General features: G+C 44.7%; 3 protein-coding genes across 3 annotated transcripts in view; 1 reads left to right on the top strand and 2 right to left on the bottom strand.

Annotated features, from left to right (window-relative positions):
* Positions 1–7522, top strand: part of LOC143289826 (L-proline trans-4-hydroxylase-like) — a 15541-nt gene extending 8019 nt beyond the window's left edge. The window contains exons 5-9 of the mRNA XM_076599002.1: positions 928–1019; positions 3299–3389; positions 4691–4820; positions 6523–6674; positions 6839–7522. Of these exons, the coding sequence (XP_076455117.1) occupies positions 928–1019; positions 3299–3389; positions 4691–4820; positions 6523–6674; positions 6839–6970 (597 nt within the window). The 3' untranslated portion in view covers positions 6971–7522. The remainder of the gene's footprint in view (positions 1–927; positions 1020–3298; positions 3390–4690; positions 4821–6522; positions 6675–6838) is intronic.
* Positions 7523–18485: 10963 nt separating this feature from the next.
* LOC143289825 (26S proteasome non-ATPase regulatory subunit 5-like) lies at positions 18486–30114 on the bottom strand. The gene is made up of 8 exons (XM_076599001.1): positions 29927–30114; positions 26957–27101; positions 26613–26745; positions 25727–25830; positions 23166–23418; positions 22199–22390; positions 21292–21401; positions 18486–20218 (listed from the first exon to the last, which is right to left on the bottom strand). The coding sequence occupies exons 1-8, from the start codon at positions 30100–30102 to the stop codon at positions 19823–19825; spliced, it is 1509 nt and encodes a 502-aa protein (XP_076455116.1). The 5' UTR covers positions 30103–30114; the 3' UTR covers positions 18486–19822.
* Positions 30115–42090: 11976 nt separating this feature from the next.
* Positions 42091–70262, bottom strand: LOC143289824 (arrestin domain-containing protein 4-like). Its single transcript, XM_076599000.1, has 4 exons — positions 69798–70262; positions 51949–52875; positions 50490–50945; positions 42091–46662 (listed from the first exon to the last, which is right to left on the bottom strand). Exons 2-4 carry the CDS (start codon positions 52174–52176, stop codon positions 46159–46161), a joined length of 1188 nt encoding a protein of 395 aa, XP_076455115.1. The 5' UTR covers positions 52177–52875; positions 69798–70262; the 3' UTR covers positions 42091–46158.
* Between the last annotated feature and the right edge of the window lie 1827 nt (positions 70263–72089).

Genomic DNA, 72089 nt, shown 5'->3' with positions numbered 1-72089 from the left:
TACAAAAAGACAAAAGCACGGTGGTCGAGCCTTTTCGTCATCTGCTGTTCAAATATGGAACTCTTCGCCTCACCACGTCCGACACACCCCCTTACTGCCTTCCTTTAGATCTAACCTCAAGACTTTCCTCTTCCAGCAGCATTTCCTCAAGACTCTTTCTCATATATGAATGTAGTTTGTTGATTGTGTAGGTATATTTGTAACGCTGTATTGTGTGTGCGTCGAATGGATGGATGGATTTATTGTACCTACTACGAGTTTGTATGTGCATATAGGTATATATGTTTCTTGTGCATGATTGTGAGTTGAGGACTGACTGTGTTTCGTATGCGTGTGTGTGTGGATTGTAAATCGCTTTGTGCAATAAGGAAAGCGGTGATTAATGTCCAGTTATTATCATTATTATTGTCATTATTATTATTATCATTATTTACACATTTATCTATTAATCTATCGATCACCCAGGTGACACATGGGGAAGATGGGAGAAGAGTGCAGTGATCGGTGTGTACAGTGTGGGTGGAGGGAGGGAGAGGGGGACTTCTGTTTCATTATTTTATTTTTCATTGTCAATCATTTACCAGTTTTGAATATGGAGCTTATCACCACTTCAATGTTTAATTTCTTGGAAATATACTACAACCTGAATTTTGTGATCTGTTTGTGTGAGAGTCTGGCACGTTCCCTGAATGTGTGTGTGTGTGTGTGTGTGCGTGCGTACGGGTGTGCGTGTGTGTGTGTGTGTGTGTGTACAGACAATACAAAAAGCATCTTATTCAAATTAATGTGTCATGCAGAAGAACTGATAACATTCAAAGTTATTTTTCACGAATTTGATATCCCCAGTAAAGATCAAAATCTTGCACCAGTTGTAGAAGCATTAACTGTGATAGGGGTGGTCAATATGGTGTTCCCATTGTCCCCAAGTTGCTGGGAGGAGAGGTGTACCACTACCACACCAAGCTGATGATGAAGGAGCCGTTCACAGGAGGCCGTTTTGTCTGGCATCAGGACTACGGGTCAGTTGGTCAACGTTTTTTGTTGCTGTTGTTTATTTATCTACATGTATCCATAATGAGAGAGAGAGAGCGCGCACACACACACACACACACACACACACACACACACACACACACACACACACACCACACACACAGAGTCACCTGACAACACGTTTTGTCAGAGTGGGTGATGCTATCTCCCCAAGACTTGGGTCTGTGTGGGCGACAAGGCAGCACGCAGTATTGACTCCACCACAGAGTGAAGGTGTGGGTTGACAGGTATTGGTATGGTAACACATGGAATAAAGGTGTGTGTTGACAGGTATTGGTATGGTAACACATGGGATAAAGGTGTGTGTTGACAGGTACTGGTATGGCAACACATGGGATAAAGGTGTGTGTTGACAGGTATTGGTATGGTAACACATGGAATAAAGGTGTGTGTTGACAGGCATTGGTATGGCAACACATGGGATAAAGGTGTGTGTTGACAGGTACTGGTATGGCAACACATGGAATAAAGGTGTGGGTTGACAGGTATTGGTATGGCAACACATGGGATAAAGGTGTGGGTTGACAGGTACTGGTATGGCAACACATGGGATAAAGGTGTGTGTTGACAGGTACTGGTATGGCAACACATGGGATAAAGGTGTGTGTTGACAGGTACTGGTATGGCAACACATGGGATAAAGGTGTGTGTTGACAGGTACTGGTATGGCAACACATGGGATAAAGGTGTGTGTTGACAGGTACTGGTATGGCAACACATGGGATAAAGGTGTGGGTTGACAGGTATTGGTATGGCAACACATGGGATAAAGGTGTGGGTTGACAGGTACTGGTATGGCAACACATGGGATAAAGGTGTGTGTTGACAGGTACTGGTATGGCAACACATGGGATAAAGGTGTGTGTTGACAGGTACTGGTATGGCAACACATGGGATAAAGGTGTGTGTTGACAGGTACTGGTATGGCAACACATGGGATAAAGGTGTGTGTTGACAGGTACTGGTATGGTAACACATGGGATAAAGGTGTGTGTTGACAGGTACTGGTATGGCAACACATGGGATAAAGGTGTGTGTTGACAGGTACTGGTATGGCAACACATGGGATAAAGGTGTGTGTTGACAGGTACTGGTATGGCAGCACATGGGATAAAGGTGTGTGTTGACAGGTACTGGTATGGCAACACATGGGATAAAGGTGTGTGTTGACAGGTACTGGTATGGCAACACATGGGATAAAGGTGTGGGTTGACAGGTATTGGTATGGCAACACATGGGATAAAGGTGTGGGTTGACAGGTACTGGTATGGCAACACATGGGATAAAGGTGTGTGTTGACAGGTACTGGTATGGCAACACATGGGATAAAGGTGTGTGTTGACAGGTACTGGTATGGCAACACATGGGATAAAGGTGTGTGTTGACAGGTACTGGTATGGCAACACATGGGATAAAGGTGTGTGTTGACAGGTACTGGTATGGCAACACATGGGATAAAGGTGTGTGTTGACAGGTACTGGTATGGCAACACATGGGATAAAGGTGTGTGTTGACAGGTACTGGTATGGCAACACATGGGATAAAGGTGTGGGTTGACAGGTACTGGTATGGCAACACATGGGATAAAGGTGTGTGTTGACAGGTACTGGTATGGCAACACATGGGATAAAGGTGTGGGTTGACAGGTATTGGTATGGCAACACATGGGATAAAGGTGTGGGTTGACAGGTACTGGTATGGCAACACATGGGATAAAGGTGTGGGTTGACAGGTACTGGTATGGCAACACATGGATAAAGGTGTGGGTTGACAGGTACTGGTATGGCAACACATGGGATAAAGGTGTGGGTTGACAGGTACTGGTATGGCAACACATGGATAAAGGTGTGGGTTGACAGGTACTGGTATGGCAACACATGGGATAAAGGTGTGGGTTGACAGGTACTGGTATGGCAACACATGGGATAAAGGTGTGGGTTGACAGGTACTGGTATGGCAACACATGGGATAAAGGTGTGGGTTGACAGGTACTGGTATGGCAACACATGGGATAAAGGTGTGGGTTGACAGGTACTGGTATGGCAACACATGGATAAAGGTGTGGGTTGACAGGTACTGGTATGGCAACACATGGGATAAAGGTGTGGGTTGACAGGTACTGGTATGGCAACACATGGGATAAAGGTGTGGGTTGACAGGTACTGGTATGGCAACACATGGGATAAAGGTGTGGGTTGACAGGTATTGGTATGGCAACACATGGGATAAAGGTGTGGGTTGACAGGTACTGGTATGGCAACACATGCCTGTTCCCAGACATGATGACGGTGTTCATCGCCATGGACCCCTGTCGCCAGGACAACGGATGTCTGAAGGTCTGTTTAGCCACCTGTTGTTCTGATCCCCCCCCTCTTTCTCTCTCTCCTCTCTCTCTGTCCGAGGCGCCGTGAAATAATCGGTTAGTCATTGGAATTATGATCCATAGTTCACCAGTAAACGGTTCGACGCCCCATTTCCATGATTTCGGCATGGTGTTGTGTCCATGGAAAAGGCTCTTTACTCCTCAGTTTAACCGGGTGTGAATAGCCACCTCACCGGTTGGGATAGGTTAAAACGACGAAAGGGGAGCACTGGGGCCCGCCTTTACATGCCGAGCCCTGAACACAGTTGATACATACTTCACTGCCCCGATGGCCGTGATAGGCTACAGGACAGTTAACCTCAAACATGATATAGTGGTGTGGAAAAACACATATATGGCCGTGGAGTGATGGCCTGGAGGTAATGCTATTGCATAGGAAGCGAGCGCTGAGCGCGCTGGTTCGAATCACGGCTCAGCCACCGATGTTTTGATTAATTTTAAATTAAAAAAAAACTGCAAGCAGGAAAGAATACAAAAAAAAAAAAAAAAAAAATGGGTGGCGCCCTCCCTGGGGAGGGCAGCCCGAATTTCATACAGAGAAATCTGTTGTCATATATATATATATATATATATATATATGTGTGTGTGTGTGTGTGTGTGTGTGTGTGTGTGTGTGTGCTATGGCGATACATGGACACAAATGGGACACGGACATTTTCTTTCCTGAATGACCTGACTCAACTTGTCTTTCTTTTTTTCTGCAAATTTGTCATGGAGTCAGTGATGTGGATGACTTGAGGTAGACAAGTGCACGGCCGCAAATCAGACTGGCTGAGAGGTTTTATCGTCACAGTTAACCCACAAAACATGCCCACATTTGTCGGTGGCAAAACACCAGCAGTCCTGTGCCCAATGCTCAGCCTATATCACAGACTGACGTAGCTTACAGTCTGGCCAACAGCAAAGTGAGAGCTGTATGATCAGTGGTTTCTGACTTGCAATGGGAAGTCATTAACAGCCTCAGCCTTTTGTGAAGGACCATGACTCTCAAACTAGGAGGCAAGATTGCACTGGCTCTTTGTGCTGCAGCCTTGGGGGGGCTAGTTGGCCTTTTGCAACCATCCCCAACGCCGACTGTCCTGAAACCTTCTTGGTCGAGAGAGTGGCAGCCCAGATAATTGAGACAGCAGTTGTCCCATCCGCGGTTCTGAAGGTCATAGTCCACATGACTGACCGTCATACCAGCAATCCTGCAGACACCCCGTATTTTCAGTGGACTCTTTGTGATCCTGTGAACGCACGTGTCACTGACAGATCCTTCAGGGATCCAACCGGTGTGGACGGATTGAACACAAGAAAATCGCCAATCAGATGGGGGCAGATCTGGAGAGAGTGGACATGCTGAAGGCTGTCTGCCCTGTGGTCAGTGTGGAGATGGACCCTGGTCAGTGCTCTCTGTCTGTCAGTCTGTCTGTCTCTTTCTCTCTCTCTCTGCGTCCACCTATCTGATTGAGATGTGTGTGTGTGTGTTTGTGTGTGTGTGTGTACATGCGTGCGTGTGCGCACACATACATAAAATACATATGCACGTGCTTGTGCGTGTGTGTGTGTGTGTGTGTGTTTGATATTTCGATCAGGAGATCCCAAAAACATTACGGTGAATTCTGCAGTACAGTCAGTACTGAGCCAGCATCACGACTGGTCAGGACATGAAGACCGACTCAAAAGACGCGAAGACCGACTCAAAGATGATGAAGACAAGCTCAAAAGACGCCCAGAACACGGCGACTGAGTACGGGAGAGAAAGTGGCGGCGATTCAGGATGCGCTGTGTCCCCAGTAGTTCTCTAGTCACAGCTCGTGCTGCTCAACACCAACGCGTTTGAGAAGCCATCCTGCTCCAGACAGTCCAGTTCTGACCACCCATTGCAATCACCCAACAGGGCGCAGCAGATACGAAGAAAAATACCACGAAGAAAATGACAGATACACTGACTCTCAGACAAAATGACAATGATGGCGATGTCTGTCTGCCTACAGACACCGTCAGTTTACTGACCTCTTCCAACTGACCTCCATCCCCCGCCCCTTCCCCATGACCCCCATCCCCCCCCCTTCCCCATGACTCCCACCCCCCGCCCCTTCCCCATGACCCCCATCCCCCGCCCCTTCCCCATGACTCCCATCCCCCCGCCCCTTCCCCATGACCCCCATCCCCCCGCCCCTTCCCCATGACCCCCATCCCCGCCCCTTCCCCAGGACCCCCATCCCCTTCCCCAGGACCCCCATCCCCTTCCCCAGGACCCCCATCCCCCGCCCCTTCCCCATGACTCCCACCCCCCGCCGCTTCCCCATGACCCCCATCCCCTTCCCCATGACCCCCATCCCCTTCCCCATGACCCCCATCCCCCGCCCCTTCCCCATGACTCCCACCCCCCGCCCCTTCCCCATGACTCCCACCCCCCGCCCCTTCCCCATGACCCCCTCCGCACACAGAGACCGCCCCTGTCCTCCCCCCCCACCCCCCCCACACACACACTCTGTCCTCACCTCACTCCGTGGCATCCAGCACCACACGTCAGTACCGGTCGCCATGAGGCCATTCTAAGAGGCGATGCACTGGAGCTGAGCTGCATCGACAGTTGTTCAGTGTTACCCATTAGTATTGTGCTGAATATCCTCACATCATCTTTTTTCTTCTTCTTCTTCTGCAACTCCCACTTTCACTCTTATGCATATGTGGGCGTTTACGAGTACGTCCATTTTGTATCCCCGCCATTTAGGAAGCCATACTCCGTTTTCAGGGGCGGGGGTATGCCGGATACGTTCTTGTTTACATAACCCACCAAACGTTGGCTTGGATTACGAGATCTTTAACGTGCGTATTTGATCTTGTGCATGTGTATTCCGACGAATGGGGTTCCAGCACTAGCAGATGCACATCTGTTGACCTGGCAGATCAGAAAGATAGTCATCCGTTTCCCATCAGGACCCGCAACCGGAATTCGAACCCAGGACCCTCAGACTGAAAGTTCAGCACTTTAACCACTCGGCTGTTGCGCCCGTCATATCCATGTTATGAATGAGTTTTCATTGTGTAGGGCCTGCTACATCTCCATTCATTTCAACACCTACGTGTCCCAACAGGTGACGCGCTGTTTTTCCACTGCAACCTGCTGCACACCAGCAGTCAGAACGACGGCCCCAACAGACGCTGGGCCTTTCTCTGTGCCTACAACAGAGCGGACAACAACCCCGTTAGGGAGCACGTCCATCCTCTCTACACCAAACTGAACAAGGTATTAACCCGCGCGGGCGCGCGCGTGCATGCGTGTGTGTGTGTGTGTGTGTGTGTGTGTAAGCGATTGATTGCCTCTGTGTGTGTGAGTGTGTGTGTGTAGAAGCGATCCATTGCCTACCTAAAGTTAATACCCACCCACCCACCCTGCCCTGTGTGACCCAGGTCCCAGACTCCGCCATAGTGGACTGCACTGTGGACTGGGACGTGGAGGCCAAGGACTTCTTCACTCAGGAAAAGAGGGACGCTTACTGGGTCCTTCAGTCTGATGCTGAAGCTGACAGCTCTCAGAAGTGAAGTCTGTTCCTGTCAAGTGCAGGTAGTCTTCTATTTCAGGCCTTCTGGAGCATGTCCGAATTTTTCTACTTCTTCTGCGGGTCGACGGGACAGTATTGTGCCAGGATTGCTTGATTTTGTTCAGTATTACTTATTACTTACTGCTGTTCCTCGTGTTCATTCTTATTCCTAAGGGGCGAAATGAATGAACAATGAGGCTGGGGGAGTATATGATCAACAGATACTAAAGAATGCTAACTCTCTTCATACACAAGGTACACCACTTCAAGTCAATGCTGCTTAAGCTACCAATTCAGCTTGCACACAGGTAAAAAAAAAGTACAATGGAACAAACCCAGACAGTTCCTCAAGACAGGAACCTCTGGCCTTGATACCAATCATTTGACATATGCACACAGCAGCGATGACAAAAGAAATGTGCAAACACGAGTTAGCTTTTATTCAAGACTAAAATGAATGAGCATCATCCTTCATTGTGTATGGCTGTGTTTCTGTCCAGTAATGGCATCAACGAATTTTTAAAAATCAGAAATAAATGTTTGTATTACCTCATCAGCATTTTTATCCTTGTTTTTCAAATCAACGTATCTTTTTCTTGTTAATTTAATGCACGTTAATTACTCACCCATAGTTTCATAAATAAGCGTTTCACCCTCTTCTCTCCAGTTCATTTTTTGTGACTGTATTTTCATTAGAACTGAAATGTATTGCTGGAATCATGTGCTTCATCTGTATGAAAATTAATTCTTTGCTGCCGTTTTCTATTTGAATTCAATCTGTGTATTTCTTTAAGATATCCAAACTGCATATGTTGTATGAAGATAGGAAAATAAATTTAAAGTTTGTTATTTTTCTCCATCGAACCCAACATGACCTGTGCCTCAGAAAGTTTCTGATGAAACAAGAAGACAATCACTGACCGGCTAACTTAGTGTTCTCATGGTCAGTTATTCCAAGATTACGAATAACAGGTTATGGAAATCGAAATGAAAGTAGTTCTTTATTTATGTTTTTATTTGAGTCCTTCACGTTAATGAACGAATCTGTTTGAAACTTATTTTTCGTTGGCTTCGTCCCTCAGCTATAACCATTTTGCAACGTGTGATATCAGTTCATGCAAATAAAATCCCGCTGTCTGTTCATTTTGATGAACTGATGCACATGACACTGACGGCTCGCACTGCTGCCCTTCATTTCCAGGTACGGTTTCTTTCCGTCCTCTCACGTTAGAGTCAAGAAGGATTGTCTGGTGATCCCAAGACAGACTGTCAGAAATCTGATGGAACTGATTCTCTGGCATTGAAAACTGCACAGCTTTCTTGTGCCTCATGTCGATCGACGTCCGTGGCGGTCAGCCCAAGACATTTCTCAATCCAGAGAGATCAGTTTATGTAAACCGTTTTGGGAATCGCAAACAGTCCTTCTTGTCCAAACGACAATATTGAACGGACTGTATGTACACCTCATCAAGCGCGCTCGCACTCGCGTGCTTACTCTCACAAACACATACATTTATGTGTATATATATTTCTAATTTGCACACACACGCGCGCGTGCGTACATAAGCAAATACACACACATATATATATATACACACACAAACACATACATACCCATAAATACAAACACACAAGAATAAAGAATGAAGAAAATTTAATCTTCAGACATTTGTTGGGTCATGAGGATAGACATCTGCAACACATTTATTGCTGTGCTTGTGGAAAATAAAAGGAATGTAATTTCTCTTCGTGAGATATTGAGATCATTCTCATCTTATCTTACCCGTAAGTATTCTTTTTTTTTCTTTTTCTTCTCCCTTGAAGACAGTGGGGTGTCGCACAGAAGAACTGTTCACCAGATTCCTACAGGACTGTCGGTTTGACTGTCCAAGCTGCAGTGTGTTCAGTCCATTGGTTTGGGTCTCCGGCACCGTTTCCCAGTGCCAACAGTTTATTGGAGGACTGTTTTAGCAAAGCCATTGGATGTCTTCACGTGGCCACACCATCGCAGCTTTCTTTTCCTGCCTGATAGTGTCAGCACATCTTCATGAGGTTCAGTGCACTGCTTGATGGTCTGACGCTCTTGTTTACTGGCGATGTGATCAGTGTATCACATGTTTAGTGACTTGCGGCAGCACCTCATCATTTTCATGGCTTTAATTCTGTCCATGTCCCCCATAAGGATCCATGTCTCGCATGTACACAGGAAGATGAAAATAAAAGTTGATATAGCAGTGCAGGCAGGGGTCTGATGTGTTTTATAGAGACACTGGTGTCCTTCCATGTAGGTTTCAGTCTGGTCAGTGCTGATTCGGTCTTTGCTCCCCTCAAGCGGATTTCTGGCTTGGTCATTTAACAAGCAATAAAGAAAATCATGAAAGTCATTCTAACACATGAAATTGGCGATACAATAATCTTTATAGGAACATGTCACATATAGTTTTTCCTTGTATGAAATTTTCCCAGCTTTAAACACCCCTCCCTCCTTTGAATAAATAACAAAAATCAAATACATTTTTGTTTCGTGTACATTTTGGGAATGAACTGATTTCTAAGATCATCAAACTCAGGACATTCTATTACGTAATGAATTTCATATCAAACCACACACTCGCGCGCATGCAGACACAGAGAGGGGAGAGTGTAAAAGACTGGCACACATGAAGTAAGGCACACAGCCAGGTTAACGAAAGAGGATCAATGAAGAAAGAGTGATACTGAGGAACAGAAAGAGGATCAATGAAGAAAGAGTGATACTGAGGAACAGAAAGGATCAATGAAGAAAGAGTGATACTGAGGAACAGAAAGAGGATCAATGAAGAAAGAGTGATACTGAGGAACAGAAAGAGGAGTCAGGGAAAAGAGAGAGAGAGAGGGAGAGAGTTGCTGTTAATAATGATGATAATAACGTACAGGGCGCTTTAAATGAAAGAAAAAATTACAAATTACATAAATCATTCATTACCACTTTCTCACGTTCACCATAAGTTCCTGTATTGAGGAAATTTCAGTAGTAACAGAGGAAGTTTCAGAAGGTAACAGAGGAAGTTTCAGGTAACAGAGGAAGTTTCAGAAGGTAACAGAGGAAGAGCGAAGATTTCTTGAGGGTGAGGAGACAGGATAAGTAAGGGGAAGAAATAGCGAGTCTCTCACTCCATCAGCAAACAACAAAACAGACGCAAGGAATTTCCCCAGAGCCTACTGTGATCATGAAGATGAAAAATGTTTTCACTCACGCACACTCACTCTCGCCTAGAACAATAGTTATTTCAAGTAGTTGTTTGTTGTTGGTGTGTTTTTTTCCTAAAGCCGGGGACAAACTTCTAGTGTCACAATTCAACAGGGTTCGCCGTGCACAGCAGTTCTGTTGACGCCATCCAGCACACAGGCTGGCCAGCGACACAGTCTACCCACAGTAAACAACGTCCACACACACAACTCGGGTGGGACACTCGGGCACCTCCTCCATCGCCCAACAAACACCAGTTCCAACAGGGGGTCTGTAAGCCCACGATTTCTCGTAATCCCACTATTTCTCTCAAACTGAGAGGAATCTCGGGATTGGGAGAAATTGTGGTTGCTCCCCTCCAACGTTTTCTCATAGTGTACGAGAAATCATGGGAAGTCCCCTTTATTTAAAAACAAAAAATATATATATAAATTTCCTTTGTGTCTTTTCCCATTGCAAATCTAAGAGAAAAACGAGAGAGAAAAAGAAACGAGAAATGTGGGGGTGGAGGGCGACGACAACGACGATCATGATAATGACAGTGGTGTTTGTAAAGACATCAGGAATAGACGATGAAGGTGATCACACACACACACACACACACAGAGAGAGAGAGAGAGAAGGAGAGAGAGAACTGAACACCAGGTTATTTCATAGACTCACATTGTTTACTGTCAAATGCATATGTTTAGATATTAAAATTTGTACGTCACTGGTAGGTGCTGTAAGTAAGTCTGTTTATTATCGAACACCTTTTCACTTCTTTTTTTTTTTAACTGGATAAAGTGTTCATCACAAGTGAGTCTTGACGGCCTTCACTCTCTTGTTGTTGTTTTTATTGATAGGTTAAACGCTGCCTTTCAAAATATCTTTCACTTATTTGCACCCAACATGTCTGTGTGTCATTATCAGAGCTGCAAATCCACATTTCTCAACCAGTCAAGCTTACATTTGGCACAGAGACCGGTTCCAGTTGACGCTCAGCAAATCGAGACATCTGGATCTGTCGATACATAAAGAAGAGATGAATACAATTCCAGAGCTGTGACCTCTTCAGTGATCTAGGAGTGAGACACACAAGATGGCAAACATGCCAGCCAAGGACAGAAACTGAGTTCTGAGCGGGCAAGAAAAAACATCGCTTTGAGGGGTAACTATAGAGAGAGTGTGCGCATACCGGCAGGTCTTATGTAAGTTTGTGAGCACGCACAACAGCTTTGCATGTAGGAAAGAACTGTGAAGTACATGAAGTACACCTTCTCACAGCCACAGTTCATGCAACGACCCCAGCATCAGTGAGGAAGCCCTGCCAGAGGTGCCTGTCAAGTGTTACAGGCAGACAGGGCTGCTCCATCACCATCTGATGACGGCCAGGGCTCTGCCCGACGTGGTGCCCAGCAAGCTAGCCCTCACTGGTCATCACACCCACAGCACAGCCCTCACTGGTCATCACACCCACAGCACAGCCCTCACCGGTCATCGCACCCACAGCACGGCCCTCACTGGTCATCACACCCACAGCACAGCCCTCACTGGTCATCACACCCACAGCACAGCTCTCACTGGTCATCACACCCACAGCACAGCCCTCACTGGTCATCACACCCACAGCACAGCCCTCACACCCACAGCACAGCCCTCACTGGTCATCACACCCACAGCACAGCCCTCACACCCACAGCACAGCCCTCACTGGTCATCACACCCACAGCACAGCCCTCACTGGTCATCACACTCACAGCACAGCCCTCACTGGTCATCACACCCACAGCACAGCCCTCACACCCACAGCACAGCCCTCACTGGTCATCACACCCACAGCACAGCCCTCACTGGTCATCACACCCACAGCACAGCCCTCACACCCACAGCACGGCCCTCACTGGTCATCACACTCACAGCACAGCCCTCACTGGTCATCACACCCACAGCACAGCCCTCACTGGTCATCACACCCACAGCACAGCCCTCACTGGTCATCACACCCACAGCACAGCCCTCACTGGTCATCACACTCACAGCACAGCCCTCACTGGTCATCACACTCACAGCACAGCCCTCACTGGTCATCACACCCACAGCACAGCCCTCACTGGTCATCACACTCACAGCACAGCCCTCACTGGTCATCACACCCACAGCACAGCCCTCACTGGTCATCACACCCACAGCACAGCCCTCACTAGTCATCACACCCACAGCACAGCCCTCACTGGTCATCACACCCACAGCACAGCCCTCACTGGTTATCACACCCACAGCATGGCCACTACTGGTCATCACACTCACAGCACAGCCCTCACTGGTCATCACACCCACAGCATGGCCACTACTGGTCATCACACCCACAGCACAGACCTCATTGGTCCAGATACTCACAGCACAGCCCTCACTGGTCATCACACCCACAGCATGGCCACTACTGGTCATCACACTCACAGCACAGCCCTCACTGGTCATTACACCCACAGGATGGCCACTACTGGTCATCACACCCACAGCACAGACCTCATTGGTCCAGACACTCACAGCACAGCCCTCACTGGTCATCACACCCACAGCATGGCCATCATTGGTCATCACACCCACAGCATGGCCACTACTGGTCATCACACTCACAGCACAGACCTCATTGGTCCAGATACTCACAACACAGCCCTCACTGGTCATCACACCCACAGCACAGCCCTCACTGGTCATCACACCCACAGCATGGCCACTACTGGTCATCACACCCACAGCACAGACCTCATTGGTCCAGATACTCACAACACAGCCCTCACTGGTCATCACACCCACAGCACAGCCCTCACTGGTCATCACACCCACAGCATGGCCACTACTGGTCATCACACTCACAGCACAGCCCTCACTGGTCATTACACCCACAGGATGGCCACTACTGGTCATCACACCCACAGCACAGACCTCATTGGTCCAGACACTCACAGCACAGCCCTCACTGGTCATCACACCCACAGCATGGCCATCATTGGTCATCACACCCACAGCACAGATCTCATTGGTCATCACACCCACAGCATGGCCCTCATTGGTCATCACACCCACAGCACAGATCTCACTGGTCATCACACCCACAGCATGGCCATCATTGGTCATCACACCCACAGCACAGCCCTCATTGGTCATCACACCCACAGCATGGCCCTCATTGGTCATCACACCCACAGCACACCCCTCATTGGTCATCACACCCACAGCACAGCCCTCATTGGTCCAGACACTCACAGCACAGCCCTCATTGGTCATCACACCCACAGCATGGCCGTCATTGGTCATCACACCCACAGCACAGCCCTCATTGGTCATCACACCCACAGCACAGCCCTCATTGGTCCAGACACTCACAGCATGGCCCTCATTGCTCATCACACCCACAGCACAGCCCTCATTGGTCCAGACACTCACAGCACAGCCCTCATTGGTCATCACACCCACAGCATGGCCGTCATTGGTCATCACACCCACAGCACAGCCCTCATTGGTCATCACACCCACAGCACAGCCCTCATTGGTCCAGACACTCACAGCATGGCCCTCATTGCTCATCACACCCACAGCACAGCCCTCATTGGTCCAGACACTCACAGCATGGCCGTCATTGGTCATCACACTCACAGCACAACCCTCACTGGTCATCACACCCACAGCACAGCCCTCATTGGTCCAGACACTGTTGTCCAACAGGTGTATGGTGATCACAACCTTCTCTCTGAAGGCAGTATGTCAACAACTTGCACAACGTACTTTGGTATTCATGGCCTGACCAGCACAGTGGGTTTATGCTTAGGTCTGACACCTGCTGAAGTTTTCTCTAAAGCAGAAGTGGTGCAGAGCATATGGATCAGTTTGCACGCTTTGACTCCTTGAAACTGAAACTGAAGTGGTGTCATGGTTGCCGAGTTGATGATGTAGGAGTCTGGGAGTGTGTGTGTGCTTAATGTGTGTGTATCGAAAGAATGTGGGTATATAATTGTGTTAAAATCATGTAGTTCTAATTCATCAATTTTCAAATCATGTATAATCAGTGCTTGCAAATGTGTGTTAAGTGGTGTGTGTGTGTGTGCTACCATAGTTTATTATTATTGTACCCTTATTTTACCAAACTTGATGCAAGCGTTGTGATAATCCTTGTGTTCTTCATTATCTTAAATATTGAAATATTTTGTGTGTGTGTGTGTGTGTGAGCACGCGCGTGCACACACACACTACCAAAGCACTCATTTGAAGTTTAATTGATGACACCAACACACAAGGTTTCTTATATGACTCATAGATGGGCTGCTCATGGTGAGGATGGAAAGAATGTTGTTATTCAAATATAAATTCTTCTCATTTCCTTATGATTTAAACTTGAATACTTCATGTGTGTGTTTTCTTGAAACTTATAAACCTACTTCAATCAGTACAAGTGACAGCTAGCAGCAAAGACTGAGTACAAGTGACAGCTAGCAGCAAAGAGTACAAGTGACAGCTAGCAGCAAAGAGTACAAGTGACAGCTAGCAGCAAAGAGTACAAGTGACAGCTAGCAGCAAAGAGTACAAGTGACAGCTAGCAGCAAAGAGTACAAGTGACAGCTAGCAGCAAAGAGTACAAGTGACAGCTAGCAGCAAAGACTGAGTACAAGTGACAGCTAGCAGCAAAGAGTACAAGTGACAGCTAGCAGCAAAGAGTACAAGTGACAACTGGCAGCAAAGAGTACAAGTGACAGCTAGCAGCAAAGAGTACAAGTGACAACTGGCAGCAAAGAGTACAAGTGACAGCTAGCAGCAAAGAGTACAAGTGACAACTGGCAGCAAAGAGTACAAGTGACAGCTAGCAGCAAAGAGTACAAGTGACAACTAGCAGCAAAGAGTACAAGTGACAGCTAGCAGCAAAGAGTACAAGTGACAGCTAGCAGCAAAGAGTACAAGTGACAGCTAGCAGCAAAGAGTACAAGTGACAGCTAGCAGCAAAGCTGCAGTGCACCAAGAGCCAAAAGTGAAAACAAATATGTGAAATGTTGTGTACACACACACACACTCTAATAATAATGATAATACTGTGAGAGCAGCTTCTTCCCCTCTCATTGTAAAATGAACTTTCTCTCTCTCTCCTTCTCTCTCTCTGTCTCTACTTTATATATGCATATATATGCTCACTGGCTAATGATTATGGAGGAACATGGTCACAATGAAACATCACATTGACACAGATGTGCCTGGAATGAGAATCGACTCAATGTGTGTGTGAGGATATTTCCTGATGCTTTCAGCATCAGTCACCAGCCACAATGTGCTGAAATCTGTCGATGCACTGCAATAATGAGCCAACAAATTCAGCCACAGAATAAAATGGAAACAGTTCCATGCATCAGCAGCCATGAAATTGTGTAACTGATGAGAATCACTGGAACAGACTCTGCAGAGATTAGTGAATTATCTTATGCATACAGGTACTGGTAAAGTCACATGTGCTTCAAGTATTTTAATGCACAAAGAAAGATGCTGAAACCTCTGCCAACCCCCCCACAGGCATATTGAAAAGAAGCGTAAATTGTCACAGTAACAGAAGGAAGAATGACTTCGTTCAGTGCCCTTCCTTGAGACCCATGGTGTCCACCAACAAATAACAGCAGCAGGTTTCCTGGCTCTGCCAAACACTGTTTCAGTCTTTTCTCACTGTGACTATCCATTCATTTTCACTCCTTGGCTTGAGCTGACAAGGAAGGGTATGATTTTCTACAGGGGGTCATTGTCAGGGTTGTCATGTCCAGGTGTGTTGGCACTGTTTCTCAGAAGGCAGTATCGGTTCAGTCTCAGAAATTGGTTCACCAACAAATCTGTGGCTAAGCTTTTAGCAAACATCTTTTGTTTTTCAACTTCACTATATTCCTCTTTCACCATCTTCTTCATCTCTTTCAATATCACATTATCAGTGTTCTTTTTAAACTCCTCCACTTGAAGCACAACTACTTCAATTTCATCTTCTGAGTAATCCTCCCAGATTTCATTAATGGCCACCATTTTAAGCTGTAAGAAACTGTGTGAATGAAATGGCCAAATGCTGATCTACTTTTTGTGAATGGGCAGCTGTGTAGTGCCAAAGTAGCACCATTCTTTCATTGGTTTATTATACTGACTTTTAACAGGAACCTTCATTCATGGTGTGCGTGTACAAGCCAGAGCTTTGTGTGTGGTGGAAATTTCCCACCAAGCCCAACTCACAGGCAGCACTTTTAGATGAATGGCAGGAATTTCCAGCTGGCAGGATGGGGCGGGATAAAATGCAAGAGGATTAAACCATTATTGAGGTGCCACACTATCAGTTCAAAGCACTTTTGAATCTTTGATTCCTGATTCACCATGTTTGAGTGAAACAGTATTATCTGGCACTTGCAACAAGGAATGTTTGGGTGGAGATTCCAAGTCAAGCTGTTTTTTCAAGGAGCCCATAATTTGGTTCTGTGTCATTCAATCAGGCTGCAGTCAAGAGCACACACACATACACACACACTATGTATGTTAGAGAGGATTTTGTTATGAAATTTTGTATGGGACAAATACCTTGTTGCTGTGGGTTCTTTTATTGCACTGAGTACATGCTGCACACAGGACATCAACTGACTGGTTCATCTGAGTCACCAGACAAAGAGAGCAGGAAATAAGTGTATTCACAGCAATGTACAGAAAACAACAACAAAAATACCCTACCCACAAGAAAAGAAAACAAAAAATACCTTACCCAAGCAAATAAAACCTGTGATGCATGTCTCTAAAAAAAAAAAAACGAAAAAAAACACACACACACAGAGAAAGAACAGTTTGGGATCACAAAGGTGACTTTACTGAAGCAACCATTATCTTGCAAAGTTTACAGCTTTTTACACAAACATTGTAGAATGTTAAGCAACAACCTGTATTATCTTCCACACAACAATACACTCAGAGCCTTCTTTATCAACATGAGAGTGCATGTGATTGTACATGTCTGAAATAAGACAACAGTGCACAAAGAAGGCAGAACTCTGCAAATGAAAACATTTTTCTTGAAGACATACAAAAACTGGCTTTAACACAACAATACTGAATAATTTTTTTTGCACTGCTATATGGACAATGAGCCTCTGATATACTAAACAAAGAATTGGGGAGGGGGGATGTCAAGCAGCAAACCTATAATGTGACTGTCAATGGACATCAAATGAAAAAAGAAGAAGAAACAAAAAACCCAACAAACAACAAAGTCCATGCATTCAAAACATTTTCAAGTTATAGCATAAGTTTCCACAACCTACAGATAATCAAACTTAGAAAAAATTACCAAGCATTTAAGTTGCTGCCATTTGTTGTTGTTTTTTGCGGATTTTTTGGTTGATCAGGGATGTTTTTTCATGTTGTACTGGTATTTACAGATAATCATACAATGAAAGCTTAAAACATACGATGAAAATCCATCAGTTAACAGATATATTTTATTTGCTTGAGAAACTCCTGTGTGAATATATGAAGGTAAGAAGGACTTATTCAAAACTGTCAAAACTGTGTAAGAGATGTGACAGTTTCTGCTATCAAAAGAATTTCTTTCAAAAAAAAGACACGTCCTCATCTCAGACTACAATAATTTCCCAGGTAGTACTATATCAAAACGAATTGTTTTCAGTTTGACAATTTCATGTACCACCTGCACAGTTATCAATTAATTGTTTTTGCAGTATTTATTCAAACTCACGAAGTACTTTCAGTTCACTGAAAAGTTTGAAACAATCTGAAATCAGAATGTTATACAGCCCCGACAGGGCTCCTTTGTCTGAAACATTTGTCTGCCTTGTGACTGGGAAGAAACTGGGTCAGATGCCAATGTTGACATGCACTGTTCATGTGAACCAGTCACCTTGAAAAGTACTGCCCTGCTTGTAAGCACAGCAACACACCCTGCATTTATTAGTAGCAGTGGAGACTGAAAGGTCAGTTAAGATGAGATTCTTAGCTTAAAATCTCATTAATCAAATTAGGTGCCACTCCAAACATTCCAAACTTTATAAAGCCCCCATCTGGTTTTGTGACTTCTTTGTCATCCGAAACAGTTGTCAATAGTAGGGCCTCGATCAGAGTCCATCGTCCAGTAAGTGTTTAAACTTTCTCAGTTTAACATGCTACATACTGATGATCAAATTTCAACTGATTCTGCCTGGTCAACACCTGACTGTCTTTATGATCAACTTTAACTTTTGTACACATTATTGTATAATTTGTACAACTTCTTTCCATAGTATTGTCTTGGGTCTTTTGTTTATATGTCGTTTTTGGGTGGTTTTGTTTTGTTTTGTTTTGTTTTGTCTTGTCTTTTTTTCACATGCCCTAATTCAGTAAATGAAAATCTGTATGCTTTTTTCTAATATGGGTGATTTACTCCATAATTGCTATTGATTACAATGACATAGTTATGGAATGCCGGGTATTGGTCTTGATTATTGTCTCGTTTTGAGTTGATTGTGTAATGGACTATAATGACTTGCATCTGTTATGGCTAATGTTCACTGTATTCAGATTTTTTTTAATTTAATTTTTTCCCCCATCTATTTTGAATTGACATAATGAATTTATATACAAAATAAAATGGCGGTTGACCCAAGAAAGTCTGGAAAAAAAAATTTCAACTGATGATTTCACATCAGAACTTCATCATGTTTCTTTTCATCCCCCCACCCCCAAATAAAAGACATAAATCAGGCTTGTAACCCAGGGCTCCACAAGACAGGATGATCTTGGGGCCTGAGGGGGCAGCCCACAGCACTGGCACAGTCACTGGTGGGTCAATGGACAACATCCCTGTTACTCAGTGGACGCTTCATTTGCCAAACCTCTGCACATCACCACCCACATGACCTGACAGACGAATCAAATGACTGTTGGCAAGAAATCACAACTTAGCTCTGAAGTCACACAGATGAGGGCACTGCATACATAAGTAGAAGGGGGCTAATAATGCAAGGTTACTTTCATCCATTCTCAAAGGACTAGCATTTTGCACAGGAATCAGACCCCTGCCAGAGTATGCACCAGAGGGTCAAAGTACTGTTTGTGTAATTAAAACCTGATTTTAGCATACAAGTGGTAGAAATCTGCTCAGCAGACGAGCTGAAACCCCAAAATCCATACAACTGCTTATTTTATTCATAAGGCTGAAGGCTTGATAAAAGATGTTATTTCTGATTCTTGGCTAATTCCTTTTTTTTCAAACGGGTGTATACCCAAATAAACAACACAGTTTCAATGCAACACTCCTGTTACCCAAATAAACAACACAGTTTCAATGCAACACTCCTGTTACCCAAATAAACAACACAGTTTCAATGCAACACTCCTGTCACCAAAATAAACAACACAGTTTCAATGCAACACTCCTGTTAGAATATTCACACTCAGATGATCTGATTTGTATCAATTTTGCAGTGATATTATACAACAGAACATATTTCTTTTCAATGGCAAAGTTTTGAAACACTGACAACAAAATAATCTGAGAACAATGTCATCACACATATCAAGCTCTGAAATTTACAGTTGAACAGTTGCTCTCTCTCTCGCACATTCTCACACAGGCACACACTATCGAGAGCCTTATGCTTCCTCCATTGCCACTTCAGCCTGTGCTCGCACAAAGAAGGGTCCCTGGCAGAAGAACTCCATCAGCTGAACGTAATAGGGCTCACCAAAGATGTCCCTCATGGTGGGGGACTCTGTCAGCACATGCACAACCTGGAACTTGGCCTCCTTGCTCTCCTTGGTGGTCTCGATGGCTCGGTCCAGGAGGTACTCCTTGAAGCCAGCAGTGCTGTTCATCAGGTGCTGACCCCAGGGCAGGAAGGCCAAGCTCTCCAGAACCTTCAGGGCCGACAATCTCAGGTCTGCGAACGGCTGCTTGGCAATGCTCCACATCATGTCGAAGGGGTTAGGGCAAAGGCTGTTGAACCAGCCCTCTGTGATTTGGAGCAGTTCTTGGGTTTGGTCTGATACCTGAGAAACAAGTCATGGTAAAAAGACAATGAAATGAATGCTGAAATATATACACTATAAAGTAGTGAAGGTTAAAAAATTACATATTTAACTCCAGATCTTCAGTAAACTTCAGTCTAAACTTGCACTGGATTATTATTGTAGTTCTGCACATGAATATGTGTTCATTCCCCAATCTTTTCATTTTGTTTGTTTGTTTGCTTACATCTAGCTGAAAGCCTTCATTATGTCTATCTTTTCTCTGAGTATCAGAAAGGGTTTAAAGTGATTCTTTCAGTCTATGTTATAAGTGCTAAATCAGCACTGTCTGCCACCTCCATCTCAGTCTTTCCAGAAAGCTCCAAGCTCAGAATGAAATGAAAGTGAAAAGAAATCACACAGTCTGGAAGAAAACTAAAATCTAGAAAGATAGAGGGAAAATGAGAGAGAGAGGGCAACACAGAGGTAACACCACAGCATGCTCAGCTTCTGTCTGGTCATCCACAATGGAGAATAATGTTTTGAACCAAAGCAAGCGGCAGCTTCATCCTGGGGGTTGGGATGGGGGTAATCATCAATTCCTGGCTTTGTAACAGTAATTTATATGACATTTTTTCTTCAACAAGTTCATTTTCCTCTCCATCCAATGGTGCTCCTGTAGAACATTGTAAGGAAGTTTTCCCACTATGTGAGAGGCTTCCTGATGCTTGCTTCTTGAAGGGTGGAGTCTCTCTGCAGCTGGCTGGCAGGGACCACAGCCCTCAAGGGTTCCCCCAGGAAGAAATGGACATGGCCTGTTTTGGTCAGTCACACTCATGGGCTTATTTACGACGGCACATCTCTTCTGCTGTTCTTGCAGTGTAAAGATGGTGAAGAAAAAGTATATAATCCACTGCCTATTGTCAACCATTTCAGCACTTGACAATGTCATCCAATCTCCACCACCCCTGCATTCTGACTCACTTATGTAAACAATGTGAGTCTACGTAATAACCCAGTGTTCAGATGCCTGTGTGTGTGTGTGTGTGTGTGTGTGTGCATGTATGTGTGTGTGTGTGTCCTTGGTGAACAGTCAGACAGACATGAAATCAAACCTGTAGTCTAAGAAGACTGGCCACAGTCTCTATGGCCTTTATCCTGATGTCACTGGGAGCATTCCTGATCACACTGCCCAATCCACTCACACATTCTGTCATGGCTGTGCCTGCAAAACACCTCACACCTTCACTATACTGGCATCACATTCACCAATGTGTGTGTGTGTGTGTGTGTAACAGCTGGCCTAAATACAACAGTCCTCATTAAAATCTGTGTACCTACTTCTTTCTTTAAAAAAGTAATTTTTAACAAAAAGATGACTACGAGTTTCATTTATATAACTTACGTGGCAGCTCACGTCACCAAATGTTGTATGAAATAGTTTCTTCTGAATTGCCAGAGGATACATTAAATATTGATTAACCGGCTGTATGTGTTATGATGCTACCCTTGCTTTTATTGAACTGGTAATTTGTGGAGGATCGACATGTGATTGAAGTTTGTCACAGCTGACAAAGAAACAAAGAAATGGGCAGTGACTTCATCCAAAACCCTTTCACTTCTGCAAGGATTACAGCTTAGCAATTTTCCTTGCATAGATCTTTCATATACTATCTCATCTACCAAAGTTACCTAATGTGTCAAGTTCTAAATATTGTCATGATCAACAGTGCAGCATTCATTTAAGAACATTTTTTTGAATACTAGAAGTTAACCATGACTTTCTAGCTATAATGCACCCAAACATCCTAAGTTGCCTGAAAGTTTCTCTAGAGTTGTGTCCCTTCCCAAACTGTCCACACACACTCAATTTTTCTATTTATATTTCAGTGCAGTCACCCAGCTATCAAAGCCCCTCCCACCCACATTCCCCCTTCACACACACACATTTTCTCCAGTGCAGGCATTAACGCAGTATGTCGTTCAGTGCTGGCCAGCCCCCAGTAAGTACTGAGCTCTCACCCTGTTTGTCCAGTGCCCTCTTCCCCTCGGGGGTGCTGCCAATGAAGCCCACAGTTTCCATGGCCAGACCTCTCACGCTTGGCTCTCCATGGCCACACACCGAGGCAAACACAAGACCCACAAACGTCTGGAAGTGACCCAGGACCTCTTTTGGGTGGAATCGGGCAAGGCCTCCAAAAAACTTCATCAGACCTGTGTGATCAGTGAGGAAAAGGTGATGTCAAACAAGCACTGGAAACATGGGGAGTGAAAAGTCACTCAGGGAGGCTTGTTTGTGCCAACCTGATCAACTTCATTGTCTGCTTCATCCACACACATGAGGAAATCAATGAAAGTTTTGCATAACCATCCACATAACACCACCACCCAAACACACACACACTGACAAAAAACAAAAACAAAAATGCAAAAGCCTTAGTGCACTGTAATCAAAATATTTTTCCCTTCTGTTAATACTTTGACAGACAACTTCAGGTGTTCATCTTTACAATCAAAAGTTACATAGATGACGATGGACAACCACAAATCTATTTTTAAAAAAAACAAAACAAAAAAAACATACTGAATACAGACAGAAAATATGCAGGCTCAAAAATAGAAACAGCAACACAAATATGTTTTAATTTTCTCTCTTTCTTTTGCATGACATAATACACTGAGGCAAAGTATGCAGCATGCACTCAGCACAAGTGAAAGTAGCCATGGCACTAAGAGAGTTGTCTCTGGTAAAATTGTACAGGACAAAAACTCTTTCACAGGGAAACAGAAATACATGCAGACAAGGAACAGAAAAAATTTTCTCTGCATTGTGGTGATACGCTCTCGCCAGAAAGAGCAACTCAAATCTCACAGAGAAAAGTACGATTACTAACATAAATCAATATGCACAATAATGACTACTTTTCAAACAGTCCCCTTTTGAACCCCTCCCCTCTCCCTCAGGTGACCCAGCAGACTGTCCACTGACCAGGCAGAAGGAAGGCTCCGACAGAAGAAGACTGAGCCGTGCTCATCATCTCTTCCAGTTTCTTCACCACACCCTGTGTGTCCAGGAAGGTCAGGCCATGATTGGACCGGGCCAGATCCGACAGAAGCTCCAGGCAGTTGAGCTGCAACAGGATGTCGTCCTTGTGCATCTCGTTGACCAGCTTCTGCAGCAGTCCTGAACGCTGCGACATCTCCAGAGCTTCTGGGGAGATGGTGCTCAGCTCTACCACCAGCTGATGACAATGCACACACAGTGAAGGGGGGAGGGTAACAGCAATGATATCAATGCATCACTATAAACAATCCTCCAACAGCTGTTATGGCCTGCAACTATACACATGCAAGTGCCTATGCCTGGCAGTTACAGACTTTCCCAACATTCCAAAAGAAAGAATGCGAGCATAGATTGACGGCAGCCTTCCATCCTCCTCACACATGTCAGAGTACTAAGCCTGTTCTTAAAATTAATTGTAGACTCAGTAGAATATAGTACCTTGTAAACTAATTCTACATGAGCTGAGTGTATGTCAGTTTGAATATGAACATAAAAACATGACAGTGCACACACAGTGAAGGTGGGTTAACATCAATGATATCAATGGATCACTATAAACAATACACCACCACCTGATCACAGTGCACACACAGTGAAGGTGGGATAACATCAATGATATCAATGGATCACTATAAACAATCCTCCACCACCTGATCACAGTGCACACACTGTGAAGGGGGGCGGGGAGGGGGGGGTTAACATCAATGACATCAATGGATCACTATAAACAATACACCACCACCTGATCACAGTGCACACACTGTGAAGGGGGGCGGGGAGGGGGGGGTTAACATCAATGACATCAATGGATCACTATAAACAATCCTCCACCACCTGATCACAGTGCACACACAGTGAAGGTGGGATAACATCAATGATATCAATGGATCACTATAAACAATCCTCCACCACCTGATCACAGTGCACACACTGTGAAGGGGGGCGGGGAGTGGGGGGGAGGGGGGGTTAACATCAATGATATCAATGGATCACTATAAACAATCCTCCACCACCTGATCACAGTGCACACACTGTGAAGGGGGGCGGGGAGGGGGGGTTAACATCAATGATATCAATGGATCACTATAAACAATCCTCCACCACCTGATCACAGTGCACACACTGTGAAGGGGGGCAGGGAGGGGGGGGTTAACATCAGTGATATCAATGGATCACTATAAACAATCCTCTACCAACTGATCACACATTGGACTAAGACCAAAATAGCAAAGTGGTTACAGCGTTGGACTTTCAATCTGAGGGTACCCGGTTCAGATCTTGGTAACAGCGCCTGATGGGTAAAGGGTGGAGATTTTTCCAATCTCCAAGGTCAACCTATGTGCAGACCTGCTTGTGCCTGAACCCCAATCGTGTGTATATGCATGCAAAAGATCAAATATGCACGTTAAAGATCCTGTACTTCATGTCAGCGTTCAGTGGATTGTAGAAACAAGAACACACCCAGCATGCACACCCCTGAAAATGGAGTATGGCTACCTACATGGTGGGGTAAATGAATAAAACGGTCATACATGTAAAATGTTGTATATCTGAGTGTGTATGTGTGCATGCCTGAAACCTGATTGAATGACACAGGAAACGAATGATGAGCGCCCAATGGCAGCCGCCAGTCGGCTCTACCCATGTAGGCAGCTTGTTGTGCAAATGACCCCGTGGTTGTAAAGCACTTAGAGCTTGGTCTCCGACCAAGGATAGGCACTGTATAAGTATCCATATCATCATCATCATCAGTATTGTAGAATAATAGCTGTCTGCTACAAGCCTAGGTTTGGACTACATACATTTGGACCAATGAGAATGCTGCATAATCGAGAGCTCGGGAGACTCAACGTTCAGCTGCGGGTTGCCGATTAGACCTAGTAGGTTTTCCAGTTGAGTTGGTAATAATAATGCCCTAAACAATGCCACAATTATATAAGTATTCTATGCTCTTTGAACAGACTTCACATTTTTTAGTTGCACTTTGCAATGTGCCTGCGACCCCTTGTTTGTAAAGCACTTAGAGCTTGGTCTCTGACCCAGGATAGGTGCAATATAAGTATCCATATCATCATCATCATCAGTTTTCTATGCATTTTGAAAAAACTTCTTATTTTTGAGTTGCACTTTGCACTTTGCAATATGCCTGTCTATACATGTCCTTTTCACTGTGTCTGTCACTGTCATCAACCTCCTCTATGATAATATATGATATTCAAATACAGAAGACTTACCTGCATGTCATTCACCTGTGATACCTGTAGTGTCTTCAACCACTGTTTTGTGCAAGTATTCATATCACATACAATCCAAGGGACATAATTTTCATACCTTATGTTTCAGACAAGTTATAGGGCTTGAAGTTACCATGATATCACATCACCAACAATCTTCATAAACCCATGCAAACATTTGAAATTCACAATACCAAGAGAAAAATGGTGTGACATGGAAGTGATGAAGCAAGGCAACGCTGTACAACTTACCTGGTAGACCCTGTAACGCACAGTGTCATCCTTTGCCATGACAGCTTGTAGGGTGTCGAAGACATCACCACTGTACACTGTCTGCACACCTCTCTCCGTACTGCCTGTCAACACACAACAGTTACCTGCTATCCTAGCTCAGAAGTGTAGGTAAGGAAAAAGAGGGGGGACGGTCAGGAGATGGGGTGGTGGAAGCTGCATGGAAAGGCAGGGGAGACCAAAGCTGCCAACACTCAGCAACTCTAAAGTGTTATGTCAAAAAGTCATACTTAAAATCAAAGTGCTCTAATCATGGTTGAAGGCAAGATAATGAATATCATGGCAATTTTTTTTTTTTAATGACAATTTCCAGAAAGGTATGAAGAACACAAGTTTATCAAATCCATTTAATGTAACATCAGATTGCGGAGTCAATTTACCAGTACTCTAACAAAATACCAATAATTACAAAACATTGTAACCCTTCTTCCTATTTTCCCTGAAGCATTATTTTGTTAATGTGGTGATACTGATAGGTGACCAAGAAAATGTAGGCATAAGTAAAGTAGAATGAGTAGAAGTCTTGAGAATATTATTGTACAAATCAACTAAATCATAAAGAGATGCTAAAAAAATTCATCTTTAGATGATGACATTTTGAAATTTGAAAAGATAACACCCCATCCTCAAAACTACTGACAGGCTCTCTGTCATTAAAGCATAAACCATACACAAACAAAATCATCAAACTGAATAATCAACAACACAGTCAATTTCTTTCTTTGAGCAGGGCCTACAACAGGTTACATACAAGTGCTACGACTTGGGTGTGGTACATCAACTGAACTGGCCCTTGCTACAATGAAGCACACATGAATCATTCAACCAGCCACGAGTGTGTCCTTACCAAGGCGCACAAAGATGGAGGTGGCAAGCTGTGCTATGGCCTGAGTGTGGTGGGCCAGCTGTGCTGCCACTGCCACAAGCAGATCTCCACACTGTATCAGCAACTCTGGGCTTTCTTCACTCACTCGCAACAACTGCAACAACAACAATTTTGGTGGCAAAGATTCCATGGGAAATAAATACTTTCATTGTTTCAATGCAATGCCAATTACATGTCAAGTTGATACTAAGCAACTCTTCTTTATGTCGTTTTAAAAAACATTCATTTCATGTACAGTTAGACATAATACAACACACACACACACACACACACACACACACACACACACACACACACACACACACCTGAGACATGCACAATGTCTGCACAGGGTCTGTCCCATCCTGGAGCCTGTTGACGAATTCCTGATGCAAGTTCTCCAGGATCAAACTGGAACTGAGCGCTGACAACAACCGCTCCAAGACACTGCAGCATATCTCCTGCTGATCTCTAAAAACAAACAAACAAACAACTACAAATACAATGTCATCAGAACATGTTTTCAACATTACATAGTTTGATGCAAATTTGATATGAATTATCCATTCAATTCTTATTTCTGCACTGAAATTGTTATTGAAACATTTCTCTGCACATAAGAGTTCAAATTTGAGCTTTATGATTTTCCTTAATCATAGTCTGTACAGAGAATATATATTATGTACTCTTAGTCTCTACACAATAATCTAAATACATTAATGATAACATGCTTTCAACTCCTCCAAAAGCTGCAAATGTCCATGTCTTGTTGTCCCTTTTTCCCTGACATAATTCATCCTATATCATCAGACGAGTGCTGTTTCTGCATCTTCTTCTTTGTTTATGGGTTGTGACTCCCACAATGACTAAAAGTCAAGTGCATGAGCAGGCTTTTAAATGTCTGACTGTTTTCATCCCTGCTATTTAGGCAGTCATACTCTGATTTTTGGGGGCTGAATGCTGGGTCTGTTCTTGTTTCCATAACCTGTGGATTGCTGAAATGCATTGTGAGATCTTTAATGTGTGTATTTTATATTTTGCATGTGCATACACATGAAGCAGGTTCATGCATTAATAGGTCTGCACTTTTGCTGACCTGGGAGATCAAAAATATCTCCACCCTTTACCCACCAGGCACCATGACTGTGATACAAACCAGAACCCTCAGACTGAAAAGTCCAATACTTAAATCACTTGGCTGCTGCACCCATCATTTCTACATCCACATTACGTAAAAAAAATAATGTCTGCATTCATCAAAAACTCTTGTGAAAAAAAGTTCTTGATGAACAAACCTAACAAAACACTGCACAGTACACACTGACTATTGTTTATTAGTACTATAATGTACTTATTGTAACTGTCCAATCTTAAAAAATAAATAAATAAAGAGAGAGAGAGAGAGAGAGAGAGAGAGAGAGAGAGAGAAGGTAAAAACAAAGATTCAACAGGATTAGGATTAACTATCATAATTATGAAACTGTACAATAGTATTTTGATCTGCCTCATTCTCACACTGGACTGTGCCAGTTGTGCAGTTGTTTCAGTACATCTACACATACACATGTACAATATCTGCTTCATTGAACATGCCCTAACTAGAGCTGTGGCCCTGAAACATTTACCTTGTGACAAAGTGAACCTGGAATGTTAACAACAAAAGGATTCAATTCATCTCCAATGTCAAAACTTTGTGGATTTGAAAAGACATCAATTGTGAGTGATCTAACACAATGCACCCTGTGTGTTGTTCGTTCATTCTTAAGTTTAACGTCTTTTCACTGTAACTGTAAGTGATATTAGACGAGGGTAGGAAAAAAATCGAGTGGGAGGAGGGGGGGGGGGGGGGGAATTACTGTGTATGCATGCTAGTAAGTGAAAGAGAGTGTGTGTGTGTGTGTGTTACATATAGAAAATGATTGATTTAAGTTTTGTTAAAAAAAACCCTCAAAAAACATAACAATATAACATATTTCTAATGAAAAACTAACAACTATAACAGCGAACCAACTGGACTATTTAACAAGGAGTTGAAAAAGTCATACATTAGCAATGAACTGCTGAAGATCGTCAACACTGAACACGATTTCAATTCAGGGATTTGAGACTTTAACATATCGCAAGTTGGTATATGATCGGCTGTTATGTGAGCACCACAGATGCAAGAAACATTACTGACATATTTTGTCCTAAAACAAATAATTTTCCATCTGCAGATTAGAGAAATGATTTGCCTCTTATGAAAATCATTATGGTAATGTTTTTCCATGAAACCATACATTTTCTGTATGTTCTTTTGGCTAAAAAAAGGAGCTAGAAGCTCCATGAAGGAGTTTGATTTAAATATTTTGTTTTCACTACAGGAATGTTACACCATGGTAGAAAAAGTCCAATGGTCAAAATTTCAGTTTGAGGAAAAACATACCGGTGTGTGTGTGTGTGTGTGTGTGTGTGTGTGTGACTACAAAACACCTGCTGTCAGTTGCTGAGCATTTGATGATGTTTCGTGTAATAGTAATAGTCACAGTTGTGTCTAGGCTGTACATGGCACTCATTTCCTTTATGCAGAGTTAAATACCTATCTGGTGGCAGTGCTGCCTCCAAACCATCAACCACTAGACTCAAGTCCAGCTGCAGGCCTCGGTGTCTGTCTTGGAGGCTCTATATCTGGACCTGGCTGTTATACTGACCCTCTCCCTTGAGCGGGAATACTACCAGTACTCTAACAAGTGTAAGTTTTGTTTTGTGCACATCAGTATTGTAACATCATAGACATTTCAATTACTTGTAATAGAAGATGTATGCACTTGACATTATCGTATGTGTAACTGCATTGGGAAAAATTCTGATTCCATTAATAGAAGTTTTGTTTTGTTTTGTTTTGTTTTTTGCAAAAACAGCTTCTTTTTCCAATATTAACAGTAGCTTTTCCTTTCTTTTTTCCCCCCATTTTTTCCATGTGCTCTCCCAGGTCCGTTGCGACGATGGCCATATTGGCCCCTGCGATGTATCTATCTTAATCTATCCTGATCCTGAAAGTTGATCGTCGGTGCATGTCCACTGAGTTTGACAAATCATTCGTGTTGAGACACTCAAATACTGGCAAAATTTAAACATTTGTGCCCATCGGTAATGTCACATCATAGACAACATCAATTGTTTGCAATAAAAGATATATTGTGCTTCATATCATTATCTATGTAATTGTGTTGAAAAAAAAATCCGATGGTTACCATTATTCAGCGATTTTGACAGAAACGAAATGAAAAGTTGAAAGTCGGTGCGTGTCCACTTACTTATCATTTGTGTTGAGACACTCAAATACAGGCAAGATTGAAACATTTGGGACGATAGTCCTCAGTTCTTGAGGAGGCACAGCTGATAAAAGTACTTTCAGTTCTTCAAGTCTGTCCAATTTCTCGTTAGAACTTGCCAACGCGTTGATGACAGTAGCAACTGTGCTTGCCGCCATTTTAAGCCTCACGAGTTGTGCAACGTCAAAATACCAGAAACAAACAGAATGAGTCTAACTTGTCCAAAATGTTTCGAACCGCAAGCGAAGTCGGCAAATTAATTAAACAACGAACTAACGAACGAATGCGCGCGCGCCTCTCTCTCCCTCTCCCTCTCTCTCATAGATTGCAAGAATGGGTAGAAGACAATAACATCACAGGCGAATACCAAGCAGGATTTAAACGGGGCTACTCTACTGTGGATCATATGTATACTATAATGGCTTTCGTTCAAAAACAATTCTCTTAAAATCGTAAATTGTATGTAGCTTTTATAGATTTTGAGAAAGCCTTCGATTCTATAAATAGAACAATTCTTTGGCCAATCGTTTTGAAAGCTGGTGTTCATGGAAAATTGTTGAAATGTATAATGAGTATGTATGCATGTGTGAAAGCTCGGGAAAGGTGTGGGGGTAGGATGACAGATTATATCCAGTGTACTTCTGGGGTGAAACAAGGTGATTTTTGTTCGATGTTTTCTCTTTTTATAAACGAACTAACCACTGAAATTATCAGAAACGGAAAACATGGTGTTCAGTTTACGGGTGATATTTTAGAGTTGTTTATTCTTCTTCTAGCAGATGATGTTGCGTTAATTTCTGAAACTATTATTGGTTTGCAAAAACAATTAAACAGTCTGTTTCGTTCTGCAAGTTCACTTCAGTTGAAAGTAAACATGTCAAAAAGTAATATAATTGTTTTTAGAAAAGGTGGGTATTTAGGAATTAGAGAAAGATGGACATATGGCGGGGTTATAATGCCTGTAGTGAATGCATATAAATACCTAGGAATATATTTTTTAACTAAGTTAAGTTTCACAGCTGCATGTAAGGATTTATCAAGTAGAGCTAAACACGCATTACTTTGTATTGTGAAAAAAATGATAACTTTAGAAAATCATTCTTTTGAGTTGCTTATGAAACTATTTGATTCTCAGATACAACCTATCGTTCAGTACGGAGCTGAAATTTGGGGTCTGTCTAATGCTGCAGTATTTTGTGAGAATGTACATTTATTTGCGTTGAAAAAGTTTCTAGGAGTAAGTATGAAAACGCCTAATGATTTGATCTATGGCGAGACAAAAAGATATCCGATATATCTCAATTCTGTGACAAGATGTATCTATTACTGGTTAAAATTAACACAAATGGAAGATTTTAGGTTGCCAAGAAAAGCATATAATATGCTATATGATTTGGATGTAAGGGGTAAGAAAAACTGGGTATCAATGGTGAGAATTAAGTTATATGAAATGGGATTTGGTTATGTGTGGTTACAGCAGGGAGTAGGGGATATAAATGGATTTATCCGTACATTTCGAAATAGACTAATTCAGTGATTGTAGATGGCAAGTATGGTCGTACCACATTCAAGATAGCGATCGATTTGAGTTTTATAGGCAGTTTATTTCTATGCATTCACTTCCGATTTATCTGTCAATGAAGATGGATAGGCATTTGAAATATATTATGACAATGTTTAGATTTGGGATTTCCGATCTCTCTCTTCATCGTTATCGTTATAGTAAATTGAATGATCACGATATTATTTGTCCCTTGTGCAGATGTGCTGAAGAAAATGAACTTCACTTCGTGTTTCGTTGCCCTGCCTTAAATGACCTTAGGCTACAGTTAATTCCACAAAAATATCATAGACATCCATCTCTGTTTCGACTTTCCTTGCTAATGTCATCAACAAATGAAACCATTGTAAAACAGTTCGCTATATACTTGTATAAGGCATTCAAAATCCACAGTTTGATATGTGATTAATTGTGCTTTTTGTGTGTGCATGTGCATTGCTAGAATTGTAGTTAAATGTTTTATGTTCCACATTGCTCTGGAATGTAACAATTTGTGTTCACTGATCCCCTTCATGAGGGGCTACGGCCTTTATTGAATAAAAATGTTCGTTCGTTCGTTCTCTCTCTCTCTCTCTCTCTCTCTCTCTCTCTCTCTCTCTCTGTGTGTGTGTGTGTGTGTGTGTGTGTGTGTGTGTGTGTGTGTGTGTGTGTGTGTGTGAGAGAGAGAGAGAGAGACAGAGAAAGAGACAGAGAGACACAGAGAGAGAGAGAGAGAGAGAGAGAGAGAGAGAGACAGTATGAGTGTGATGCTCTGTGTGCACGGTAGCACTACTACTAGTAGTAGTAGTAGCAGCAGCAGCAGCAGCAGCAGCAGCAGTAGTAGGCAGTAGTAGTCAGAGCAGAAACGTAAAGATTTGGGTCAAGATTCGACGCTTCATTTACAGTTTAGTTATTCGTCAAAGTCTCTAAAAATAGTTAAAAATTTTGTAGAATTGTCCAGTTGATTCTTGAAAGTGTTAGTAGATGGTGCTTGTTTTAAATAAGGTGGCAGCTGAATTCATACATCAGTAACTCGATTATTAAAGCAAAACGTTCTTGTATTAGTATTTGAACGTTGTGCAGTTTTTCCCACCAGTGTTTCTTGTGGAACTATACTGAGATGGAGAGAAAAAAATGATCCCAACTGATCAACATGACCATTGAAAAATTTATAACGTATGTCTCAGTGAAATCATCTCGTGTCCTTCTACCCTTGAGGGAAAATGATTTTAAATACGTTAATCGATCATTGTAAGACATGAGCATACATTCATGTACAAGCGTTGTGGCTCTTCTCTGCACCCTTTCAATTGCAACAGATTGCCACTTCAGATGAGGACACTATACAGTGTTTCCATACTCCAAGTGAGGTCGCAACACATCTTTATATAGTTTTACACAAATATCACGGTCAAGGTAAGCAAAAGCTCTTTTGATTATTCCAATCATTTGATTTGGTTTATTTATGCAGTTATGAATGTGTAGGTCAAATGAAATATTAGTACCAAAAGTGACTCCTAGGTCTTTTTTTTATTTCCACATGGCTTTACAATGTCTGTAATATCATTCAGCTGCATAGTGTATGTTTTATTTGGATTTCTTCTGCCAAAATGCATCACTTTACACGTCCACATTGAAATACAGATTCCATTTCTCTGTTCAAGCCTGGAGTTTGTCTAGATCGTGTTGCAAGATTTTACTGTTGCATGTTTTATTATATATTTTGGTATCATTTGCAAAGATTTTACAAGATAATTCTACACAGTCTGAGAAGGTCATTTGATGATGATGGAGTCTTTCGTCGGTCCAACGGATAAGTATGCAGGCAGGCTTATCTGTCAGTGTGTGTCCTCATATGGGAGAAGAGGCTGATTCTAGATGCGCAAAAATACAAAAGTTACTGAACTTACTTATTTCTTTTGATCTTAATAGTTCAAAGAATCTTCAGTGTTTTCTCTTGTTGTGTTAGGACTTCTGTTTATACAACCAATACGTGCAAACTCACCATTTGCTCCTTTGAAAGTACATCACAAACTTTATTCATATGTTGTTGTTTTTTTAGTTTCTCACATGCTCTGGCATTTAGGGTTTTGTCAAAATAAAGGGCCTATACCTCTCTTAGCATCTTTGTTTAGAAACATATCATAATTTGGTAGTTCATATTCAGTATCACACACCGTATAAAACTGGAGTTTCACTTTCATCTCTGTGAGTCAAATAATATCTGGTTTCATAACAGCCTCTTGCTAACAGCTCATCTTTTTTGTTTGTGTGACCAAGCGCTATGCTTGCTCCAATACTTGCCTCACGCACAAGGTGTATTAGCTTGCCTCACGCACAAGCTGTATTAGCAAATGACAGTTTTCACAACTAACCCATGCGCAGAATGTGTGACGTCACTCCGCTTACATTATTTTGTCTTGGAGGAAGGTGGCAGAATGGTTAAGACGCTCAGCTGCCAATACAGAGAGTCCGTGAGGGTGTGGGTTCGAATCCCGCTCTCGCCCTTTCTCCTAAGTTTGACTGGAAAATCAAACTGAGCGTCTAGTCTTTCGGATGAGACGATAAGCCGAGGTCCCGTGTGCAGCACGCACTTGGCGCACTGAAAAAGAACCCATGGCAACGAGAGTGTTGTCCTCTGGCGAAATTACGTAAAATGAAATCCCCTTTCATAGGTACACAAATACGTAAGCATGCACTCAAGGCCTGACTAAGCGCGTTGGGTTATGCTGCTGGTCAGGCATCTGCTCAACAGATGTGGTGTAGCGTGTATGGATTTGTCCGAACGCAGTGACGCCTCCTTGAGAAAGTGAAACTGAAACTGAAACTGTCTTCTTCGCCAGACAACCTACTCACGGCTGGACCAGTGTCGCGTCACGGTATGCTATTGGCTGAGCTGGAATCTGTGTTTCTTCTTCGTGGTATTTAATTAATATCTCTTTTGTCGGATCAGTAAACTACAAGTATTATACACTGGCAGAATGGTTGCAATTCCATCTATAAGTCTATTCCATTTATGTTTGCCTACGTTAAACTGATTTAACGCAGTTTGTAATTTTCAGTGACGAGCTCATTAAAACTGACCCTGTTCAGGTGACTTAAATTAAGATTTTAAATTCATCGTAAATAGTCAACACTTCATTTTATAATCATTAGAAAGTAGACGTTAAGCTCTTTCTTTTGCCGTAAATCGGTTCAGGAATCATTTAGAAATCTGTCACTGAACACGTTGTCAGAAACACAGTTATTGTCAGATTTGGCTTGATTAGTGCTGATCTGCTCGCAACACACATGACGGTCTATGTAGTCCACTTAACTTGCATAAATTGGCACAGTGAGTGATGAGTGGTCATTTTCATACCTGGTCAGTCATCTGACCAGAGCTGCTCTCTCTCTCTCTCTCTTTCTCTCTTGCTGTGTCGCGAGCAGTGTGTTTGTCGTGTGTGTCCCCACAACGGCTGACATATCGCTGTAAGTACTAGTGTGTAGAATGTGTTGATTTGTAAATTGTATTGTTCGACACAGTACTTGTGTTCATATGAGTATGTTCAGTTACTGCTTTGTTCAGTTATTGCTTTGACATGTTAGTCACAGCTCGGCTATGATTGATCTAAATAATTGCCATGTCGTCATATGCTTGGAGCAGTGTTCCATTTGATTCTTCTGACGGGCATTTTAAGTGAACACAGTCAGTGAAGTCTCTGTACACTAATAGTTTGTTCGAGAATATTCTAGTGGGTGCATATGATGCGTTCTTTCTCATTTGCTGTCACTGATGAAGGTCAGTGTTTCACTGATGCTCAGTACTCTAAGATGTGTGTAGTATTCTGTTGTGGTGATTACAAGATAGTGTTTGATTAATATCAGTTATTGGTTAAAACCACCTGATATGTATCAGTCTGTTAATTGTAATTTAGTTATCATGCTCTCTCCTATACGACTTTCTCCAGTATAGTGCTGCATGATAAACTGATTCATTTGAGTCACTTTGACACAGTATAAGCTTTACCTAATCTATGCTGTCAGTGTACTTTCACTAAATCAGCATAGCTTCAATCACTTTAACTGCACTATTTAAATGTATTAGAAATGTCATTTGATGTCAGTGTTTGGTCTTCACACATATCCCAAACCCGAGTGATAGTCTTTCCATGTAATATGTATACATGTGCTTTACTATTCACTTGTGCCGACATGTTGTGCTTATGACATTTGTTTATGTCATTCCAGGCACTGTCTTCTTCTTAGTCTTCTCTTTTTATATCTGCTGTTCTTCTCCTTTAGTTTTTATCTTCTTTTCTTATGTTCTTATAACTATTGTAAATAAAACAATAGAAAAACCCATTTGTGACTGGGCTCTATATGTTCCTGGCCTGTGCGCGGGAATTCTTCTGGTCTATCATTTCATTCAATCAATCATCATTTAGTTTAGTTCTTTTGTACCGTCTGTACCCTATTAGAACCACTCGGTACACGGCTACATTTGAAAGACTATCAACATTGCTATATAAAATTCTATAAGGACCTTGGAATATATCTGAAATATACTTTGAATTATTCTGTTTCTAACTATTTACACTAATTACAAAAGTTTTCAGTCACTTTTTTTCTGCCATCCCCTTCTTTGCCTCAGTCTGAACTGATACAGGACCAGGTGCTTGATTGTCCTTGACCTCTGCGTCTTGTTCCTGTGGTCTGTTATCTGAGTCCGAGTTACAATCCTTCCCTCCCTGCAATGCTGGGCATGATAAGGGGGGTTTGTGGGGGGGGGGGGGGATTGGATCTTGGCTGTTAGTCGCATATTCCTCTCGATTTCTGGTATAGGTCAAGCTGGTTTTCCTTGACCCTGGCCCCTAAGTAAGTTGGACTCTGTGCTGGATGGGTAACGGACGGACGAATTTTATCATTCCTAAACACGACTTCAACCTCATTTCTTCCCCCCAAAGCGAAGAGTAGGAGAGCAAGGACGGAAAGTAATTCTGATGCAGAGGCTCGGGAGGCGTCTGGTTTTGGGGCATCGTGACTGGCGGTGAAGGGTGCTGATACTGTCAAGCCCTTGTTGGCTCTCAGCCCTTTTGCCATCCAGAAGGGATTTCAGGGATTGGCTGGCTCCCACAAGTCCACCAAACAACTGAGAAAGGCTTCTTGTGGAGTGTTCGTCGAAGAGACAGTTGGAGTTACTGTTGAAAGCCGACAGATTCATAGATCGGGCCATGAAGGTCTCCCCTCAAAAAGCGCTTTACTGCTCAAAAGAGAGTTATCCGTTGCCCTGATCTGAGGTAGGTCTCTGAGGTTGAGATAAAGAAGGAGCTGTCATCTCAAGATGTTACGGACGTATATAGAGACACGGTCCGCAATGGGTCGGACAGAATTTGACCAACACCTTTTCCTTCCTTTTGCTGCCCTAACTTTCCAATGGACGTCAGAGTCGGCTACTTACAGGTGAGTGTATCTCTGTACGTGCCATCTCCTCACCAGTGCTTCAAGTGCCAGAAGTTCACTGAGTCACGTACGAGATCGCTGTAATGAGGAAGGGACGTGTAGCACCTGCTCGAAGGCAGTTCACCAGGGCGAGTGTGAGGGTCCAACCCTTAGTGTGAACTGCGGAGGCAGCCACCCGTCTTCTTCCGAGGACTGCTGGAAGAAAGAAAAAGAAAAACAGAGTGAAGACAGAGGGGAAGATTCCGTTTTTGTTGTTGTTGTTGTTTGTTGTTGTTGTTGTTGTTTTGTTGTTGTTGTTGTTGTTTTTTGGTGTTTTGTGTTTTTTTGTTTTTGTTTTTTGGTTCTTGTTGTTGTTCTTTTTTGTTTTGACCCGAAAAAGAGCGCAACGGTGCGTCTTTCAGAACAAAAGTGTGGAACATCTGAAAGAAAATTAAAGGGAAAAACGCCTGTCCATCTTTACACCATTTAAGGCTCTCAGACACTTTAATTACAGAGAAGAAGGCAGTTGCCAATTTGCTTGCTTCCACAATCGAGTCAAACTCTTCATCTGCCTATAAATCGGCCCTGTTCCTCAAAACAAAAAGCTCTGACCAGCTGCATTTGTAAACTAATGGAGAAGATGGTCAACAGTGGACTGATGTGGAAACTAGAAACCGACGGTCTTCTGGCGAAAGAGTAGTGCGTTTCCGCAAGCATCGGTCTGCTGTTGACCATGTGGTCAGTCTGGAAACCACAGTTCGAAACACTTGTGAACAAGCAGCATGTTGAGGCCATATTTTCTTTTATTCGGAAAAGGCATTTGATACCACCTGGAAATTGGGCATTCTCTCTTATCTTGACAACCTCGGCTTTCGAGGACACCTACCCCAATAATATTTGTCCATATTTTCTTACAACATCCTCCAAGTCGTAGCATATACGGACTGGGGCACTGATAAGAAAACATTATTGCACCTCAAGAAAGCCTTGGTCTGATCCAAACTGGACGACAGGTGTGTGATCTATGAATCGGCCAGACCTTCCTATTTAAACTGATGGACCCTGTACAAGGGCTCTGTCTCTGCTTAGGCACCACCCCTGCTTTCTGCACCACCCCTGTGCACAGCTTGTACGCAGAGGTGGGGGAACCACTTCTTTACAACCGCGAACTGAGACTGTCCCTAAACTATTATTTGAAACACTCATCTAAACCGAAAAACTATGCCTACGATAGTGTTTTCAACAGCCCTTTTCGTGAGAAATTTTACAATACAAACTGCATCCCTCTCCTGGGACTCCGTATTCAGCCACACATGGAAAATGCTGAATGTCTGAGGCACCCAAACAGCCCACCGTGGACCTTTAAAACACCTGAGGTCCGATTCGATCTGGCCTCACACGGAAAAGACTCCACTCGTTCATTGGCCTACAAATTCTACTTTTCTGAACTCTGCATCAAATATCCCACATTTCAGAAAATCTTCACTGATGGTTTGAAATCGGAGTAGTGTGTTGCTGCATCTGCATTCAGTCCTGCCTTTCCTGACCAGCCCTCAACGAAACACATTCTGTCTGACAGCTCAGTTTATTCTGCAGAACTGACCACACTGGTTCTGGCGTTAAAAACGGTTCTGCAAGCAAAACACACACACACAAAAATGATTTTTTTCGGATTCCTTTTCAGCTCTGGATGTGATCGACTGCAGGAATCTGACACATCCGAAACTGCTCGAATTTCATGAAATGTTTACACTTTTACACAAGCACAGAGTATGACGTTGTTCTGGCCTGGGTTCCGGGCCATGTTAGCATTTGAGGTAACGCGGTGGCTAAGAACGCCGTAAAAGAAAAATTGTCAAGATCCTACCTACTATACACAGACGTGAAGCAGAAAGTGAACACTTACGTTAAATATTTTGGAGTGTTCCCAGACGGACAACAATCTGTTTCCAAATTCGTCCAGATCTAAAAGAGAACCTCCCATCGCTTGTGAAGAATCGAAAGGGTGAGTCTGTGCTGTGCAGACTGCGCACAGGGCACACTTTTTTCCACTCATTCTTAAAAGTTTGTTAAAAGGGGCCCCTCGATGTATACCCTGTGACGAGCCTCTCACTGTGAAACACGTGCTCATTGACTGCTGGGACTGCTTGACGTTAAACACAGACATCACACGGCGGTTTCTCTGAAGACTTTGTTTTGTTATGTCCCTCCGTGGGCGCTAATGGACTTCTTGAAAGAAGTTAACATTTTCAATCAGATTTGAAGATTTAAAAACTTTCTGAGTGAAAAGCTTGAAGCAGTTAGTTTTTATTTTATTTTCATATTCTTGACGGAGTAGATGCTCACGTGGCGATAGCCTTGAAATGGCCTTAGTGGTCAGCGAGGCTCTAAGCACCATAATTTGATTTGATTTCGTGTGATCCTGGATCAGCCAGTATGTCTTTCCCCCACCTGTGCCGATATTACGACCACTCCCAGTTTACTGGAGAAACCGGAAGCAGAAATGGCGACTCTATCCTTTTGTATCAGTGCATTGGCACTGACATAAGTGCCAACGGGCAGTCTTTGGAATCTGTAACTAGGTTGAAACAATTGGATGTAACTGCTACAGATGAAGGCTCCAAACTGGAAATCAGGTCCAGGATAGCGCAGACTACAGCAGTGCTCACTCGACTGACGCCCATTTGGAGAGACAAACACATCACACTCAGATCGAGGTTCAATGTTTCTCTATGCTTGTCTAACTGGGCCTTCTGTATCGAGGGTTACTCCTTTCCTTCCCCATGACATTCCCCACCCCCTGTCTACCCTCTACCCCTAGTTACCCCCACCCCACCTTCCCTCCACCCCATTTACCCCACCCCAATACCCTCCACCCTCATTTACTCCCACCCCCGTTCACCCCCTATCCCCATCTACCCTCCCTCTCAGTGGCAAAGCACAGTTTATGACTTACTGATGTCCCCAACAACTTGCTCGGTTTTGATCAAATCATTGACATCATTCTAAGACCCTACGCCACTGTTGTACTCTGGCAGCAACATGGCGACCGTTGATTCCCAAGCTACAGAGTCCAACCAAACTGCTGTCTCGGTTGTGGATTCTGTTCCCGTTGACCAAAGAGATTGGAAGAGGGTATCGATAAGGCATTATCCGGCTCCTCTGGATCTCCCCTCTCCAAGATTATGCCCCCACCCAGAGCAACGGCCACCTCAAGGTGAACAAAAGAAGAGGCTTGAGGCTCGAGTCTACCCGGGGCAAGTCTTGTTGCCAGAACAGGCGTTAGTTTTGGTGGGGGTCCCCACAACAAGAGGACGAGGCTAAACTTCCTCCGAACACTGAGCGGAAAGCCCAGTGCGGAGAGAGACGAGGAAGAAGGGGTCCTCCCGACCTCCCTTGGATAGTACAAACGGCGATAGTCTTCTTTTTACTTGGTAGTGGGTGTCGACTCCCACGTTCATTCATATACACAAGTGAGTTTTTACGTGTATGACCGTTTTAACCCCGCCATGTAGTTAATCATACCCCGTTTTCGGGTGGCGGGGTGTGCATGCCGGATATGAAGTTTCTGCATGCGTATACAAACCAAGGGGCTTCATGCACTAGCAGGTCTGCTCATCTGTTGACCTGGGATCTGAACCCACGACCTTCAGATTGAATGTCTAAGGCTTGTCCAAGCGGCGATAGTGAATCCGATGTCTTTGAAACGACTGAAAGCCACAATGCCAACCTGTTCAGAAAACGCCGCAAAGGCCACAAAAAAAAGAAGAAAAGACAAGACGAAACACGAGGTGAGAGGATCTGTCAAAATGCCTCCTCAAAACCAAATGGAGACTGGATCTCGTGATATCGGACCTTGATGCCTTCGCGAAGAAGATGCATAAGAAAGAGACACGGATCTGCCGCTATTGATACAAACCAGTGGAAAACTCCGCTGAACAGAGACACCAGACTGCGAAAAGACGGGATGGAGCGTGCTGAGGAAGAGAAACAGTGGCACAACTTTTTCCTGCGAATTGCTGTCCATTCAGACCCATCAACCTTCCGGCGCCGGGTCTGCAACAGAGACTGCTGCTCCACGATCGGACTGTTCAACCATCGCTGCTCGAGCTCCACGGGATGAGACCAAAAGGCAAATCCATCGTGAAGTTTGAGAGACATACTTGTAATCTGAAGATGCCGCAGCCACTGTCCATTTCCATGTGCTGGCAGTCGGCAGTGTTGCATCATTTCTTATCCAAATCCTCAAAAGAATTTTCATTTGTACTTGACTGTACAACTCACCATTAATAGACCCACTCGCGCGCGCACGTGTGTGTGTGTGTGTGTGCGCGCGCGCGCTGTTGTTGTTGTTTTGTTGTTATCGTTGTTGCTGGTGGTGCGCAAAAACGATGCATGCACACGCACGGACACACACGCAACACACACACAGTTGTTACACTCTGAATCATAATGTAATGGTATCTTACCTACAAGTTTTTCTTTTTACATAATAATTGATGTGTGTATGGTGATAAGTGAAGGGTGTGTCAGGTTTTTTGTTGTTTTTTTGTTGTTTTTTTGCTGACGGGCATTTTAAGTGAACCTGAAGAAAATTTTCTGTTTTCGGTTGAAGCAGATAATAAAGTATTTTGAACTGAATTGAATTGAAATGTATTGTATTATACTGTATCATATTGTATTGTTACTATTTTGTTTTTGTCACAACAGATTTCTCTGTGTGAAAATCGGACTGCTTTTCCCGGGGAGAGTGCGTCGGCATTGTGCATCGCCACCAGTTTTTGTTGTTGCTGTTGTTGTTGTTGCTGTTTTTCTGTTCCGTGTATTTGTTTTAGTACCAAAGTGTGTTTTTCTGCACAGGTTTGCCAGCGACCACCCTTTTGTCGCCGTGGTTTTCTTTACGTGCACTGACCGCGTGATGCACACAGGACCTCGGCTTATCGTCTCATCCCATGGACCAGCACCCACACCACTACTCCAGGTCTAGCAGAGGTTGGAGTAAATATCCCGATTCTTATTTGGGATCTGAACCTGTTCACACTCGCTTCATACTCGGGCGCATAGCCACTAGGCGAACTAGGTGAACACAGAGAGAGAGAGACAGAGAGACAGAGACAGAGAGACAGAGACAGAGAGGCGCGAATTTACATTCATGTGCAAACTCAAACTCATGGATGCAGACAAGTACACAAAAGCAAAAGATGGATTTAATTGACTGACTATTTTTTCTACACGACGGTTTAAGCAACGTGTTTTTATATCACATCCAAAGTAACGATTAAATATGCATAGATTTCACCGATGAAGTAATTATCTATGTTCGAGACTATTAATGATTCGTAATCATTTTTATAAAGAGCAGATATGAGATAAAATAAAATCTAAAATCTGAACAATTTTCAGATGAATACTTGGTTTCGTGAAGTACATCAGTTCTAACCTCTATTACTTCACTTCTTTCTCGTCGTTCCTGCACCTCCTGCAATGCACTGAGCTTCTCCCGTCTCACTCTCTTTTCATTTGGCTTTTCCACACACACACACACCTACACACACACACACACCTACACACACACAAACAGACACGCGCGCGCACACACACAAACACACACACGCTAAACCATGATGGTCACACACACTGTTTTGCATTTTTTTCTGTGAAAAGATTACTTCAATTCGTGTCGAATTGATAAACTCAGTCCCTGTGTTTTCACTTCTTTCTCTCTTTCTAATGGTAAACAGTGAGACAGTAAATGAACAGACAATCCTCCACATCATTTCTGTTCCTCACTCTTGATCCAGTTCTCACTTCTCCGTTGAAGCGCTGCTTGTTTGTCCTGATCCTGTTTGTGTAAGGTTAAAGGTCCCATACCCTTCTACGGCCGCAGGGGCAATGAATTCATATTCACTGTCTAGGGGCCGGGACAGGAAGGCGGGGCCCAAAGCTCTCCTTCCGCTGCTTTAACCTTCCCCGACCCAAGTCAGGTGCCCATTCAGACTTTGGTGGAGGGAGGAAAATCAGAGTAAAGCGCCTTCCCCAAGGACACGACACCATGCCCAAACGGGGCTTCCAACTCTGACCACTGGTCAGTAAAGCGCCTTCCCCAAGGACACAACACCATGCCCAAACGGGGCTTCCAACTCTGACCACTGGTCAGTATGGCGCCTTCCCCAAGGACACAACACCATGCCCAAACGGGGCTTCCAACTCTGACCACTGGTCAGTATGGCGCCTTCCCCAAGGACACGACACCATGCCCAAACGGAGATTCCAACTCTGACCACTGGTCAGAGCGAACACAGGATCAGTCCAACAACTAACCGATTCTGCCACAGCGCACCTGTTTATTAACACGTGTATATATTTCTTATTGATGTTCCATGTTTTAATTTCATTGAAAAAAACTGATGTCACTCCTCTGTTTAATAAAGCCCCAACACTTGATATAAAGGTGGTACGAATTTCGTCAAATGCGTCTCCTATCGAAAATACTGGAAAAAGTGGTCCTGCAACATTTTGAAATTCATGTCTCTGAAAAAAACAAACCCTGTCTGAAATCCACCTGTCTACTTTCAATACAGACAATAGTTCTGACTGATGAACAAAATATATATCAATGGTTGTTTTTGTGTGTTTGCTGTTGCTGTTGCTTGACCTTTCCGACATGTTCATACCTTTCCTTTGGTCAGTGAACGGTGCTGGACTGGTTTTCTTTCCGCCTGAATGGGAGGGAGAGTACAATCGGAATGAAAAATGGACACTTTTCACTCTTCAGACGATAAATCAGTGGTACTGAACATAGCTGGAAACAGACTTAGGGGAAGGTAATAATTTTAAGGTATCACACAGCCATATAATTGTGTGAAATGATATTGATTAACCTTGTTGGAAATAATGGTATAATTGTGCAAAGATAATTATCTATAAATGTTCCATTATATTATACATCTTCCCGTTAGCAACAGTATCATTACAATGGTATCATAAAGAAACATAGATTAATTGAATATACTTGTAGATTCATCTTCGTGTATGTGAAAATGTAATGTCCAAACACCCAGTACAAACAGCATATGGTTTTTACACAAAAATCACAATTACCCGCAGTAAAATAAAGCAGCAGCTGCAGAGAGTTCTATCTCAAGTCAGTTGTAATCTGTACGTGACACTGCATGTGTAATGTTTTCATTTCTTAGTTCATTATTTTCCAGTATTTTTCATGCATCAAAAACCCTCAGTCCATTTTAAAATCGTATTTTCAACTCGTATCATCATCCAAACTAAGAACCATCTTTCCTTTGAGCACCCACAGGCGTGCCAGTATACACACACTTGCATGTGCACGCACACAAAAACATTCAAAGAAGCATGTAAGACCACGCGCGCGCACACACAATATAAATGAATATTACATTCCAACCGACACATAAGCATTTCCCTGGCCCCTGACAGCTGTACTTAGATACGTGGGATGTCCATTAAAGATTTCCCCTGAATCTTTCGGCTATTGTAGAGGCTGCAATTGTACATGTATAATAATACACAATCTCTATAGTTTCCGTGGTAATTTGCATCTGTAAACTCACAACAGTTTCTCTTTTACATGTGCTATGATGGAATACGGTGTGATGGTGGAGCCAGCGCGGTCATCACGTTTCTGTACTTGAGAGGCCACACACCAGGGGAGACGTTCGTTGAGATGAACGAGACTGATGGGGAGGATGCCCCATCATATGACGTAGTCAAGCACTGGCGTCGTCAGTTCAAGTGTGGTCGGACATCTTTGGAAACGGCTCCCATTCCCGGGCGACCACAGTCCACCACCAACCGGCAAGTGGAGGCCGCCATTTTGGAAGATCGCCGCATAATCCTTTGCCAACTGGCCCAAGATGCCAAGATCGGTGTGGGGTCTGTGGAAATAATCATCCATGACCATTTGCACATGCGGAAGTTGTCTACCTGATGGATTCCCCGGTTGGTCACACCTTTCCAGAACGAGTCACGTGCTCCCAGGCTCTTTTGGCCATGTGCCAAGAAATGCAGAACTTCTTCCACAGTCTAATCACGCAGGACGAAACATGGGTTCGTCACTATGACCCAGAGACTAAAACCCAGTCGAAGCAATGAAAACATTCTGACTCACCACCTCCGAAGAAGGCACGTGTCCAACCCTCAGCGGGGAATGTCATCCTCACGGTCTTTTGGGACCAGCGCGGAGTAGTGATGATGGATTTCCTGGCAAAGGGTACCACAAATGCCGGGACATACTACGCTTCATTGCTGCACAAATTGCGGGAAGCCATCAAAACCGAGAGGTGTGGTATGCTGACCAAAGACGTCCGGCCCCTGAGGGACAACGCCCCGGTTCACAAATCGCATGTTGCCCAGACGGAAGCAAGGCCCTGCGGCTATAAAATCCTTCGTCACCCCCCTTACTCTCCCGACCTCACACCATCTGACTTCCACCTCTTCCACCAAGCACTTCCCAGATGATGAAACGCGTATTTCCGAGGTCAAGTCGTGGCTTCTGGCGCAACCTGCAGACTTTTACAGGTAAGGTCTTCAGCTGCATAGAGCGATGGGAGAAGTGTGTCACCCTGGTGGTACCTATGTAGATAAATACTAATAACTGCACGAAGATTCGTTCCTATAGTCCATAGGAAGTGGGTCAGGTGAACTCTTTGATGAACATCCCCCGTACATTTGTCTGCTTTCAAAGATCCAGAACCTGTTCAAAACATAATTTTATTACTGATTGTTTAAGAGTCTATGATAGATTTATTAGATACACACGCTCACGCACAAGACCATTTTACACAACAAGATTCATTCCCCGTCAGCTGCATTAAATTCTGCAATGTTTCTGAAGATCAGCTGTAAAGTGGGAGTCCAACATTAATAACCACTTTGTGTATCGTTTTATTTGAGACAACGCATCATTTTTCCCCTTCCTTATAACAGTTGCAATATATCGCAGAAAAACACCGTTCTGATTTGATGCCGAAGTTCTGTCTTCAAGTCAGCTTTCATTATTTTGCTCTGGCAGCATAGCTTTAGTCCAGTGGTGTATAGAGACATCTGGAATGAAATGTCACAGGACTACACTGCCATTACTACATGACTACCAACGGCCGTGTCAGGCTGTCAGAGCACGGACAGAAATGCCCAACAGGGTACAGACACGTGACCAGAGACAATAGCTTTGAACACAACACAAGGTGACCCTCCAACCGTCACTACAGCACCCCCCACATCACAACCTGGTGTTCTCCATTTGCTCTTCTGGTACACTCTTCACCTCCCGGGCATTCCGGAAAGACCCTTGCCGGAACAACGGGTTGTTCATCACCGCTCTTTCCGGACCTCTCAGCTCTGGAACCCCGGAAGACCACCCCCACTGCTGGGGTTCTCCCAGGTCCATGGGCACGTGGTCCCCGTCCAGGTCCTCCAGGGGGAACCCCTTGGCCCGCACCGTCCACTGTCTGTTCATGGCCGACCCCGAATCCTGCTGGCCCTCTGGCCTCCTGCGGCTCTCCTGACCGGGCAGATGGGAGCCGATCAGAAAGGGAAGCTCCACCTTCAGCTCCGCGCCACCGGAAATTTCTACCCTGAACTGGAAAAAGTAGTCGATCTCTATGATATCACAGTGGTCAAGGTGAGTTTCTGGGATGTAAGGAGGGATGGTAAGGCGGACGTAGTTCCAGCGCCGTCCAAGGTTGTGTCCCACGTCGAACTCATCTCGTTTCTTGCTCACCACCTGTTGCAGACAGTGACGTGTAGTGAGAACACAGCAACACAGACAGTGACGTGTAGTGAGAACACAGCAACACAGACAGTGACGTGTAGTGAGAACACAGCGACACAGACAGTGACGTGTAGTGAGAACACAGCGACACTGACAGTGACGTGTAGTGAGAACACAGCAACACAGACAGTGTCGTGTAGTGAGAACACAGCGACACAGACAGTGATGTGTAGTGAGAACACAGCAACACTGACAGTGACGTGTAGTGAGAACACAGCAACACAGACAGTGTCGTGTAGTGAGAACACAGCGACACAGACAGTGACGTGTAGTGAGAACACAGCAACACTGACAGTGACGTGTAGTGAGAACACAGCGACACAGACAGTGACGTGTAGTGAGAACACAGCAACACAGACAGTGACGTGTAGTGAGAACACAGCGACACAGCCAGTGACGTGTAGTGAGAACAGAGCAGCACAGACAGTGACGTGTAGTGAGAACACAGCGACACAGCCAGTGTCGTGTAGTGAGAACACAGCGACACAGACAGCAGGTGAGGGCAGCACAGAACAGGACTTCTGACGTGGGACAAACCAGCAGGCACATTAAACAACTTGGAACAAACACCTTGACACTCCAGCTGTTACTTAATAATTATACAATAAAAAATATGTGGTTTAAAAAAAAACAAAAAAACAATGTTTATGATGTGGCACGTGCGCGCGTGCGTGCGTGCAATGTGTGTGTGTGTGTGTTTGTGCGCGCGCGCACTGCGTAATCTTACGTTTAATATGATTCCTGTAAGGAAAAATTCATATTGATGCTATAATCTAAGTTGTAACCAAATGCAACAGTTTAAAAGATTTGTAAATGTATAACGTCAAATTACACAATACGATCTCCTTCCTGGATGACATAAGGAGGCTGAATCTAAAGCGAGATAAGCTATTATAATATCTGGACTGGATAATGTTTGTCCTAATAATTATTTCACGAAAATCAGGAAAATAGAACATAAACAAATTTCTCCTTCGTTTTAGTCACGGCATAAACAAGGCGGCATTACGTAAACTTTTCAAAAGAGATGACAGGCAATGTCTGACACCCCCACACCCCCAATCTCAGGTTGATGCAAACTTCACATCTATTCATTACTATTCCGGCGTGTGTTTCCACGTGATCATTTGACCTAACCATCCTATACTGAGTAAACATTGCCATCTACCCTCGACAAATCTTTGTTTGAAACGTTCCACAAACCCTGACACAATTTCAACGCTGGTTATTCCAGCGGAAGAAAAGCCGAAAGAAGAAAAAACACTGCGGCCCCAATTCTTCTGTCCGTTAATGTCCAAACCATAGTGTCCTGGAAACCGGGTATGGAAATTCTTGATTATCCCTTCAAGTTAACTGTAGATATCCAGCTTTGTATTTGGGTAACTTACACACGACATTAGCATCTAGCTATGTACTGGGTGTGTGTGTGTGGTGGAAGCTGGGATACGTAGCCTAGGAATGAATGTGTGGAGGAGGGTGGGGTGCAGGGTAATTTGGGAGATTGTGTGTGTACGTTTATGTGTATTTGTTTGTGCTTTCATATCTGTGAAACTGCATGTGTGTGTGTGTGTGTGTTACATTTATTTGCTTATTTGTTTATTTATTATCATTATTGTCTTCGTATTTTATTATTTTTAAAATTATTTTTATTATTATTATTATTATTATCATTATTATTATTGTTGTTGTTGTTATTGTTTTCCTTTTTCTTTAAAAAAAAAATTAAATATTCATTTACTTTTTTTTCTTTTTTTTCTTGAAGGCCTGACTAAGCGCGCTGGGTTACGCTGCTGGTCAGGCATCTACTTGGCAGGTATGGTATAGCGTATATGGATTTGTCCGAACGCTGTGACGCCTCCTTGAGCTACAGATATTGTTACTGATATGTACTGGGTACCTATCTTATACATGACACTGGTTTCCGGCTATGTGTTGGGTACCTACCTACGATATACATGACATTAAGATCTAGCTATGTGTTGGGTAGCTACCTACCTTATACATGACATAGGATCTAGCTATGTGTTGGGTAGCTACCCTATACATGACATTAGGATCTAGCTATGTGTTGGGTACCTACCTTATGCATGACAATAAGATCTAGCTATGTAGTGGGTACCTACCCTATACAGTACATTAGAATCTAGCTATGTAGTGGGCACCTATCTTATATATTACATTAGGATCTATGTACTGGGTACATACCTTATACATTACATTAGTATCTAGCTATGTACTGGGTACCTACCTTAGACATGACATTAGGATCTAGCTATGTACTGGGTACATACCTTATACATGACATTAGGATCGAGCTATGTACTGGGTACATACCTACCTTATACATGACATTAGGATCGAGCTATGTACTGGGTACATACCTACCTTATACATGACATTAGGATCTAGCTATGTACTGGGTACATACCTACCTTATACATGACATTAGGATCTAGCTATGTACTGGGTACATACCTACCTTATACATGACATTAGGATCGAGCTATGTACTGGGTACCTAACACGCTCCTCACTGCACTGCAGCAGTGTCCCAGTGAAAGCGGGTGCCTCCGAGCTCGAGTCCCACTCGAATCGGGATGTTGACTTCATCACGTTCTACATTCATGGGATGTTGACTTCATCACGTTCTACATTCATGGGATGTTGACCTCATCAGGTTCTACATTCATGGGATGTTGACCTCATCAGGTTCTACATTCATGGGATGTTGACCTCATCAGGTTCTACATTCATGGGATGTTGACCTCATCCGGTTCTACATTCATGGGATGTTGACCTCATCCGGTTCTACATTCATGGGATGTTGACCTCATCAGGTTCTACATTCATGGGATGTTGACTTCATCAGGTTCTACATTCATGGGATGTTGACTTCATCACGTTCTACATTCATGGGATGTTGACTTCATCACGTTCTACATTCATGGCCAAAACATTCTTTTTCTCTTTTGCAATGGGAACCATTTTCTCCACGAAGATTAACTGGTATTTAATTTGCTTGAACGCGCTTAATGCTAAATCGACATCAATATCAATATGATTTTTTTTTTCTCGAAAATGATTTGTGCACGTGACGCAAGGTGTATGAGAGAGAGGTGGGGTGGAATGGTAGGAAACTCAGTAACTCAGGGAAGAAAGAAAGACGGAGACAGAGAAAGACAGAGACAGAGAGGGGAGGGGGTGACTGCAAGCAAAATAACACAGCACAAGCAAGGTGAAAGAGTCTTAACCCACCTGAACCCACCTCTTAATTCACTCCGCCATCAGTCTGCCCTGCCGGAATTTACCCAACTCTGCCCAGTTAACCTTTCTGTTCTCGGTGCTTCCAGTTTTTATTTTCTTTCACACTTTTAAAATTTTTTTTTTATCATATATGAATATATGAATGCAACGAAATTTTCATCTGACGTATTTTTGCAAAGAAATTGAACCCAGTCTTCAAGATCGAGCAACAGAATGAAAGGTTAATAATGACATGTAGGAGCGGGGAATATCAAAACTAATTCTCAACAGTCATCATGATATCATTATATAAGAACCGTGACAATGCATGATAACTGCACAAATATGCATACACAAAAAAACAGAAGAGTTTAATTAGAAAGACGCCAAGAAAACGCGCGCGCGCGCGCGCGCACACACACACACACACACACACACACACACACACACACACACACACTACCTGGGCAGAAACTAGGGTAAAACCAAGACAGAAGTGACTTCAGACCCAATCAAACCAGGCACAACGAACCCACCTGTCTGAAGTGGGTGGTGTTTTTCCGGGCGTGGTAAGTGGACAGCATGACCAGGGAGGCCTGCATGGCTGTCACGGTCCGCTGGCTGTGGTTCTTGATCTGGGCGTGCATGAAGAGGTCCTCCCCGGGCACCCCACCTCGCGCCTCCACGCTCACCTGGGCAGAGATCTTGCCGAAGGTGCACGATCCCCACAGGCGCTTCTCCTGGGACAGCGCGGCGGGCTGCAGGGCCTGCTCGGGCAACACGGCGCGGCGCAAGATGAGGAAGGGCTCGCTGGTGATGGCCGTGTCGATGGACTTGACCCCCGCCACTGTGGCCTTCATCGTGTACGTCACGTTGCCGAACTTGCCGATGTAGGAGGACGGGAGGTTTTCCGGCAGCAGGTACTCGAAGGAGAACTCGTGGTAACCAGGATCCAGGTTGTGCGGCTGGGAGTCTTTGGTGTCCAGAACCACCTGGAACCCGATACAAAGTGTTGGGTATGTTACACAGAGTGTTGTGTATGTTACACAGAGTGTTGTTTAGGTTACACAGTGTTGTGTAGGTTACATAGTGTGTTGGTTAGAATACACAAAGTGTTAGGTAGATTACACAGTGTTGTGTTGGTTACATAGTGTGTTGTTTAGAATACACGAAGTGTTGGGTAGATTACACAGTGTTGTGTAGGTTACATGGTGTGTTGTTTAGAATACACGAAGTGTTGGATAGATTACACCTCCAGCCACACAACGACACAGGCGGCATGTTTGACCACTGAGTTCTCGGCAGACAGCAACACCGTTCATGGCCATCCCCAGCCCTGGTCTCCCACAGCCCCTGAGGTCCCCGCCACGCTCAGTGACCGTCACCACACACTCCGGGACACGGCCAGCCGTCCACGTGAACAGCACTGGGTGAACCACCCCCTTCACACCCCTCTCTTTCAAGCCGTCATGGAGGCCACAGGCAGCTGTATTCTGACGGTGACCCACAATTCATTTTTCTTTCTGTTCTTTCTTTTCTTTTCTTTTTTTCATTGTTCCTTATAGTCCAGCCGACCGCACAGGGCCACAGCAGCACTGTCAAACCATACACATGCTCAACGGCGTCAACATTCTGACATATCCGACTGCTGAGAAGAGTCGATGAGTAAACTTCTGACTTGTGTAGATGGTTTCTTGCAGTTATTTCCGATGAAATAGATCTTTGTGGAGCATTTTCTGATCCAGTGAATTTACTGGTAAACTCCAATGTCTCGCAACCTTTCTTTCCGTCTTTGTTAGACCTGATCACTGAGTAAAATAATAAACTATACATTATTTTTCTTTGATTTTGATGAACAAAAAAGCAACACCAATCATACAACAACAACAGCAGTCAGAGTAATATTACTACTACTACTAATAATAATAATAATAACAGTAGTTGTAGTTGTAGTCGTCATCATCATTATCTAGTGTTATCTGGCACGAGTCCTACCTTGGAGGCATCCAGGTACTTCTCATCAGCCTGGTGGATGGAGCCCTCCCCCTCCTCCCTCCAGCTGACAGTGCCCTCCCCCACCACCCTGATGGTGACGATGCGCAGGGCGGTGGGGCGGGCCACCTTGATGCGCACCTCGCCCCGGATCACCTCCCCTGGCTGGTACTGGTACTGCTCGTCAATGTCGTGCTCCAGGGCGATGGTCAGCTCTTCCACTGAAGACATGCTGTGGCTGAGGGCCTGGTTCAGGGGGCAGCGGCTTGCTTAGGTGGTCGTCAGCAAAGACAATGGTGCCGCACTTCGAAATGATCGGGGGTTCTAAAATGTTTGGGGTTGTTTCCCTAAAGGTTTTCTTTTCTTTTGCGCGTGTGTATGTGTGTGTCGCTGAGGAAAACTAAGATAAAATGAACGGAGATCCTACGATTCGCTGCATAGCCATGATCGCAAAGTAACAGATATGTCAATTTGCCCAAGTGCTGTTTTCTTGACACAAATGAGTGTAGAAAACAAAGATAAGATTGTACAAGCCTTGTGCAATTATCGATCGATTTTCTGCAAGCACAGAACTGATAAGAAAAAATCTAAACAATATCGAGCCGTAGATATTCTTGTACTGACAAATGAACAAAAACAAGTCTATTTATCAGAATTTTTGTTAACATTAATTCGTAACGCAGATCCAAATCAGTGTCCAATACAGCAGGTGTTCAGTGTTCAGTGTGGACGATGGGGGAATGTCTTTCTGAAGTTACCAGGTCCACAACGTATTTAATATGACAATTCTTTTTACTTTCATTCTTTCTTTCTGTCTTTCTGAGAATGAACTAGCTGTAGGCCATCACGTGATTGAGTCCAGAAGTCCTTCCAGTTCACAGCTCAGTCAGGAATTTCCAGTCGGGAGAAATCTACAGTGTCCTCGGATACCTGAAAACACATGCAGATGTGCACTGTTGAAAAAACAGACAGACAGACATTCCTCCGTCTGTTTTGTGAGGCGTCCAGTAATCATTAAAGATCCACCAGCGCTCTACCAATACACCCCCCCCCCCCACACACACACACACACTACCCTCCCCCCCACCCCCCTCAACAAGCACCTGTCTCTCTCATTCTCTCTCTTTTTTGTGTGTATATGTGTGCTTCCATTACATCTCAAGACAGAAATCCACCATCCTATTGATGCACGAAGCATGCACTGATGTGATAACAAAAGACATCTTTATAAGAGCTGTCCACACAACTGATCTTTTCGGATCATGATCCAAGTTCGTGTACACCAAAGAGTTGTCCCGTCTGTCAGCAGATTACTGGCCAGTTTCATTTTTCAGATATTTGTTGGACGAAACAAAGAATAAGCAAAATGTTGTGTATCGTTTTCACATTATACGAAAAACAACAACAAGAAACAAAACAAAACAAAAACCAAAGAACAAATAAAACCAAAAACCAAACAAAAAAGAAAACAAGCGAAAGCTTACTTATCGTTTTCATATGAACTTTCGTTTTTGTTAACTCTGAATGTGCAAAATGAAATTAAATAATATCATTTTTAAACATTGCTAAAAGTAATCTGAAATGTCTACGTGCAAAGGCACTCTCTCTCTCTCTCTCACACACACACACACACACACACACACACACACATTCAGGTTCAAAATCTCTCTCTCTGTCTCTTCATCTATCTCACCCTCATCTCTCAGTCATGCTGTATTGACAGAAAACGGACTGCTGACGTGCTAATGCCGCCATTCGTTCAGCGATCGATAACAGTCTCAATTGTTGGGAGATGTTTTGCTGAAACTGGGGTAGTGCAGTAGCGGTTGATCGGGTTTATTGCATACCCACTGAACACAGTCAGCCACAGAAAAGGACGCTGTACTTAACACCAGCAGTCTCAGAGCAGGCGAAAAGGTCTCCACTCACGCGATTGCTCTCGCGCGCACACGCTCACACACAGTATTCTGCACTACATGTGACCAAATCCATGTTCATACAAACAGAAGCACACGTTTTGACACAATTCTTTTTACCGCCTGCATCCACTTTACATGACATCTTATCAAGCTATATTGCAGTCGAGAATATTCCATTAACAATAATTCCATCACTACAGAAGACATCTATCTGCAAAGTTAACAGTGTTGCTGCAGCGGAGCTGATCATTGGTGGCTTCCCTTACATCCACTGCATCCCTAAGTGTTAGGCGCTAAGATCAATTATTCATTACCTCCTGTGACTTTTTTGTTGTTGCAAAATTACTTTCTTCAAACTTGAGTGTAGCCGGGTTGGCTACAATCTTCGTCAGTTGGGCCAGCTTAGCAGACGACTTTTGTGACTCGCCGAAGGTTACTAAGGAAGTTGTAAATCGGTCACAAGTTATCTGATGATTTTCATCAATTTGTTACATTATAAACACTTCCTTATAGATGAGATTATAGTTTTATGTTATGGGACTTCAGAACGATCATACTTCTCAAATGTAATGATATCATTTGACCAGAAAGCCTATAACTTTTTTTAAACTAATATTTATGTGAATGAGTTTTGGCGCGATCTTCGAAATCCACTCAGTTGAAACATACAAAATACCTTCGTTTTCTGTAAATCCGTATAGTTGCCGTGGAATTTAGATTGTGCATTAAAATGTTAATGATTAAGCTTCTTCTCGTGTACTGCTTTCCGTGTACACCTAAGTTATAGGCATGCGATGGTACGAAATGTCTGACGGCATTTCGGCCCCACACTGAAACTCTCTCTTCTTCAAGCCATTGGAATTCGTCAGTGCCGATTTGAGCAAATTATGTTTTTACAATACCTACACATTTTATTAGCGTGTCTTGCAGATGTTTGCATTTCTGTTATCAATCTGATTAGTATCGTGCACGTATAATTGTGATGTAGTTGGTTTAAACGAAGTATTTCATTGTCGATCACAAGTGCCAAAAGCACCGCCAAGCGGTGCCGACACGGGAGCTGTCCGCTGAGTTTTCTCTTGAATTTTTACATTAAAAATCTTTACTCTAGAAGCAGATTCTATAGATGATTTTTATATAGTTGGAAATTCAGGATGTTCAGTTAGTTGCCACGGCTTCTTTTTCGGTGCGCTTAGGGGGGATACAATTGTGTCAGGTCGATTGACAACAGAGTGCTAAGACGTGTCTCACTATTAAGAACCTGAGGGAGTTCCCCCCACCCCCGCCCCCACTCCTCGGACATTTCCACCATCAACCCTCCTCAAGCTACCTCAGAGATGAGTTTAACAGCATACTGGCTGACGCCCTGTGTGTGTGTGTGTGTGTGTGTGTGTGTGTGTGTGTGTGTGTGTGTGTAGGGGGGATGGATGGGTGGGTGAAGGGGAGTTTGTGGGTGTGTGTGTGGGGAGGGGGGAGGTTGAGGAGGATTATGGGGGTGCTATATTAATTCTATGTGTGAAATGCTTCTGTGTGGGTATATGTGTTTGTGTATGCAACAGAAATAGGGGTAGAGGGGAGGGCGAGAATTACAGTTAAATGTTAATGTTGTGTTAAACTTATATTTGACGTAATTATTATCATGTTGAAACATGTATGTGCGCATTAACGGTGGTTGTTGTTGTTTTTTGTTATAATAATCTGTCTGTTCTGGATGGGTTGTTGATATTCATATGATTGTAAATACGTATGTAGATATCATCTGAGGTCCATCCCTCCCTCGATCCCCTCGTTTTAATTTTCAGTTACCTTTTGCTTTGCAAGTGTTTTCTTCACTGAACGTGTTTCGGTCTTTGATAATATGCAGTGGTGTGTCTTTGATAATATGCAGTGGTGTGTCTTTGATAATATGCAGTGGTGTGTCTTTGATAAGATGCAGTGGTGTGTCTTTGATAAGATGCAGTGGTGTGCAAGGCTGAGTCAATGAACAAGGCAGCAGCAGCGTCACGTGTGATGTGGAATCTGTCCGGGAGGTCACGACTGACAGGGGGCAGGACGTGGAAGGGATGGTAACCGGACACCACGACAGCTGCTGTCAGGCGTCACATCAAGCGTCCTGCTGAACAGAAAATCTCAGACTCTCCCGAAAAGTGGATGACACTCGCGTGTTTTGGTGCCAGTTTCAGTTTCTGAGTTGCTAACGTACCAGAACAGGTTGGAGAGACCGCCTTTCTCACGGTGATCATCGACACTTTTGACTGACTTTGAATTCACACCCTTTGTGTCAGTCCGCGACGCCCACCACGACAGCTACGTCAATGTTTCTCTAGAAAACTGTCGTTACATTTCAACAAAAGGCAAAGTGCTGACCCAGATTCACACATGGTGGGCGTGTGCGATCATACACTGGCGCGAACCCTGATGTGCATTATACATTATATATATCACATACTCCCATGAGAAATGAAATTAAGTACTGCATTCGCGCGCGCGATTGCAAAGACACAACGGAAGCGAAAGGCTGAGGACCGAGTTGTGCAACTGAAAGTAAATTCTACAGGTCACATTACCGTCGGTGTGTATAGCTGCTTCTACACAGTGTGTGGTTGAAAAGAACTGTGAACTACCATGAACTCGTTGTATGTGTGTGTGTGTGTGTGTGTGTGTGTGTGTGTGTGTGTGTGTGTGTGTGCGTGCGTGCGTGCGTGCGTGTTGTGGCGGATGGGGGTGGTGGTGATGAATGTGTGCGTTTCGACCTGTACGAAACTGGTCCGTCGGGTTTGGTGCAGTGTGTGTACGACACCGCTTTCTCTGTCATGGCCTTTTGTGTGTGGAGAGGGGGTACCAAGAACAAACACCGAAAGAAAGACTTGGAGTAGACACTAGAAAGACAAACAGAAAAGTGAAGAAGAAAGAAAGAAGTGAAAGCCGGGAGGAGTGCTCCAAGCCACAGGGCACGGTGGAAGGGAAGACACCGGAGAAAAAAAAGGCAGGGGAGGGAGGGGTGCGGGGTAGAGGGTAAGGGAGAGAGGTTGTGGATGGTGGTAATGGTGCGGTTTACCGAAACAATGTCGACAACAGTGAGGAAGAAAAAACAAACTCTCTCTCTCTCTCTACGCGCCATGTGTGTGTGTGTGTGTGTGTGTGTGTGTGTGTGTGTGTGTGTGTGTGTGTGTGTGTGTGTGTGAACTGTTTCCTTATTTTACGTAGTCTTTACTGCTATTTTTTCTGTATTTGAGTTGTTTTTTCTCCTTCTTTTTTTTAATATTTATTTTTTTTTTTTTTTTACATATCCAATCTGCACTTTCTTTTTTAATAAATAGTAAATTCGGTATTACATTCTCGTGAATTTCAGAAAATCAACCCTCACACACAAAAACATGCGAATAATCGTACACACATACGCACACACACAGACACACACACACACACACACACACACACACACACACACACACACACTCACACACACGGAGGCAAGTCGAAAGCTGGACGATGGAAACACCACAGAAATAGCAGTCGTGGGCGCATTGGGTTTTTTCCCGAAAAGTCTGTATTTAACAGTCTTTGACAAGCTGCTGGAATGTCTTTCATTTTCTGCACGAGCGTCCTTGTTATGATTTTCCGTGGCTTCATTTCAACAAGATAATGGCAAAAAATCAAATAAAGATTCGCAGTTGACACGGATGGTATAACCAATCCCGGCCAGTCACTTACAGTTATCCATCACTGACAACCTTACCGTGGAAAGCTCTACATCCCACACTCCACCCCCACACTCCACCCTTACCAGAGTTTCCACCACCCAGCTCTTTCACTCTCTCCACCCCTACACTCCACTCTTACCAGAGTTTCCACCACCCAGCTCTTTCACTCTCCACACTACACTCCACCCCCACACTCCACTCTTACCAGAGTTTCCACCACCCAGCTCTTTCACTCTCTCCACCCCACACTCCACCCTTACCAGAGTTTCCACCACCCAGCTCTTTCACTCTCTCCACCCCCCACACTCCACCCTTCCCAGAGTTTCCACCACCTCATCTCTTTCACTCTCTCCACACCACACTCCACCCTTACCAGAGTTTCCACCGCCCCATCTCTTTCACTCTCTCCACCCCCACACTCCACCCTTACCAGAGTTTCCACCACCCAGCTCTTTCACTCTCTCCAACCCACACACTCAACCCCCACACTCCACCCTTACCAGAGTTTCCAACACCCCAGCTCTTTCACTCTCTCCACACTACACTCCACCCCCACACTCCACCCTTACCAGAGTTTCCACCACCCCATCTCTTTCACTCTCTCCACACTACACTCCACCCTTCCCAGAGTTTCCACCACCTCATCTCTTTCACTCTCTCCACACCACACTCCACCCTTACCAGAGTTTCCACCACCCCATCTCTTTCACTCTCTCCACCCCCACACTCCACCCTTACCAGAGTTTCCACCACCCAGCTCTTTCACTCTCTCCACCCCACACTCCACCCTTACCAGAGTTTCCACCACCCAGCTCTTTCACTCTCTCCACCCCACACACTCCACCCCCACACTCCACCCTTACCAGAGTTTCCACCACCCCATCTCTTTCACTCTCTCCACACTACACTCCACTCTTACCAGAGTTTCCACCACCCAGCTCTTTCACTCTCTCCACCCAACACTCCACCCTTACCAGAGTTTCCACCACCCATCTTTTTCACTCTCTCCACCCCACACTCCACCCTTACCAGAGTTTCCACCACCCATCTCTTTCACTCTCTCCACCCCACACTCCACCCTTACCAGAGTTTCCACCACCCCATCTCTTTCACTCTCTCCAACACCACTCTCCACCCTCACACACTCCACGCCCACACACTCCACCCCCACGCGAGTTCCTTGTTACTCCCCCCCACTTCACACCACAGACGACACTGGACCTGACCCAGTGCTTGTGAAAAGAGAAATGAAGAGGACAAAACGTTCAGTAAGACCCCTTTCAACAAGCAGCACGAACTGTCGCCACAGGTGGGCTGGTTCAGTCAGCTGATATGCATTTCACATTATGTCTCTTTGACACCTACTTAAAACAAATTTTACGCATATTTCTACTGACTGTGTACAAAATCTTTTTGGTTATCTTTTTTTCCGTTTTGTAGGGAAAAGTGGATCGTGTGTGGATTTGTTTGTTTTGTTAGCCAGTTGCAATACTTCTTTCTTCAATCTTTTTCATCGAATTATCTGGCAAAATGCATGCGAAAAATAGAGCTCGTTATTCACACTTCTGTAATGAAACCAACTGAGGTCATTTGCATACTTATTCTGTTTGATCATGAATCGCGAAATCGTTTGAAAATGTTAAACACACACACACACACACACACACACACACACACACACACACACACACACCGCACATTTTTGCCAGTGGACTGCCACTTCAAAAACTCTTCAAAGCACCGAACGGAGAAATCTTTCATACCACTCCAGAGTTGTTGGTCCAAGGTGGAGTCCACTTGGACACCTGACGGGGGCGGTACGTCGTAAGGGGACCTAACCTCGTAACTTCTCTCCACACACGCCATAATCCCCACCCACAATGCTGTCTATGTAACGACAGAGCTGAAGTCGAGGTCAGATATATATATATGGGGGTGGGGGTGCCTGCTACCCGTTGAGTTGGCCGGTGGGACAGCCAGCGAAACACCCCCTCGTGTTGTGTTATACACCACTCACTCACTTTTTTATTTATAATTTACTCCCCAACTCCTTCTTTTCCTCCTTCCTTCCCCTTCCCACCCAGACACTCCTGTGTCCCTCCTTCCTTCCCCTTCCCACCCAGACACTCCTGTGTCCCTCCTTCCTTCCCCTTCCCACCCAGACACTCCTGTGTCCCTCCTTCCTTCCCCTTCCCACCCAGACACTCCTGTGTCCTTCCTTCCTTCCCCTTCCCACCCAGACACTCCTGTGTCCCTCCTTCCTTCCCCTTCCCACCCAGACACTCCTGTGTCCTTCCTTCCTTCCCCTTCCCACCCAGACACTCCTGTGTCCCTCCTTCCTTCCCCTTCCCACCCAGACACTCCTGTGTCCTTCCTTCCTTCCCCTTCCCACCCAGACACTCCTGTGTCCTTCCTTCCTTCCCCTTCCCACCCAGACACTCCTGTGTCCCTCCTTCCTTCCCCTTCCCACCCAGACACTCCTGTGTCCTTCCTCTTCCCACCCAGACACTCCTGTGTCCTTCCTTCCTTCCCCTTCCCACCCAGACACTCCTGTGTCCTTCCTTCCCCTTCCCACCCAGACACTCCTGTGTCCCTCCTTCCTTCCCCTTCCCACCCAGACACTCCTGTGTCCTTCCTTCCTTCCCCTTCCCACCCAGACACTCCTGTGTCCCTCCTTCCCCTTCCCACCCAGACACTCCTGTGTCCTTCCTTCCTTCCCCTTCCCACCCAGACACTCCTGTGTCCTTCCTTCCTTCCCCTTCCCACCCAGACACTCCTGTGTCCTTCCCCTTTCCACCCAGACACTCCTGTGTCCCTCCTTCCTTCCCCTTCCCACCCAGACACTCCTGTGTCCTTCCTTCCTTCCCCTTCCCACCCAGACACTCCTGTGTCCTTCCCCTTTCCACCCAGACACTCCTGTGTCCTTCCTTCCCCTTCCCACCCAGACACTCCTGTGTCCTTCCTTCCTTCCCACCCAGACACTCCTGTGTCCTTCCTTCCTTCCCCTTCCCACCCAGACACTCCTGTGTCCTTCCTTCCTTCCCCTTCCCACCCAGACACTCCTGTGTCCTTCCCCTTCCCACCCAGACACTCCTGTGTCCTTCCTTCCTTCCCCTTCCCACCCAGACACTCCTGTGTCCTTCCTTCCTTCCCCTTCCCACCCAGACACTCCTGTGTCCTTTTCCTTCCCCTTCCCACCCAGACACTCCTGTGTCCTTCCCCTTCCCACCCAGACACTCCTGTGTCCTTCCCCTTCCCACCCAGACACTCCTGTGTCCTTCCTTCCTTCCCCTTCCCACCCAGACACTCCTGTGTCCTTCCTTCCCCTTCCCACCCAGACACTCCTGTGTCCTTCCCCTTCCCACCCAGACACTCCTGTGTCCCTCCTTCCTTCCCCTTCCCACCCAGACACTCCTGTGTCCCTCCTTCCTTCCCCTTCCCACCCAGACACTCCTGTGTCCCTCCTTCATTCTCACTCCCTCAGCCCCACTCACTTGTTTCCACTCATCTCCTCTGCTTCCTGTGTCCTCTCTTGTGACTTCCTCTCTTGTGACTCCCTCTCTTGTGACTCCCTCTCACCCCTTTTCTTTCTAAACTACACTTTGTATCTTTCCGGAAGTCTGCCACAAACTCATTTCATCTGCCTGAAGAAGAACCTGTGTGCAGTTGGACACGTCGCCTTCCTTACCAATTTTAAGTCATTTTTTTACGAAGATTCTTTGGTCTGCCACTTACTGGTGTGTGACAGCAAGACACACACTCATGTTCTGTGACACAGCAAGACACTCCATCGTTCTGTGACACAGCAAGACACTCCATCGTTCTGTGACACAGTCAGCAACACTCCCTCGTGTTCTAAGACACAATAAGACACTCCCTCATGTTCTGTGAAAAAATAAGACACTCCCTCATGTTCTGTGAAGCAGCAAGATACTCCCTCATGTTCTGTGACACAGTCAGCAACACTCCCTCGTGTTCTGTGACACAGCAAGACACTCCCTCATGTTCTGTGACACAGCAAGACACTCCCTCATGTTCTGTGACACAATAAGACACTCCCTCATGTTCTGTGACACAATAAGACACTCCCTCATGTTCTGTGACACAGTAAGACACTCCCTCATGTTCTGTGACACAATAAGACACTCCCTCATGTTCTGTGACACAATAAGACACTCCCTCATGTTATGTGACATCATGTCTGTGACACAATAAGACACTCCCTCATGTTCTGTGACACAGTAAGACACTCCCTCATGTTCTGTGACACAAGAAGACACACCCTCATGTTCTGTGACACAACAAAACACCCCCTCATGTTCTGTGATACAATAAAACACACCCTCATGTTCTGTGACACAACAAAACACTCCCTCATGTTCTGTGACACAATAAGACACTCCCTCATGTTCTGTGACACAATAAGACACTCCCTCATGCTCTGTGACACAATAAGACACTCCCTCATGTTCTGTGAAGCAGCAAGACACTCCCTCATGTTCTGTGACACAGCAAGACACTCGCTCATGTTCTGTGACACAGCAAGACACTCCCTCATGTTCTGTGACACAGTCAGTAACACTCCCTCGTGTTCGGTGACACAATAAGACACTCCCTCATGTTCTGTGACACACCAAGATACTCCCTCATGTTCTGTGACACAGTCAGCAACACTCCCGTGTTCTGTGATACAGCTACATAACTAGTGGGACCCACTCATGGTCTGTGACACACTGGGATAACCAGCAAGATGTTAAAAAAAATAAAAACAACAGAAATACATCAGGAAGAGAAGAGAAAGTAATTTTTATTAAGACAAAAATATCGTTAAAACAACCCCCCCCCCAAACACAGAGAGAGAGAGATAGAGAGAGAGAATAGTTAAGTACACTATTTTTGAATACTCAAAGATAAACTCTAAGCCCCAATAAAGCATAGACAGCAAACACAGGAACAAACAAGAATTAACAAAAGAAACAAAAAGTACAATGGGTAAAATAAAACAACATGCAACAAATATATTTAACAAAGATAAATAATTCCACAGCAAATAAACATACAGATAAAAAAAAAAATAATCCCTCCTAATTTGGAGAAAGGACTGTCTGAAAGTGACAGATTCCGAACAGAAAAGGCCCAGGTCAAGTCAAAACTACCGGCTGTTTCCGCTGTCCGAGGGCAGACCAGCCTGGGTGAATGAAGCAGTGTTGACGATAGGTGTTGAACGTTTCACTCTGCCACGCCTGACCACACTGGGGCCGTGTTGACGGAACACATCAGACTGACTCCTGCCACGCTGCACCCCGACCTACCACCAGCCTACAAACAGATTTATGTCCGTGCCGACCTACCCGTTCACCCCCCTCCCCGTCCCCCCACCGCCCCTCACTGCCCCCCCCCCACACACACACACACACACACATCTGCAGTGAGCGGACCGAGGGCCGGGGACACTGTGTACAGGTGTGTCAGGGGAACAGTCTTCCATCTGTCATCAATAACCATCACGAAGACGACGACGACGACGATGATGATGATGATGACGACGACGATGATGATGACGATGGTGATGACGACGACAACGATGATAATGATGATGACGATGGTGATGGTGGTGGTGGTGGTGGTGGAGTGCACAGGATGGCTGTGTGTGGACTGGAGCCGTAGATTCACTCACGTAGTCACAACCAACTGAAATGTCTGAAGTCTGAGATGACGGACATTCAAAGACAAAAGTGGAGATCTATTACATGTCTGTAAGAGTGTGTGTGGAGTGTGTGTGACAGAAACCTGGCTGAACGACTATTACATGTCTGTAAGAGTGTGTGTGGAGGAGTGTGTGTGACAGAAACCTGACTGAACGACACAGGAAACCAATGGTGAGCGCCCAAAGGCAATGCCAGTCGGTTCTATCCAGGCAGGCAGCATGTTGTGCAAATGACTTCATGTTTGTAAAGCGCTTACAGCTTAGATAGGCGCCATAGAAGTACACATATCATCATTGTAAATATGTACGCGCGCGTATAACACACACACACACACTCACAGACACAAACACTCACATACATAAACACACACGCACGCACGCAAACACACACGCACGTACGCACGCGCACTGACAAACACACAGGAAGAAACGCAAACACACATGCATGCGCCCTTACACGAACACACATTCATCTCGCCACGCCAACTGCAAATGCTGGAAACACGAACTCTTGAATTTAGAACACCCCACATCCCGCCCCTAACACCCACACACACGACCAAGCCGACAGAGACATTGTGTGTACAGGACTGAGAGGTGCCACACCCTGCGGGTGTTGGCGTCAACACAGTGTCCACACAGGGCGTGTACCAAGGCGGCCACCATGTCTGGTTTTCCAGGTTCAGTCCAACCCCCTGCTGTCCTGCACTGGCCCCTTTCCCCGCAACGCTCACTGTGCCTCCTCCTTCTCTGCCTCCCACCCTCTCTTCCCAATCCCCAAACAGTATGAATTATAGTTTATACTGCCTGGCGGGCTGTGTCCGCGTGTCAAACTGCTCCCTTAATGATAAAACGAATGATCAAACAAACAGTGTCTGTGTAGTTGCAACCTTTCTGCATGCAGTGTCAAAATTAAGCCAAACTGAAAAACGGATGGCTTTGTACATGTAAACATTAAGACTGGTGTCTCTCTTTTTCCAAGAGCGCAGGCGCGCGCACAAGCACATGTGTGTGTGTGTGTGTGTGTGTGTGTGTGTGTGTGTGTGTGTGTGTGTTCTTTCTCGTTTTTTTCAGTTTGTTAATTTACTTATTTCAAATTACCACAAACGCAACATTAACAAAGCGTGTCCGATTCAACTTCATGAATAACTGAGATGTTATTTTTCCCAAACAAAAGCTCTGACAGACATTGCGTGCGAGGGCTGGACCGATGAGCATTGATCAACTGTGTGAACTGTGAGACAGTGGAGCAACAGAGAGCATTGATCAACTATGTGAACTGTGGGACAGTGGAGCAACAGAGAGCATTGATCAGCTGTGTGAACTGTGGGACAGTGGAGCATTGATCAACTGTGTGAACTGTGGCACAGAGGAGAATTGATCAGCTGTGTGAACTATGGGACAGAGGAGCATTGACCAACTGTGTGAACTGTGGGACAGTGGAGAATTGATCAACTGTGTGAACTGTGGGACAGAGGAGAACTGATCAACTGTGTGAACTGTGGGACAGAGGAGCATTGATCAGCTGTGTGAACTGTGGGACAGAGGAGCATTGACCAACTGTGTGAACTGTGGGACAGTGGAGAATTGATCAACTGTGTGAACTGTGGGACAGAGGAGAATTGATCAACTGTGTGAACTGTGGGACAGAGGAGCATTGATCAGCTGTGTGAACTGTGGGACAGAGGAGCATTGACCAACTGTGTGAACTGTGGGACAGTGGAGAATTGATCAACTGTGTGAACTGTGGGACAGAGGAGAATTGATCAACTGTGTGAACTGTGGGACAGAGGAGAATTGATCAACTGTGTGAACTGTGGGACAGAGGAGCATTGATCATCTGTGTGAACTGTGGGACAGAGGAGCATTGACCAACTGTGTGAACTGTGGGACAGTGGAGAATTGATCAACTGTGTGAACTGTGGGACAGTGGAGAATTGATCAACTGTGTGAACTGTGGGACAGAGGAGCATTGATCAGCTGTGTGAACTGTGGGAGAGGAGCATTGACCAACTGTGTGAACTGTGGGACAGTGGAGAATTGATCAACTGTGTGAACTGTGGGACAGAGGAGAATTGATCAACTGTGTGAACTGTGGCACAGAGGAGAATTGATCAGCTGTGTGAACTATGGGACAGAGGAGCATTGACCAACTGTGTGAACTGTGGGACAGTGGAGAATTGATCAACTGTGTGAACTGTGGGACAGAGGAGAACTGATCAACTGTGTGAACTGTGGGACAGAGGAGCATTGATCAGCTGTGTGAACTGTGGGACAGAGGAGCATTGACCAACTGTGTGAACTGTGGGACAGTGGAGAATTGATCAACTGTGTGAACTGTGGGACATAGGAGAATTGATCAACTGTGTGAACTGTGGGACAGAGGAGCATTGATCAGCTGTGTGAACTGTGGGACAGAGGAGCATTGACCAACTGTGTGAACTGTGGGACAGTGGAGAATTGATCAACTGTGTGAACTGTGGGACAGAGGAGAATTGATCAACTGTGTGAACTGTGGGACAGAGGAGCATTGACCAACTGTGTGAACTGTGGGACAGAGGAGCATTGATCATCTGTGTGAACTGTGGGACAGAGGAGCATTGACCAACTGTGTGAACTGTGGGACAGTGGAGAATTGATCAACTGTGTGAACTGTGGGACAGTGGAGAATTGATCAACTGTGTGAACTGTGGGACAGAGGAGCATTGATCAACTGTGTGAACTGTGGGACAGAGGAGCATTGATCAGCTGTGTGAACTGTGGGACAGAGGAGCATTGATCAACTGTGTGAACTGTGGGACAGTGGAGAATTGATCAACTGTGTGAACTGTGGGACAGAGGAGAATTGATCAACTGTGTGAACTGTGGGACAGTGGAGAATTGATCAACTGTGTGAACTGTGGGACAGTGGAGAATTGATCAACTGTGTGAACTGTGGGACAGAGGAGCATTGATCAACTGTGTGAACTGTGGGACAGAGGAGCATTGATCAGCTGTGTGAACTGTGGGACAGAGGAGCATTGACCAACTGTGTGAACTGTGGGACAGTGGAGAATTGATCAACTGTGTGAACTGTGGGACAGAGGAGAATTGATCAACTGTGTGAACTGTGGGACAGAGGAGCATTGATCAACTGTGTGAACTGTGGGACAGAGGAGCATTGATCAGCTGTGTGAACTGTGGGACAGAACAGCACTGATCAACTGTGTGAACTGTGGGACAGAGGAGCATTGATCAGCTGTGTGAACTGCGGGACAGAGGAGCATTGATCAGCTGTGTGAACTGCGGGACAGAGGAGCATTGATCAGCTGTGTGAACTGTGGGACAGAGCAGCATTGATCAACTGTGTGAACTGTGGGACAGAGGAGCATTGATCAGCTGTGTGAAGTGCGGTCTGTAGGACAGGGCAGTGAACGGCGAGGTGACACACCGTGTGGCAGCCTTCCGGACAGCCGACAGGCGTGACATCAGTCAGACCATGCGTTGTGTGTGTGTGTGTGTGTGTGTGTTGCTGTTCAACGCTTAAAGTCTTTTCACTGAGAGTGATATCAAACGGAAAAAGTGAGGAGGGATAAGGGAGGGAGGAGTGCTGAAAACTGAAAGGGGGGTGTTACGAACGGGAGATAAAGTGGCCTGAGCGAATGGTTATGCTCCGTGGGGGGAGGTGGGGGTGGAGAGGGGTGCCTGCTCGTGCGAGTATATAATGATTTCTTAATACTTCGATATTTTCCCGAACATTATGATATTTTCACAAGAAAGAAGAAGAAAAATAAACCCTAGATCTATTTGTGTTTGCTGTTTGATAAGGAAACAAACAACGACTAGGGAAAAAACATGGATTAAGGCTGGTGAGCAAATCATGTTTTGGACTTGAAAAGAGCGTTTTGAAAATACTAGGACGTATTGCTTAATGACAGTGTGCGAAAGAGAGAGAGAGAGAGAGAGAGAGAGAGAGAGAGAGAGAGAGAGAGAGAGAGAAGTCTTCGTAGTTTTATTAATCATTTCGTCCACGTTGTTTTTGTTTTGCTTTCTGTAATGAAAATACAAATTTCAGTGGAATAAAACCATATCGATCTTAACCTGTGCTTACGGCCATCGTGTGGCATTTTGTGCGGACTTGTTACTCGGTATTGTGTAGAACGGTGCAAGGCCAGTTATTCAGATGAGAAACGGCACATTTTGTGAAGAGTGGTTTGCAGAGAAGTCATACATCAGCAGGTGTCCGCCTTGTGAAGAGTGGTTTCCAGAGAAGTCATACATCAGCAGGTGTCCGCCTTGTGAAGAGTGGTTTCCAGAGAAGTCATACATCAGCAGGTGTCCGCCTTGTGAAGAGTGGTTTCCAGAGAAGTCATACATCAGCAGGTGTCCGCCTTGTGAAGAGTGGTTTCCAGAGAAGTCATACATCAGCAGGTGTCCGCCTTGTGAAGAGTGGTTTCCAGAGAAGTCACACATCAGCAGGTGTCCGCCTTGTGAAGAGTGGTTTCCAGAGAAGTCACACATCAGCAGGTGTCCGCCTTGTTCCAACAAGCAGCGGACAGAAAATGGCGTGAGTGGGATCACCAACTGACGGAGGGGCTTGCTTGGGACGAACGGTTCATGGAGGCTGGTTGGCCTGGTCGTGTTGATGGATAAGGCGGAGACCCTTCATTGCCAGCTGTACCTTCCACCATGAGAACGTCAATTATGGAACAAGTTGGGGGGATCTCCTGTCCTTACTGGGGATGTTAGAAGTGTCACAGCCTTTTACGACCATGGGGACAGTGACTTCCTTTCCACAGTGTACCGTCCTCCACTCTTTCCTCTCTTTGCATGAACCATGCTGTCGTCCTGCAGTGGGTTCCCCTTCACTGCACTGTGCTGGGCAATGAGACTGCTGACTCCCTCGCGAAGAAAGGCAACACACAAAGAGCAGATGGATAGGTCCACCAGCTGCTCTAAGGTAAAGACCATCATCAAGGCCAAGCAGCAGAAGAAGTGGATGCAACAGCATCCACGCCACAAAAGAACAGACCCCTACTGTCTGCTGACTAGACAGGGACAGGTGTCAGTTCTCAGACAACAGATCACCAGATGCGGTCCTGCCCCCTCCGTGAGGTGCTGAGGAAGAGGAACTGGCCCGACCCAACTCCAGTGACCAGGTCCTCCACGGCGTGTTGAGGGCCTGCAGTACAGCTGCCTTCACCACGGAGACACCCTGTCTACATAGCGAACGAGAAGAAGAAGAAAGATGTCCACAGTGTCTCGGGCTCAGCAAAGGACGGCCAGATCCAATACCCTCTTTCACCTTTTTCCGCCGGAATTTTCCTCTCGCGGTTGAAAAACCTTGAATGGAAGAAACCGAAGGCAGGACAACAGGAAAAATAAAATAAAGTACATGAAGTGTCCAGAGGGTTGAGGCCAACAGGAAGCGTCACGGACACAGCTGCCCGGGGCGCTCCGCTTCCTGAAGACGGGTTGCAGCGAGAAGCGGCCAGCAGTGCAATCAATGCTGGAAGCGATCCATACTGAACCCATGAATTATAGATATGTTGTCTGCTCCGTGACATCAGGGACAAGCATGTCTGTTGCCAGTGACCAGGACTGTGGGTCACACATTGCCACCTTCACACTCCTGGCTCTTTGTCCAACCAAACTTTTTTCCCTGCACTTTTTACCTGTTACTGTGCCCTTCCCTTATTCCTTCTTTTTTAACCATTTAACCAGACGGGTTTGTTTTTTAACAACCCCCCCTCCTAACACACACACACACACACACACACACACACACACATATATATATATATATATATATATAGAATGTATGTGTATGTGTGTGTCTGTCTTTCTGCGTGCGCGCATGTGCATGCATGCGTGCACAGGTGGGAGTATACACACAAACATTCGCGCGCGCGCGTGTGTGTGTTTGCAGGCGCGCGGTGAGTTGGTGCGTCTCAGTCGAGTCGTTGTTACCATGGAAACAGCACAAACAAGAAATTATCTGCATGTGTGCCTATTCCCTTACTGCTATCTGCTAATTATATTCTTTGCCAATTATTTCCACTGGTGTGATCCTGCTTTTTAGGTTTTTCAACCAAAAACTTGCTTGTGATTCTGTGTGTATGTGGGGGTAGGGGGAGTGGGGCGGGGGGGGAACGGAGGACGGTGTATATAAAGTGACTGGTGTGTGTGTGTGTGTGTGTGTGTGTGTGTGTGTGTGTGTGTGTGTGCGCGCGCGCGCGCGCGCGCGCACGCGTGTGTGTTTGTGTGTATTCAGGTGTTTGTACGCGCATGATGTGAGTGTGCGTTTACTTCTGTATACACATCTGTAAAGTTACAATAGTTTGTTTTTGTTTGTTTGTTTGTTGTTGTTTGTTTGTTTGTGTGTGTGCCAGTGTGTGTGTGTGTGTGTGTGTGTGTGTGTGTGTGTGTGTGTGTGTGTGTGTGTGCGCGCACACACACACACACACACGTTTTTGTCACGTGGGAGAGGCAAGAACATGAACAGATTATAACTACAGACGAACATGACACAGTGAGACTCACCATGGGCCCTGGACAAATGCCGACGTTGCTGTGAGTGACAGGCCAGCCTGGTCACAGAATGTGTCACTACCACCCGGCCCCACACCACACCCTACACCTCCGGCCTGAGGCAGCAGTTTGTGCCCTCCCCCACCAGTCGCCTGGCATTCAGACACTGTCCCCGTCCTGTCACAAGTTCAGTTTCTCTTCGGCACCTCGCTGTCGACAACCATGATTGTATCATCGAAAACATCGATCTTCGTTCCTTACTCACAATGAGTCGCTCAACAAAACATGGTTCATCATCAACCGCTGCAGTCACGACATGAACACGAGCGAATGAACTGTCTCACGTTTCCACCCCATCATGCAGGATACAAAAAGAAGAAAAATTATGTTTTCGAATTCGCTGTTTAAAAGAGCCACATGCCCGATGCTAACACCTGTTTGTACGCATGCCCGCTCCACACATGGCAGGTACGGAACCGGTAGTGGTGCGGTGGAGGTCTGTGTGCCGTGTGTGAGATCTGCTGTGAAGCCCGGGTGAACAGTCACTGAACGAACACGTCACAGGTTGTGTGTAGTGAGGGAGATGAACATGTCTGTCGGCTGACGTGCAACACGTCACAGGCTGTGTGAAGTGAGGGAGATGAACATGTCTGTTAACTGACGTGCAACATGCAACACACCATACAGAATTGCTGAGAAGGACACAATCTGAGCATGCGCAGTTTGTAACAACAAACCGGACTTCGTGTTCGATGTACAGTGTTCAAATTCTAGATAATCGATAATTTCAAAATGTGTTCGTATATGTGTATGTGCGTTTGAAAAAGTGACATGGACCTATAGGATCGGATTGAGTGATAGTGTACACTTACAGTTTGCGTTTGATACCCATAGTTTGAGTGAGCTTTGTTGACACAATCAGTTTATGAGCTATATTCAAGTTTCTCTTTGCTTTTGGGTTTTTTTGTCGGTTTCTGATTTTCCACATACCAGGGTGAAATAGAATAAAATGAATACTAAATTTTGAATTAGAAGTAGACTCAGCATGTAACATCTATACAAGTCAGACAAAGAGGCATAGGTATGAACTGTATGAACGAAAGGCATTGAATTAGAAGTAGACTCAGCATGTAACATCTATACAAGTCAGACAAAGAGGCATAGGTATGAACTGTATGAACGAAAGGCACAAAGAAACCAAATTAGTCGTTGCGTATTTGACGCCCTGTAATGGACAGCACCAGGAGTGGCTGTGTCACGGTCATTGTGAGAAGCAAGCACGATATTTAACACAGTGGCTGTGTCACGGTCATTGTGAGAAGCAAGCACGATATTTAACACCTCAACAAGAAAACAAACGGCACACATTTTTGTATTAAAAGCTTCAGTCATTCTTAAATGACTTACACATGTGTTTATATGGGGTAAATGACAGAATGATACACGACCGTACGTCAACAAAGTGTGCGATGACACTGATGGTAGCCAGTTAAGTACGCATACTCAAGTTGAAATGATCAAAGTAAGATATCAAAAGTAATGAGTGTGTGTTTTTTAAGCCTAGACAGCCGCCATCAAACCTGCTATCTTCTAGCACGCAAGTAAGCAAATACAATCCACAAAACAAAGCAAATGCAATCCACAAAACAAAGCAAAACATCCAATATTTCAGAACAAAACTCAGTGGATTTACAATGAGCGAGGGCGTCAAGCAAAGCGTAGGATCAGCTGTGCACAGACACATCTTCAAACCCTGTGTCCTCCTTGCAACAACAACAGATTCAGTTTCAGTTTCTAAAAGAGGCGTCACTGCGTTCGGACAAATCCATACAGGTATACACTTCACCGCATCTGCTAGGCGGATGCCTGACGGCAGCATAACCCAACGAGCAAGCCAGGCCTTGGGTGCATACATGTACATCTGTGTACCTATCAGTGGACTTCTCCAACACAATTTTGCCAAAGGACAATACTTTTGATATCATGGGTTCTTTTACAGTGACCAAGTGCGTGCTGCACATGTGACCTCGGTTTATCGTCTCACCCAGATGACTGGACAGTTTGATTGTTCCGTCCTGCCATCTTCCTCTTTTTCAACAACAACAACAACAAGGAATGTTGAGCTTCATTCATGAGCGCCATGGACTGCTGCAAACGATGGCAGGTCTGGCATCAGTGATTGAAGTCTAGTTTTTCACTTTTTGCCCACTCCACCCACTGATCTAACTGTAAGACCAGCCCTCCTTACCCCTGTGACAACGGAGCTGACAACTGGTCCCTACGGTCGTGGACTGAACATCTGAG

The sequence above is a fragment of the Babylonia areolata genome, chromosome 14 (assembly GCF_041734735.1).
Source record: "Babylonia areolata isolate BAREFJ2019XMU chromosome 14, ASM4173473v1, whole genome shotgun sequence".
Taxonomy (NCBI): domain Eukaryota; kingdom Metazoa; phylum Mollusca; class Gastropoda; order Neogastropoda; family Buccinidae; genus Babylonia; species Babylonia areolata.
The sequence above is the reverse complement of the archived record's forward strand: the minus strand, read 5'-3'. Positions and strand labels throughout refer to the sequence as shown.

What these genes read in the sequence shown, in the direction of transcription:
- LOC143289825 (XM_076599001.1), bottom strand. Translation starts at nt 30,102, where the DNA reads ATGGCGGCAAGCACAGTTGCTACTGTCATCAACGCGTTGGCAAGTTCT. An exon ending in GAGGGCACTGGACAAACAGG is followed by an intron (nt 21,402 to 22,198) that starts GTGAGAGCTCAG and finishes GGTGTTTTGCAG; the next exon opens with GCACAGCCATGACAGAATGT. An exon ending in CCAGTCTTCTTAGACTACAG is followed by an intron (nt 20,219 to 21,291) that starts GTTTGATTTCAT and finishes CTTGTTTCTCAG; the next exon opens with GTATCAGACCAAACCCAAGA.
- LOC143289824 (XM_076599000.1), bottom strand. Translation starts at nt 52,176, where the DNA reads ATGTCTTCAGTGGAAGAGCTGACCATCGCCCTGGAGCACGACATTGAC. An exon ending in AGTACCTGGATGCCTCCAAG is followed by an intron (nt 50,946 to 51,948) that starts GTAGGACTCGTG and finishes ATCGGGTTCCAG; the next exon opens with GTGGTTCTGGACACCAAAGA. An exon ending in ACACCACCCACTTCAGACAG is followed by an intron (nt 46,663 to 50,489) that starts GTGGGTTCGTTG and finishes TGTCTGCAACAG; the next exon opens with GTGGTGAGCAAGAAACGAGA.